General features: G+C 34.6%; 7 protein-coding genes and 1 long non-coding RNA gene across 16 annotated transcripts; 5 read left to right on the plus strand and 3 right to left on the minus strand.

Moving 5' to 3' along the window:
- Positions 1-5,982: 5,982 nt before the first annotated feature.
- On the plus strand, positions 5,983-12,970 carry LOC112802250 (APO protein 3, mitochondrial). Of its 5 annotated transcripts, none has more exons than XM_072237602.1 (6): positions 6,060-6,559; positions 6,664-6,771; positions 6,913-7,364; positions 10,381-10,862; positions 11,108-11,538; positions 11,665-12,970. In XM_072237602.1, exons 4-6 carry the CDS (start codon positions 10,489-10,491, stop codon positions 12,069-12,071), a joined length of 1,212 nt encoding a protein of 403 aa, XP_072093703.1. In that variant the 5' UTR covers positions 6,060-6,559; positions 6,664-6,771; positions 6,913-7,364; positions 10,381-10,488; the 3' UTR covers positions 12,072-12,970. The 5 variants fall into 5 exon arrangements, with proteins under 5 accessions (XP_025701156.1, XP_072093703.1, XP_029154295.1 ...); XM_029298462.2 differs by having other exon boundaries at positions 7,231-7,364; XM_025845372.3 differs by lacking the exon at positions 6,913-7,364 and adding an exon at positions 8,808-8,917.
- Positions 12,971-14,262: 1,292 nt separating this feature from the next.
- On the minus strand, positions 14,263-16,364 carry LOC112802259 (uncharacterized). The gene is made up of 3 exons (XR_003202250.2): positions 15,909-16,364; positions 15,392-15,537; positions 14,263-14,757 (listed from the first exon to the last, which is right to left on the minus strand). It is a non-coding gene; the product is annotated as an uncharacterized lncRNA (long non-coding RNA).
- Positions 16,365-19,944: 3,580 nt separating this feature from the next.
- On the plus strand, positions 19,945-21,803 carry LOC112802255 (LEAF RUST 10 DISEASE-RESISTANCE LOCUS RECEPTOR-LIKE PROTEIN KINASE-like 1.4). 3 transcript variants are annotated; one of them, XM_025845377.2, is made up of 3 exons: positions 19,946-20,103; positions 20,545-20,769; positions 20,876-21,803. In XM_025845377.2, exon 3 carries the CDS (start codon positions 20,982-20,984, stop codon positions 21,666-21,668), a length of 687 nt encoding a protein of 228 aa, XP_025701162.1. In that variant the 5' UTR covers positions 19,946-20,103; positions 20,545-20,769; positions 20,876-20,981; the 3' UTR covers positions 21,669-21,803. The 3 variants fall into 3 exon arrangements, with proteins under 3 accessions (XP_072093705.1, XP_025701162.1, XP_072093706.1); XM_072237605.1 differs by having other exon boundaries at positions 19,953-20,103; positions 20,585-20,769; XM_072237604.1 differs by having other exon boundaries at positions 19,945-20,769.
- Positions 21,804-22,326: 523 nt separating this feature from the next.
- On the plus strand, positions 22,327-27,270 carry LOC112802249 (LEAF RUST 10 DISEASE-RESISTANCE LOCUS RECEPTOR-LIKE PROTEIN KINASE-like 1.1). Of its 3 annotated transcripts, XM_072237609.1 has the most exons (6): positions 22,407-22,705; positions 23,003-23,181; positions 23,261-24,085; positions 24,312-24,410; positions 26,168-26,383; positions 26,537-27,270. In XM_072237609.1, exons 2-6 carry the CDS (start codon positions 23,013-23,015, stop codon positions 26,974-26,976), a joined length of 1,749 nt encoding a protein of 582 aa, XP_072093710.1. In that variant the 5' UTR covers positions 22,407-22,705; positions 23,003-23,012; the 3' UTR covers positions 26,977-27,270. The 3 variants fall into 3 exon arrangements, with proteins under 3 accessions (XP_025701154.1, XP_072093710.1, XP_072093711.1); XM_025845369.3 differs by having other exon boundaries at positions 22,327-22,705; positions 26,168-27,270; XM_072237610.1 differs by lacking the exon at positions 23,003-23,181 and having other exon boundaries at positions 22,503-22,705; positions 26,168-27,270.
- LOC112802253 (LEAF RUST 10 DISEASE-RESISTANCE LOCUS RECEPTOR-LIKE PROTEIN KINASE-like 1.4) lies at positions 27,187-29,524 on the minus strand. The gene is made up of 3 exons (XM_025845375.2): positions 28,935-29,524; positions 28,725-28,817; positions 27,187-28,432 (listed from the first exon to the last, which is right to left on the minus strand). The coding sequence occupies exons 1-3, from the start codon at positions 29,122-29,124 to the stop codon at positions 27,858-27,860; spliced, it is 858 nt and encodes a 285-aa protein (XP_025701160.1). The 5' UTR covers positions 29,125-29,524; the 3' UTR covers positions 27,187-27,857.
- Positions 29,525-31,871: 2,347 nt separating this feature from the next.
- On the plus strand, positions 31,872-35,960 carry LOC112802251 (LEAF RUST 10 DISEASE-RESISTANCE LOCUS RECEPTOR-LIKE PROTEIN KINASE-like 1.2). Its single transcript, XM_025845373.3, has 3 exons — positions 31,872-33,619; positions 33,751-34,202; positions 35,023-35,960. Exons 2-3 carry the CDS (start codon positions 33,812-33,814, stop codon positions 35,829-35,831), a joined length of 1,200 nt encoding a protein of 399 aa, XP_025701158.1. The 5' UTR covers positions 31,872-33,619; positions 33,751-33,811; the 3' UTR covers positions 35,832-35,960.
- A 2,917-nt stretch (positions 35,961-38,877) lies between these two features.
- On the minus strand, positions 38,878-43,686 carry LOC112803865 (protein HEADING DATE 3A-like). The gene is made up of 4 exons (XM_072196058.1): positions 43,567-43,686; positions 41,190-41,251; positions 41,036-41,076; positions 38,878-39,104 (listed from the first exon to the last, which is right to left on the minus strand). Exons 1-4 carry the CDS (start codon positions 43,684-43,686, stop codon positions 38,878-38,880), a joined length of 450 nt encoding a protein of 149 aa, XP_072052159.1.
- A 21,873-nt stretch (positions 43,687-65,559) lies between these two features.
- LOC112803866 (uncharacterized) lies at positions 65,560-66,639 on the plus strand. Its single transcript, XM_025847321.1, has one exon. The coding sequence runs from the start codon at positions 65,560-65,562 to the stop codon at positions 66,637-66,639; it is 1,080 nt and encodes a 359-aa protein (XP_025703106.1).
- Positions 66,640-71,021: the final 4,382 nt, after the last annotated feature.

Consider the following 71,021-nt stretch of genomic DNA (forward strand, 5'->3'; position numbering starts at 1 on the left):
AAAGATGTATTAATATAAGACTCTAGCATTAAAATAATTAGCTAAATAATGATTTATATATATATATATATATAATAATATTATATGTTGTAATGTGTATATATATATATATATAAAGATAGAAAATAGTATAAAAAGTAAAGAGAGAGAGAATTGCATAAATATATATATAAAGATAGAAAGAAATATTAAAAGTAAGAAGAGAGAAAATTGCATTTGTTTATAGAAAGAGAAAGAAAGAGAATATTATTATATTGCTATGTATATTCCCTTGCCTCAGATCATGCTTTTATAGGCAAAGAGAAGTTTACTTTTCAAACTACATTTATTTTGCTTCATCCTAAGAACTTGTTCTCTTCAACGTAGAAAATGGGTTGCACATTAAATGGACATCCATTCTTATCCTTTCCTAGTCACAACACTCTCCCTTGGATGTCCATTCAGGATTATGCCTCGTTAAAACCTTACTAAAGAAAAACCCAATGGGAAAAAAACTTTAGTGAAGGAAAAAGAGTACAAAATCCTTTGTGATGGGGACTGCCTCATTAAAAACCTTGTCAAAAAAAATCCAATGGGAAAAAACCTAACCAAGAGAAAAAGAGTACAGTCTCCCCCTCTTGCTGACATCATTTAATGTCTCGAAATCGGCGCATCCCAATCTTATGTACCAATCTTTCAAAAGAGAATTTTGGGAGTGACTTTGTAAATAAATCTGCCAGATTATCACTTGAGCGGATCTGTTGGATATCAATTGTCCATTGATTTTGAAGATCATGAGTGAAGAAGAATTTGGGAGAAATATGCTTTGTTCTATCACCTTTGATGTATCCGCCTTTAAGTTGAGCAATGCATGCTGTATTATCTTCAAACAAGACAGTTGGAGCTATCTTATGATCAATCAGTCTACATGATGACAGAATATATTGAATCAGACTCCTCAGCCAAAAACACTCATGACTAGCTTCATGAATCGCTAGTATTTCAGCATGATTAGAGGAGGTTGCAGCAATCGTCTGTTTCGTAGACCTCCATGATATAGCTGTTCCACCATATGTAAACAGATATCCTGTTTGAGATCTCCCTTTATGTGGATCAGACAAGTATCCGGCATCTGCATAGCCAACTAGTTGTGACTTGGATCCATAGCGAAAACAATCCCATATCAACCGTCCCATGAAGATATCGAAAGATTTGTTTGATTCCACTCCAATGTCTTCTGGTTCGAGAGGAACTATATCTTGCTAGTAAATTCACAGCAAATGATATGTCAGGTCGCGTATTATTAGCAAAATACATTAGCGCCCCAATGGCACTAAGATATGGTACTTCAGGACCAAGGATATCTTCATTCTCTTCTTTAGGGCGGAATTGATCATTTTCCACATCCAAAGATCTTACGATCATTGGAGTACTTAATGGATGTGACTTATCCATATAAAATTTTTTCAAGATCTTTTCTGTGTATGTTGTTTGATGAATAAAGATCTCACTTTTTATATGCTCGATCTGCAGGCCGAGACAAAATTTAGTCTTTCCAAGATCTTTCATCTCAAACTCTTCTTTTAGAGTTTTCATAATTGTTGGAATATCATCAACGTACACAGCAATTATAATGAACCCAAATGTAGTTTTCTTTATGAAAACACATGGGCAGATATCATCATTCTTGAATCCGTTTTTGGCCAGATACTCAGTAAGACGATTATATCACATTCGTCCAGATTGCTTTAGACCATATAAAGATCTTTGCAATTTGACTGAGTATAACCGTTGCGAATATTCATTGGATGGTTTAGATATCTTTAGTCCTTCAGGGACTTTCATATAGATATCCCGATCTAATGAGCTGTATAAATAGGCTGTTACCACATCCATTAAATGCATATGCAGTTTATGATATGCAGATAAACTGACCAAATAACGCAATGTTATCGCATCCACTACAGGAGAATACGTTTCTTCATAATCTATACCGGGCCTTTGTGAAAAACCTTGTGCCACAAGTCGGGCTTTGTAGCGCACAACTTCATTTTTCTCATTTCGTTTTCTCACAAATATCCACTTATATCCAACAGGTTTTACATCTTCAGGTGTACGGACTACAGGTCCAAAGACTTCACGTTTTGCAAGTGAGTCTAATTCAGCCTTCATGGCTTCTTTCCATTTTGGCCAATCATTCCTTTGTCGACATTCTTCGACTAATCTTGGCTCAAGATCCTTATTTTCATGCATGATATTTAATGCCACATTATATGCAAATATTTCATTGACAATTGTCTTATTTCGGTCCCATTTTTCTCCTATAAAGATATAATTTATCGAGATCTCGTCATTTTCACTATTTTCAGGTACCTGAACGTCTTCTGGCGTTATATCATGATTTTGGACAACTGCAGGTGTCTATACTATGTCTTTTTCAACAGGAATATTATTTACCTCTTTTCTCTTTCAAGGATTTTTATCTTTGGAACCTACAGGGCTACCACGCTTCTGGCGTGAATTTGCTTCAGTGGCTACTTGTCCTACTGGGACATCAATTCGAATTGGAACATTTTTCGCTGGTATATAAAATTTGGATATCCTCTTTGTATCGGAAAATGCATCAGACAATTCATTTGCTATTCTTTGCAAATGTATAATCTTTTGAACTTCCAATTCACATTGTCCTGATCGAGAATCTAAATGCATCAACGATGATGCATTCCAGTTAAGTTCCTTTTCAGGAAGCTTATTCTCTCCCTCTAATGTTGAAAATTTTGATTCATCAAAATGACAATCCGCAAACCGGGCTTTAAATACATCTCCAGTTTGTATCTCAAGATACCTCACTATAGAGGGAGAATCATATCCAACATATACTCCAAATTTTCTTTGGAGTCCCATTTTGGTGCGATTAGGTGGTGCAATGGGAACATATATCGCATACCCAAATATTCTTAAATGGGAAACATTTGGCTGCTGGCCAAAAGCTAGTTGCATAGGAGAGAACTGATGGTAACTCGTTGGCCTCAAACGAATAAGTGTTGCGGCATGTAAAATAGCATGCCCCCAAACCGAGGTTGGGAGATTTGTTCTCATAAGCAAGGGTCTAGCAATTAATTAGAGGCGTTTAATAAGTGATTCTGCTAACCCATTTTGTGTGTGAACATAAGCTACTGGCTGTTCAACACTTATTCCATTAGCCATACAATAAGCATCAAAGGCTTCGGAAGTAAATTCACCAGCATTATCAAGACGAATTGCTTTGATTGGATTTTCTGGAAATTGTGCTTTTAATCGAATAATTTGAGCCAATAATCTCGCAAACGCCAGGTTGCGAGAAGATAATAAGTACACATGTGACCATCTCGAAGATGCGTCTATTAGGACCATAAAGTATCTAAAAGATCCATATGGTGGATGAATAGGTCCACATATATCACCTTGAATCCTTTCTAGGAATTCAGGAGACTCAAATCCAATCTTTACTGGTGATGGCCTTAAAATTAACTTTTCTTGAGAACATGCAGCACAACAAAATTTACTAGTTTTAAGAATCTTCTGGTTCTTTAGTGACTGTCCATGAGAGTTTTCAATAATCCTCCTCATCATGGTTGTTCCCGGATGACCCAATCGGTCGTGCCAGTTATGAACTCATTTGAGTTAGTAAACTTCTGGTTTACAATATCATGTTATTCAATTGCACTAATCTTGGTATAATACAACCCAGATGAAAGTGAGGGTAATTTTTCTAATATAACTTTCTTATTTGAATCATGAGTTGTGATACATAAATACTCATGATTTCCCTCATTCATCGTCTCAACATGATATCCATTTCGGCGAATATCTTTGAAACTCAACAAGTTCCTCAGAGACTTGGTAGATAATAGTGCATTATTTATTATAAATTTTGTTCCTCCAGGAAACAAAATTATAGCTCTTCCGGAGCCTTCTATCACATTACCTGAGCCAATAATAGTATTAACATATTCCTCTTTTGGGACAAGATGGGTAAAATATATATCACTTTTGAGAATAGTGTGCGAACTTGCACTATCCGCAAGGCATACATCTTCATTACATATCCTTGCCATTCTCTTCAAAAACAAATAATAATAAAATGAGTAGTATGCACAGTTAAATTGAATACTTGATTAGAATTATTTTTCTAAGAAACACTGTACATAAAATAATGTCATATACTAAAATTTTATTTTAAAATTTGACACATTTAATAATTTCAAAATTCATAAACATTAATATTTCATTATTTATGTACATCACATTTGAAACTTAAATACATAGAAAATAAAACTTAACAATAAGTTCTTTACATTATTTATTTACATAGATATTTCACAATCCCACATATTAAACTATTCCATCATTGATCAAATGACCAATATATCCTTCAAGATCCTCAAAGAAATCAGATACATCATAATGAGTGTTGGAGTTCTCAGCATCATTTGAAACAAAATTTGTTTCATTTTCTTTGTCGTCCTTTTTCAAAGATGCCTGGTAAAGATCGACTAGGTGTCTTGGAGTACAACAGGTACGTGACCAATGGCCCTTTCCACCACAACGGAAACACTTATCCCCTGTTGATTTATTCTGCCCGATATTCCTTTCTTTATCCCACTTCTGGTGAGATCCTCTCTTTTGAACATAATTCTTTTTCCTTCCATAATTTTTCTTATTATTAAAACCTTGCCATTTACCTATTCTGGGGTAATTTGCCACATTTACTTCAGAAAATGGGGCAGCGCCAGCTGGGCGCGCTTCATGATTTTTTAATAACAACTCATTGTTGCGTTCAGCAACAAGAAGGCAAGAAATTAACTCAAAATATTTTTTTAAACCCTTTCTCTCGATACTGCTGCTGCAGGAGCACATTCGAGACATGGAAGGTTGAAAAAGTTTTCTCCAACATATCATGGTCAGTTATTTTTTTCCCACATAATTTCATTCGTGAGGTGATTCTAAACATTGTAGAATTATATTCATTTATAAATTTAAAATCTTGTAGACACAAGTGCGTCCATTCATATCGAACTTGAGGAAGTATCACCGTTTTCTGATGATTATACCTTTCTTTAAGGTCTTTCCAAAGATCTACAGGATCTTTTAATGTAAGATATTCATTTTTCAATCCTTCGTCAAGATGACGACGAAGAAAAATCATGGCTTTAGCTTTATCCTTTTGGGATGCATTATTTTCAGTTTTAATGGTATCTCCAAAATCCATTGAATCAAGATGGATTTCAGCATCTAGTATTCATGATAAATAATTGTTTCCAGATATATCAAGAGCATTGAATTCAAGATGAGAGAGTTTCGACATAATGAAAAATTGTTACCTAAGTCTTCTTAAAATTTGATCAGAGTCTCGTGCTGATAACGTGTTGTGAAATAAATAAAAGATATATTAAATATAAAATAAAGATGTATTAATATAAGACTCTAGCATTAAAATAATTAGCTCAATAATGATTTGTATATATATATAATAATAATATTATATGTTGTAATATATATATATATATATATATATATAAAGATAGAAAATAGTATAAAAAGTAAAGAGAGAGAGAATTGCATAAATATATATATAAAAATAGAAAGAAATATTAAAAGTAAGAAGAGAGAAAATTGCATTTGTTTATAGAAAGAGAAAGAAAGAGAATATTATTATATTACTGTGTATATTTCCTTGCCTCAAATCATGCTTTTATAGGCAAATAGAAGTTTACTTTTCAAACTACATTTATTTTGCTTCATCCTAAAAACTTGTTCTCTTCAACGTAGAAAATGGGTTGCACATTAAATAGACATCCATTCTTATCCTTTCGTAGTCACAACAGCACCCAATTTAATTACTATTCAATGATCGACCAAACACAAAAAAAAAGAAAGTATGATATGATTAAAAAAAAGTTACATTAGTTTAGATATTTATAATTTCATAATTTATTTATTTATTAAAAATATAAAAAAATAGTTCAATAGTTCATTTTAATTTTAATTTTTTTTATGAAAAATATAATTTTTTGGACAGGGAGCCGGGCCAACAGTCCAGCCCAGGTCCAGAACAGAGACCCATGAATCCATCCATGCTCCCCATCCCTTGCCGGTGAGAGAGAGATGCTGTATTTGCCAAGGCTTCGATGCGGCCACTTCTCCTCAGCGATCCAGCGGGGTGATTGGACCCCTGCGTGATAGCGACGCCGCCGACGACTGTTCGTGTCTGAGCTGCCATCACAACCGTCTTGCCTCCGTAGCAGCAGCTGGGACCTCGCCGTCAACGCCCTCCCTCGCCCAGCAGCCCGAATCCGCAACCTCCATAGGTTGCCGCCGCTTTAACCGCAGCTGACACCTCGTCTGTCTCATCGTACCGCAGCTCCAGCTCTTTTCATTTCCCCGGTTTCAATTTCAACCCCACCTGTGAAAATCCGGTTGATACTTAAACCTGGAACACCTATCCGTGTGACCGCGTCGGCTTAGGTTGCATGCGGGCCCTTTGCCTCTGATCATAAATGATCTGGATTGAATTCTGACTCCGCTGCCTTGTTCCCTGGTTCAAACCTCTCCGTTTTACCTATTTTGATTTTTCACATTAGTCTTTCTAATTCTCGCTTCACATTTTAGCCTTCTTTCTAATGATGCTTTGTATGTCTGCAGGTGATCGAGTACTCCAGCTCGAACGTAATGTTTCTGCTTCCGCTGCCTTTGCCACTGCATGAGCTAGACGATTTCCTAACCTGGGAGTCCAAGTCATTCCTTTTTCAGGTAAATTCTCCATTAGAATTTGAATATCTTGGATGATAGCTAATGCTTCTCCAATAGTTGTCTTGGATTTGATTGCTTGAATGAGCTTTAAGTTGTCTGATTCTATTAGAGTTCTGCCTATTTGTTTTTTCTTGTCCACAGTATTTTTTAATCTGACACACCAAAAATTTTTTCACCGCGGATTGGAGTTTCATTTAAAAGTCTCTTAGGATTGGAGTTTCATTTAAAAGTCTGTCACTAGATAAAGGGTTGCTGCATATTTAAGCGGACGATTGATCTGACCATTCGACTAACCCAAATCCGTAGTTAAACGGGTAAATGGATTGGCCCACGAATTCAGCCGGCCCTACTCTAACAGCCACACTCACTTCCGCTGCCTCACCTTCATTCTATAGTCTGTCACTTCTTCTCTTTCTCTCAAGCCTCAACTCTCGCCTCTCTTTCTCTCATCACACTCAGGTTTTGATTCTGTGAATCTCTTCCTCGCCTTCCAACTGTCGCAAGCCCCTGACTCTGTCAATCTCTCCTTGGTTGCCGCACTGTGTTGCTCCTCTGCTTCCCTCCGTCGTTGCCGCTGCCGCAGCCATCTATAGGTGTAGCCTCCTTTGCTTCAGTTCTCACTGTTTTTTACTGCTTTGACTCATTTCTAAATGTAAACTGTTAACGGCGGAATATCTGTGTGTAGATGTAGCTTCTGTAAATTTTTTCTTAGTTACTATAAGCTTAGCTTCTGTTTTTTCTAAAATTTTTCTGAGCATTGTATTATATTGTTAATTATTTAAGCTTGTACCATTTATTTTGCTTACTGATGACAGTGATGAGGTTTTTAATTCTATTATCTGCGGTGATTCAAATACCTTCCAATATTTCTGATTTTCTCTCCAACATGTTCTCAGACTCCAATATTTCCAGTCAAAATTTCCTTTTGGCCTTTGCTGAATCAGATTCAAATTGCTTTTGGTTAACAATGTCATCTTGCTAACACGTTAGATGAATACAGCTTAAATTTTGGTACAAAGATGTTATCTTAAATAGTATGTTACTGTGGGTTTCCTTTTCCCTCTCCTCTTTTCTTTTATTCGAAGAAAATATGAAAGAAAGAAGGGGCGATGGCTGCACGTGCTTTGAAGGTTTGCCTAGTTTTCGTGTTAAGCTTGCTTTGCAGTTATATGTTTTCAGTTCATGTTATTACATGATAATGTTGCTGCAAATGTCCACCATTTTTTCATTTCAGTTTAGCTCAAGTTTTGTTCTATTTGCTGGTTAAAGTATTTTTTATTGATGTTGTGATGCATACATTGTGAAAGATTTGATATTGGGAATGATTGTTTCCTTGACAGTGTTCTTCAAGAGTAGTTGATTTTTCATTGTGTCAATGTGATGTGGATTGCTTTAAGTTCCTACTAGTTGCTTCTGGAAGAGTCAAATGTTACTGGTTAAACAGTGCCCTAATAGTTGCTGGCCTATTGGATGCAGATGAATTGCATATGGTGCTTTGATACTTTAAGTCATATAACCAGCTAGATCAATGAATACTATCGAATATATCATGGTCCTCTCTTGTGTGATATGCCTTTTCACTATTTGATATAGTGTCATTAGTGAATATGATTTGTATTATCTGTTGATGTTTAATGATTGAAAGCTTCAGTGTACAATATGTTTTTGGCAAAAGTTGCTGGTAATGTAGTTCGGAAATTTTGTCTCCAAAGTTTCTCTGCAGCTCCCAACCTTACCCATACTAGATGGGCACTTTTTGTGTATCATCTCTGTCAAAGTTTGGAAATTTTGGTTATCCCTGTATGTCTAGCCTTTTAGGTTATGTAGCCTCAACTTTCACATAAAAAAATTGCAAAACATATCACATTTAAATATTTAATTGAATCATTTGATAGGAAGTTTATTTATCTTATGGGGAAGTGTTCATTATTCATAATATGACACAAATAACTTTAACCTTGATTTATATATTCAATTTTTATTATATCTCACTATGTCGAGAGTCAAAATTTTTTATTTTTTATTTTTTTTTTCAGAAGACATGTAAAATGCTTGATTGATAAGATACAAATAACTCAAATGTATGGAATGTTTGAAGTGTTTTTTTCTTCAATTGGATATTTACTATCTCCAGACACAAGTCCAGGTATCCTTCTCAATACATATTATTGATACCTCTACAAGTCTGGAAAATTAACTGAGTCCATCATTTCAGATGCAACTTCTTTTTTTCAGTGCTCACATCTGCTCCATTGGGCTCTACACATCTATATTATGAATGCCATTCAGTTCATTATTATTATTATTTTGGGTATTTCAGTTTAATCTGCAAAATGTGGTGACTGATGTGATACGAATAGCTTAAATCTATAGAATATTCAAGGTTATTGGTTCTATTAGATTTTTGTTGTTTCCACCCTGCAGACACAAATCAGGTGTCCTCCTTATTGCTGTTATAAATCTGGAAAATTAATTGAGTCCATCTTTTCAAATGTGATTGTTTTTCTTGGTGCTCACATTTGCTCCACTGGGGCTTTATGCATCTAGAATATGAATTCTATTTTGTTCTATATATTTAACACTCCAGTTTTTGAATAGGAGTTTGTCCAGTTTGCAGTTTCACTATTATTTGAATTTTGGATGTTGAAAATTTGATATTTAAATAAATCATCGTTCATAAGCTCATACTGCCCTAGTCCATGTTATATTGCTGGTCTAGATTATTTGCGTTAGTCAGGTACTATCTTACATACATTGGTTGAAATAGAGTCCATAATCATTTTTTTTTATAGATTTGAGTGCTCCTCCAGTGGTCATATATGCTCCATGCGGGTGTCATGGGTTGGGTGTGAATCTTGCTTAGTTTTGATATTATGCAAAATTTTGCATGTCTTGAATTGTTCATGGTCTTGCTGGGCAATATTTTTTTTCCTGTTTCCATCATTGTACTTAGAGCCCATTTGGGAAGTGGCAAAAGCTACTTTTTGGCTTTTGAATTATGAAAAGTCACGTTAATGTTGTTTGGTACAGTTTTTAAAAAATGCTTTTAACTTTCCGAAAAGTTATTTAAGAGCTTTGGAAGAAGTAAAAAAATATTACTTCTCCTCAAAAGTTGTTTCATCACTCCCATTTATTAAAAAGAGCTTAATTAAGTTGTTTACCCAGAAACAAAATAACTTATTTATAAGCTGCTTTTATTCTTTTAATGATTTGGTTTACGAAATTTCAGTTTTTTTTTAATTACTCTTTATTTGTTTTGTACACGATAAATTATCTTCTCGTTGCCTCCTGTTGCATGTTGCTCCTTCCATCAGTTTTGAAGAGAATTATCTCTTTAACGACTTTCCAATAGTTCACCAAAAATTTTTTTGTTGACTGTTGGTGATGTGATGACTAGTATGTATCCTTGATAGTTTCCCTCTTTGGTCAATATTTATCAAAGAAATGGTTTGACATTAAATACTTTTAATGTCTTATAATCTTAAAAACTATCCATTCTGTTTAATGTCTTAGAATGTTAAAAACCGTCCATTCTTTTAAATTGAGCCTCCTAATTATTGTTATTGTGATCCATTTGATAAATTTGTAATATTAACTTTGCTTTTTAAGGTACTAATGCTCCTATGATCATGCTATCTGCAAAGCTTTGATATTCCATTAACATCAGAGACAAAGTGGAGAATACTTTTTTAGTGTATATGTACTTGGTAACAAATAATGCTGTTGAGACATGTACCAACTGTTGGTCATCTCCTTGAGGGAATTATACAAGTTCCTGTTGCCCGACTCAAAGGCATAAATAGGCATTTTGGTGTTTCGTACTCAACTTTGCCTACTTGCAATGAGCTGCCAAGAAAGCTCAAGAAGTCTGAGAGAAAACCACCTGTGAGAAGTTTTAATGAGCTAAAGCGTGAAGCTAGACTGAAGAGAAAGAAAAGACAAAATGCATGTGAGATTATTTTACAACCTCCTGAAAATGGTTTGTCGGTTGAACATTTAGTTCCTGTTGCTCGTGAAGTTTATGCTGCAAGAACTGAACTATTATCTACTGTTTCAAGACTTATCAAGTATATTGCTATTTATACATGCAGGTAACTCTCTTCTTTGTGGTTATCTGAGCTGTTTTAGCTTCTTGTAGGTAGGACCTTTTATTCAAGTGTGATACTAAGTTTCAACATCAAGCATTTTAAGCTTTTAACTAAATATGATTGTTCAACACGTGTTTTAGAGGATTTGTTACTGTGCAAATAGGAGCCAGTACAAGTGAATGATTTATTCTCATCCCTTTGCATTCTTTTATTTTACAATGGTATTTGAGACACTGGAGTTCTTGCAGCTTATGCGGAGAAGTTCATGTTGGCCATCCACCCCATAAAATTAGAACTTGTAACGTTCAAGGAAGCCTTTCAAGCAAAGAGCATGCTTGGGTCAGAGGAGGTATCCAACATGTTCTGCCACTTGTCGAGTCATTTCATTTGTATGACAGAATAGGGAGGGCTGTTTCACATAAGGAAATGCTTGAAGTTGACCGAATTCCAGCGATTGTTGAATTATGTGTCCAGGCAGGCTTTGACATACCTGAATACCCCACCAGGAGAAGGACTTTTCCTGTCTACTCCATTGCTGGCAAGATGATTGATTTTGAGAAACGGTTCCCAAAAGATTTTTCTCTTGGAGAAGATATAGATGCATGTGGGTTTCGGTATAACAGAAAGAGAATGGATAAAGACACACATCCCGCGGAGCTATATCCTAATGATATCAAAGGTTGCAGAAAAAAGTTCTTTTTTTATTTTTGGTCCTTAGCCACTCTCTTCAGACACGCATATTCTATTGCATCCTTTATCATTTACTGAAACTAACCATGCTGACCTGTGCATGTTCTTTTTGCAGCCATTGCTGTTGGAGGCATGAAAGCCTGGGAGAAAATGTGTAGTGGATCCTCAAAACTGATGGAAACATATGCTGTCCAAACTTGTGGATATTGTCCAGAAGTACAAGTTGGACCAAAAGGTCATCGAGTTCGAAATTGTCAAGCTTACAAACACCAAATGAGGGATGGGCAGCATGCATGGCAGGAAGCTAGAATTAGTGATTTGGTACCACCAGTATATGTCTATCATGTTCAAGATCAACAAAATAAGAAGCCTTTGGTGAATGAGTTAAGGAGATACTACATTATGCTGCCTGCAGTGGTTGAATTATTTGCACAGTGTGGAGCACCATTGGAACCGAAATATGCAGGCGCGATGAGGGATGTTGTAATCCCAGAAATGGATGAGGAAAAGTGGGTGGTTTAAAGTAATGGGTTGGATGGCGCCTGAATCCTATGTATGGAGTAAACTATTTCGGCACTGAAAGTGTCTATTAGCAAAGACCAATAGGAAATTTTGACTTGATATTTTAGCATATGAGAAAATCTTGAGAGAGAAAATTAGAGTGAAAGTACGTTTGAGCTGAAACAAATACTGATCTCGCTAGTACATGTTGCTGTTGGGTTGCACAAAAGTCAATTTTTAGGGTTTTATAGGAGTATATAAGGAGATGCTAGAATTAGGGTTTTTAGACTTTTGAGGTGATGCCATCAGTGATGAGGATTGTGAGTAGGGATGGCAGCAGGTATCCCATGAATAGGGATGGGAACATCGGGATCGGCTGGAAATGGAACAAAGTGGAGGTTGGTTTCAATGAAGGAGAGGGAGAGGGTGATTAACCACCAGTTGAGAGAATGAAAGAGCCATTTGATTTCATACCCCAACAAAACAATTCTTTGCATTTGGATGAAGAAAACTGGAGGGAACAACACACAAGCTTTGGAACCCGATGCTTGTCTGCCTCAGCTTTCAACCACTTGTGCTCTTCATGCTACTACTTCCTAGTTCGGAGCTACATACACTAGTAACCATAACTAATATTACTGCTTCTTTCAGATTGATTCATGGTTGCAATCAATAATGATACCTTGATGTACCAGAAAATTTTATTGTAGGGTAAAAGTTAGTAACATAGCGTTACATTGCACAGATATGGCTACTTTGTTAAAGTACTCGTACCGGGTATGGATACGTGTTGAATACATGTTAGGAATGTTCGAATACGCACTAGATCAAAAAGATAATTTTTGGACATCTTCTGGGTACGGCTAAGCCGTATTTTATATCGACATAGAGAAAGTGTAGTGTTTTTGGAGATTTTTTAACCTTTTGTTTTCAGGGTCATTTAATTTTTTATTTTCCATGATAGCTTAACCTTGCTAACATATCAGAATGAAAAATGACCATTAGTCTCACGCTCCAACCTCTGTAACGGTGTGTTGTCCAATCCTTTCACTCCGTTGCCAGAAAGGAAGACCGGTGACGATGACCACGAGAGAACCAAACCATGAGCCACGGGTGATAGAGCATAATAGCACCCAACCCAAACGCCAGGCAACAAAACGACGTGAGAGAGGCAATGCGACAGAGAGCAAGCAGAGCAATGATTATCAAGGTTATTTTATTTTGCTTATTTTCAATGTCTCTTGCGTTTTTCCCTTCGCCTTTCCACGTTGATAATTGGATCATTTTATCGTATATGAAATTTTCTGGCTATTTTATTTATTTATTTATTTGGTTTTAGGATTTATATGTTTATTTTATTTTAATTTTTTTCCTTTTTGCTGAATGTTTTCTTTTGTTCTTATTTATTGTTTTGAAATTATTTACTACTCATTCCAAAAGTTTAAACTGATAAGAAAATACAACATTAATGGTTATATTCCTTAACACTCCTTCGAGCAAAAGCCTTTTTTGGATTTGCTTGATTTTTGCATAGACTTTCTTTTCTTCTTTATTTGCATTATGCTATTTTTTCAATTTTCCAAAGATTGAACTCTTGACCTACATATATAGCTCTGATACTATGTCATGAAACCATTCATCCCAAAAGTTTGAGTTGATAGGAAAAGACAACATTAATAATTATATTTCTAACAATTAGGTTGTTAGAAAAAGATATTTTTTTGATACAACAACAACAACAAAGCCTTGTCCCACTAAGTAGGGTTAGCTACATGAATCAAACGACGCCATTGTGCTCTGTCATGTATCATGTCTACAAAGAGACCGTTTACATGTAGATCTCGTTTGACCACTTCATGGATGGTCTTCTTAGGTCTTCCTCTGCCTTTCGGCCTTTGTCTATTTTCCATCTCATCCACCTTTGATGTTCTATCGGTCTAGAAAAAGATATTTTTTTGATGATTTTTTTTAATTTTTTAATGTGTTTGCCAAAATTTTTAGTAGTAAAAATAAAAGTATTAGAAAAATAAAAAAACATATTTTTTTAGAAGTTATAATTTACCAAGGTTCTGAAAACCGAACCGGTCATCGAACCGTTTTGGGTACTGGTTCACTGGTTTATAGGTTCAACCGGTTTGACCGTGGTTGAACCGTAAAAACCGTTTTATAATAAAATAATAATTAAAATATAAATAAGCACATGAAAATATAATTATAGTCTAATCTAAACTTTAAAATATCATTCAAATTAAAAGTACTACATAAACCAAATGTTATAATCTCATTCAAATACAAATTCAAAGTTCAAAAGTCAACAAACAACCAATCAAACATAACATAGCAGCATCAAAACGATCCAAGTTTGTCATCAATCATCAAAATCCTCCATAATTTGCTGCAGATTTGCCTCATTGAATTGTCACAAGTGCAAATAAATAAATGGAGATGCTCAACAACAATGAAACCTTCATTTCCACTACATTAATTATTCTTACAAAATTCAAAACTAGTGGTACAATTTCTTATAAAAGAAATGTCACAAGTGCAAATAAATAAATGGAGATGCTCAACAACAACTGGCACACAATTAAAAAAGAAGACTCAATGAATTGAAGAACTGAACATAATATAATGTAGCCATTCTTATCTTTAATTTGTCGATCCAACCACAATTTTAATTTTCTCTTAGTCCTCACTCTGTTCTACACTGAGAAAATGAGAAGCATTATTTCAAAACTTGTTCTTATTATTTTTGTAACTGTAACACTTGATCATCATGTTGTGGAATGCCGCACTCTTAACACTCTGAACAAGTATAACATCTCAGGTTCAAAAAATTCTTTGTTCACAAAATCATCACAAAATCAGTTCATATTTCATCACAGTTTCATGACTTTCATCACAGTCTAGCAGTTCACAGTGTCACAAAATCAAAGATCACAAAACCATGTCACAAAATCAGAGTTTACAAGATCAGACTTCACAAAATCATGTCACAAAATCAGAGTTAACAAAATCAGATTTCACAAAATCATGTCACAAAATCAAAATTCAGTTCACAAAATGAGTTCAGAAAATCAAAGTTCACAGTTTCAGAATTCAGAGTTCATCATGTCACAAAATCAAAGAGCTACTCAATGAACAGAGTTCACAATATCAGATTTCATCACAGCATCAGAGACTCAGAGTTCATCACAGTATTCACACTTCACAGTATTCAGATTTCAGAGTTCATCACAGTTTTCAGAGTTCATCAAAGTATCACAGTATCACAGTATTCAGAGTTCATCACAGCTACTCAATGAACAAATTAATAAGTTCATAACTAAAATTTCAATTACCTGGAACTCGAAGGCTTTCTCTCAGAGCTCGAAAGGAACCTTCAGGCTTCAACGCGGAGTTGAGTGGTGACGGAGAGTGGGAGAGTGAGAGACAGACAGCGACGCCGACTCGAGTGGTGACGGAGCTCACTTCGCGGCGGAGCTCACTTCATCAGAATCAATGTAATCACAAAATGAACTCATAACAGTTTCAAGAAATCAACAGAACAAGACTCGCAGCAGCATCAACAGAAATTCAAGAAAAAAGAAAGGCCGAAATCAATGCAAATTCAGATTCAACAAGCAATTTAGCAACAAATCCAACAACAGATCACAAATTCAATTTCACAAGATCAGTTCACAAATCAACAAATCCAGAATATGAAATTGACGAAGAAGAAGAATCAGATTTCAATTTTGAATTTCAACCACAACAACAATATGAAGAATTAGACAGAAATTGCAGATCAAGCACGAATTCAAAATTCAAATCCAGAAATTCAATAAAAAATAACTCTAAATCCAGAAAATCAAGTACGCTTTTATCATGGAGTCTTCAGCAGCGGCTTTCGGCGGGGGTGACTTCTCCTCTCTCGCAGCTTTGGTCTCTCATGCTTCCTTCCTCACGTGACAGCGACGACGATGGCTTTGCGCAGCTCCAACAAACCCTAGCAGCGGCGATGATGGATTGGCAGCGATGGAGGCACGACGGCGACGCAGCAGAGGCTCCCTCCTCCCCTGCGGTGGCTGCGATTTTCGAAGGCTGACTTCGTGACGGTTCGTGGCTGCGCGCGAATAGAGCTAGCTGACGTTAGCACAACGGAAGTTGTGACGGCGGCGGTGGCTCGACGGAAGTTGCGCCGGAAGCTTGAGGTGAGTCAGACTGGAGACGTGAGAGGTGAGAGTGGAGGCTGAGGCTCGAGAGGAGAGGAGAGGAGTGGGTCTGTGCCTCTGGGTGACTAGGGTTCTCTTTTGGCCCTTTCACTCTCAGCATGCAAAACGCAACGTTTTGCCCAAATTTAAAAAACCGGCCGGGTCACGGTTCGGTTCGACCGACCGGTTCCCGGCCGGCAACTCCGGTTTTTAAAACTGGCGGTTTTACTATCTGTCCGAACCGTATTTAACAGCGGTTCCCGGTTCGACCGGCCGGTTCGAACCGGTTTTCAGAACATTGTAATTTACATCTTTTTCTCAAAAGATCTTTTTTTACTTTATAAAAAGATGTTTTTAACATTATATATAAATAAATAATACTTTTATATTGTCACATCCAAACATAATTGTTAGATAAAGAAATATTTTTACATGAAATATCTAAACGTAAAATTACTTTTACTTTTTTAAAAGATTTTTTTAAAAAAAATCACTTGAAAAAATATCTTTTTGTAGAAGTTCGTCCAAACAAACCTTAAAGGTATCATTTGTTTTGAGATACTGAGACGGAGACTAGGAGACTGAAACTCAGTATCATATTTGTTTGTCCAAAGACTGGTACTAAAATTTTAATCTGTCTCCAAACTTTTAGTATTTCAGTACCTCTAAAATGTAGGGACATAGGGGACTGAAATTTTAATAACATTTTATACTTAAAATATTCTCATTTTAATTAATTAATTCCAATTTTATTCTTTGTGTAAATTAAATTAGAGCTTCATTCATATTTCAATATCTGTCTCCCACTTTACACCAAACACAATACTGAGACTTATTTTAGTCTATCTCTCAGTCTCTGTTTCTCTTTCAAACGCTACATGAAGGAACTGAAATTGTGTCTTGGGATTGAAATTTTTGTTTCAGCCTCTGATCACCAAACATAATACTCAATCTAATCTCCTAGTCTCTCAGTCTCTGTTCTAGTCCCAAAAAACAAAATCTAATAGTGACAGTGAGAGTGAATCTAACTTCATAAATGCCAGGTATGTTACTAGACAATCTGAAAATATGGTTTTATGTAAATGTACTGCAAGGTAAAAATTTTGGAAAAGGGAATGTACTTTGACATTGCAATTATTGTAGTGGCTGTTACAAGGGATCTTATTCTAGAGTAAAGGCTCATTTGTTCAGAGAAAAAGGATTTGGAATTAATGTTTACTCATAAGTCAATACTGACTATCTTGAAGAAATGAAGCAAATAGAGAAACAATCAATTGAGAAGTCAAAAATTGTTCAAGTTCGTAGAACTACAAGTTAAAATCTACCTAGAAAACCTGAGGAGAGTAGGAAAAGAAGAGGGGTAGATAGACCTTTGATGAAGGCTTTTAATATGAAGCTCGGGAGCATTTGAATTGTGAAATAGCAAGGAACTTTGTGAGCAAACACCAATTCCAAATCCCTTTTCCTTTAGCAAATGAGTCTTCACTCTAGAATTAAATTCCTTAAACAACCACTATAATAATTGCAATGCCAACTTACATTTCCTTTTTCAGAATTTTTATCTTGCAGGACCATTGTTTTAGTTATTAAGTTAGACTCACTTCCACTACCACTATTAGTGTTAGAATCTGGTCTTTCTAAAAACATTTGATAAATAATTTCAAAACAATGAATAAGAATAAAAAAAATTCAGCAAAAAGAGATACATGAAAAAAAAATTATAATCCTGAAAAAATATATATATAATAAAATAACCAAAAAGCTTCACAAATGATGAAATGAACCAAATATTCAAGAGGAAAAGAGAAATAAAAAAGAACGAAAGAGATATTGAAGATGGAACAAATGCAAAATAAAATAGCCAGAGAACCAAATTTTCAGCGGAGGAAGGGAATATATAAAAAAAAAAAAAAACAAGAAAGAGACATTGAATATGGAACAAATGCAAACCAGAGGGAAGGAAACTAACTTTGATAGTCGTTGCCCTGCTTGGACTCTAAGGCGTGCCTCTCTCACGTCATTCTAGGTGCTATTATGCTCTATTATGTAGCTTGCGTTTTGGTGCTCTCGTGATTGCTGTCATCGGTCTTCCATTTCGGCAAGGCAATGCCAGGATTAGAGGTTACACTTTCACAGGTGTTGGAGAGTGAGACTAATGGTCATTATTTTTGGTAAGGTTAAGCTATCAAAGAAAAGATAAAAAGGTTAAATGACCCTGAAAACAAAAGGTGCGGTTTAGAAAAATAAAATACCTCCTAAAACAATGCAGTTTTTCTATTTTGGTATAAATACATACCCAAATCCAACTTAGCCGTAGTGCCAAATTTTTTTTTGGTTCGGTGCATATTCAAACGTACTTGGTACATATTTGACGCGTACCCGTACGGTAAGGATATTTTAGCAAAAATAGCTGTATCTTTGCAACATAGTTTATTAACAAACAGTTTATTGGTGGGCAAAAATAGCAGCATACAACAGTGGATACATTGTAATCTTCAGCTCCGAGGTTACAAAATATTCCATCAAATATTGAATGTAAATCTAGTAAGTCGTAATTTGGAAAATATATAACCCATTGTGATTTGATTCTGCAGGGCAGGAGAGTGACAAGACATTGGAAGAAATATTCGTATGTTGGCCGACAAAGCGCAAAGTTATTTATCAGATTCGCGGACGATCATATGAGAAAACACTTGCAGTATTAGAAGTCATGCCTTATCGAGCCTGTGAACTGTGAAGGCATTATCAAGATAGTACTTTCAGCATGCAGGAGCAAATGGTAGCAACACTTTGAGTTTAAAAGCAAAGGAAGTTTAGTTGTAAGTAAAGCAGCGGTTAATCCTACAAGGGATAAAATATTAAAATGTATGTGTTGTTATGATTATTCTCTTTCCACTTTATTCATGAATATTTCTGAATTTTGATGTTATGTTTTTGTATTTTTGTGTAGGGATTCGTAGAGGAGTATAAGAATGTTGCGAGTACGGCATTGTCTATACTGTGAAAATTCAATTTAGTTCTGAAAATGAAAGATTTACCTTCAAGATTTATGAAGTGTGAACAATTCTGCTACACCTCTGTTTTGCACAAAAACGATAAGAACTTATTTCGGTAAGATTAATCAAGTGATATGTACTATCATAGTATCGTAAACACCGGAGTTGTCAATTAAGACCCATTGTTGTTGCCATTACTGCCACTATTACCGATGTCGTTACCTAAGGTCATTCTCAATGCAGCACCGTAGCTTATTTTTCTAAACCCTAAATTATATATCATAAATCTTTGATAAATGAGTTATTTTATAAAATTTAATTTTGATGCATTATTAGTGTAAAACAATTTTACACGTACATTCAATTACGTAATGTCATATCATCAAAAGTAATTACTATTTTCATTAATTGTGTAAATTGTCATCTAAAAGAATGCTGTGTAAAATATTTTACATTATCAGTATATTAAAATTAATTTTTTTATATTAGTTATTGGTTCAAATTAGAGTGTGGCCCACGCAAAGATTAATAACCCGATTTTTCTTTTCTCATTGACATACTTTGCTATCCAATGATAATATGGGAGCCAAGGTATATGTTGACCATAAATTTACAATTAATTAAGTAAATTAAAGTTTGGAGCTAAATAATAATAACGCGTCTCATTGTCATATTTTCATACATCTTGTCCAGTAGTCCCTCTTTAATTTCTTGGAAACCAGCAAATCAACTGTCACTTTTTTGTGAAATTATTGTTACCTCATTTCCTTCTAGTTCCTTCTTTTGTTCTCTCAAGAGGACTACTAGTATTACCTAAATTACCATCTTCTATGTGCTGCCTACTTCTGGCATGATCCATATCCGGTACCTTTCTTCCTTGTTCTCTGTTTCTTGTTTTGCAAAGCTTAATTAATCTGTCCTGCACTTGATTTGTTTTAGCTATGAACTCACATTCTTATTTTTATATTTTCTTTTATCCCTTGTTTGGATTACTTAGTGGTAGAAGTGTTTTTGTAGATACATGATTACTATTAAAAATTTTACATAGCTTCAGAATATAGTCTTGAAATCCTTAATTAGTGCGAGATATCAGCTAATCTTGGAGTAGCTATTTCCATGCTTAGTAACTATAGATGTATTCTTTGAAGGATATCTGATCATTTCATGGACTTTAATTTTGTTTACTTAACAAAACTTAAGCTCATATCAATATAACCATTAATTAGAATCTCTATTTGTTTAGAAATCTATGGTTTCTTCTTTCTTTCATTTTTTTCCCCTCAAATGCATTTGCACTGCTTGCAGCATAACTCTTTCTACCCCTGATGAGGTGTGTCCTGTTTAGCTGGTTTCAATGCTACACTACAAGGAAGAACCAACCTCAACAGATTTCAAACCACCCTCAACAATTTTCTTCAGATTTTGGGTTCCAATTTCATACATTCTCCTATGAAGAACTTTTAATAGCCACCAAGCATTTTGCTTCCTCCGGGATACTCGGAAAGGGAAGCTTTGGCATAGTATATCATGGTAAGAGGATTTCAAATAATAATAATAATAAATATTCTGATTGTCTTGTCTCTCTGGTGGTGATTGTATTTTATTTTATTTTATTTTTATGAACTTTGCGATTTAGGTCAACTTCAAGATGGGAGACAGATTGCAGTCAAATCTTAAGCAAATTGAGCCATCAAAACCTTGTCCCATTTTATGGCTACTGTCACCGCCATGACCATGAACTCATGCTAGTATTTGAATTTGTTTCCAATGGAACTCTGGCCGATCATCTTCATGGAAAGCGTAAGAAACAAGGCACTCTAGTACCCTGGCATACCAGATTGAACATAGCAATTGAGGCTGCAAGTGCATTGGCTTATCTTCATAATTCAGGAATTATTCACCGCGATATAAAATCCTCCAAAATTCTTTTGGATGATAACTTGTGCGTTAAGGTAGCCGATTTTGGCCTTTCGCGCATGCTTCCTTTGGTTGTTTCAACTTCAAAAGAGGCTGCTACTTTTGCTTCTCATGCCTCAACTGCTCCACAAGGAACAAATGGATATATAGACCCTGACTATTTTCAATTTCACAGGGTTTGTGACAAGAGTGATACTTATAGCTTTGGAGTGGTTTTAGCCGAGATTATATCTTCGTTGCCAGCGGTTGATGATACATGGAATCCATATGAGGTACCATTACTGTCTCACCTTGCCATGAACAAAATCCAAAATGAAGCATTGCATGAGTTGGTGGATCCATGCCTTGGTTTTCAACCAGACAATGAGATTGGAGAATCTATAACTGCTGTGGCTGAGTTGGCATTTCAGTGCCTGCAATGTCCTAAGGAACTAAGGCCCTCTATGAAGCAGGTGCTAGAGACTTTGCAGGGTATAAAGAAGGGAATATGGGGATTTCACCAAATAACATAGTGTTGGTTTTTGATTTTATCATTTTCATTTAGAAGATGTGTTTATAATATTAGACGAGTGATGCTGTCATTCCCAAAACTGATCATGTTATTTCCCTTTTATGTAATTTATATAAATTATCCTCAATTCTCATTATTTTATTTTTCATATTTATTTGGGAATAACATATCATAGAAATGTTATGTTATTAATTAAAAAATGACAATATTCCTTCTTAATATTCAAGGTTAATAAACAGATAAAAAAAATATAGTAATCTAACTTTTAATTAGTCAATATTAACTAATTTTTGAATTTGGGTTTATAGTTTAAGATTTAAGATTAAGAGTTTATAATTTAAAATCTAAAATTTAACATAAATCAAATTATTTCAAAAAAAAAATTGGCTGAGGTTAGTTAAAAATAATTAGTTTCCTAGCATTACTCCAAAAAGATTTTCCTTTTGTGCTTTGCAGTCTTATGGATTTTGGCTGGAAATAATTGTGGACGAACTCCAATGTAAATGTGCAAACTAGTGATGACTCTGAAGTCTAAACCTTTCAAGTGCTCTGTATTTTTCTCTTCTTTCAAATTTCTTGGGAAAACAAAAAAGAAACAGAAAGGAAAAACATTTTCTTTTTTTCTTTTATAGTTTTTTATTTTAGGATATTTTGAGTTTGAGGTCTAATACTCTAGAGTCTAGAATATGTGACTTTTCAGCAAGCTAATAAATTCTTATGCAAAGCATGAGAAATTTCTGAGTGGTGTGCTCCAGGAAGTAGCAGCGACGAACTCACAACCACTCAATATCTTGATACATTAATTAAAAGAGATGTTGAAAAATTAAAATTGTATAGTTATGATTATTTGTGAAACGAATGTGCAATTCTTTCTCTACAAAACAGGGCAGCACTGAATCAAATAAGTCAAGCACTGAATGGTAAATATCACTTAGAACCGATCTCAAGATTAGGTCAACAATTGTTTGCTCTCCACAATTCTCTTCCGTAGAAAATCGGAGTCACCATTTCATTCAGCAACTTCTTACTTCCCAGAAAGTATGTGTCTGCCTTCAACTATAATCCTTATTTTTATTATTTATTTTGGCGAACAGAGAGTTGAATCCTTCAAGGATGGATTGTTCACCCTTAAATCATAATTTTCATTGCGTGATAGATTCTACTTAATGATCCAGTGATTAACTCATTGCTTTTTCAATTTACTCATGCTCATTTTAAATAACTTAGCATTTCTTGATTTGAGCAGTGTTGTAGGTATGCTTAATTAAAAAATTATTGCTTAAATAGAAATTCCATAAAAATCAATAGAATAATTAAATTTGAGTATGTATACAGTAATGACCTGATGAGGTTGAGGTGTAATCTTCTTCAGTGCTGCTTCACTAGCAGTTCTTCAAATGGTGTTATTCAGATAAAGGGGAAAATCTTCCCCTACTTGATACTTGCACAAGCAACAAATAATTTTAATAAACGTAATTGTCTTGGAAAGATAGGCTTGAAGAATCTATATTATGGTAAGAGACTAGCCCTATATATATATGAAATGAACATTATGAGTAAAATATTTTCTTTTCTGATAGTAAGTACATGCAGGCAAACTTAGAGATGGGTGTGAGATTGTAATTGAAAGAGTATCTTCCAATGACAAGAGGCAAATATTTCAGCAGTTCCTCAATGAAATTTTGGTTTCGAATATCCTGGATCACAAAAATCTCGTGACATTTCGCGGTTATGCCTTTCATCATGAGGAATTCCTGGTAGCACATGAATATCTCTCCAATGGCACTCTTGCTGCTTATCTTGAATGTGAAATCCAACATAATAAATGCACATTACCTTTGCTTACTCGAATGGAAATTGCCATCGATATTGCAAACGCATTGAGCTATCTTCACAAGAATGGCATCATCCACCATAACATAAACTCCAGCAATATTCTGCTAGATAAGAACATGTGTGCTAAAGTTGCTGGCTTGCACTTATCAAGGAAACTTCCAGAGGATGTTTCTGTCAATGCCACCAGCATTGTTTCAATTTCAAGTGATATAGCAAAAAATTGTGTTTACATTGACCCAGAGTATGTGTCTCATGGCAGAGTCAGCACCAAGAATGATGTTTATAGCTTCGGAGTAGTGTTGTGCGATTTGATATCATCCAAGCTTGCTAAGTATTGGGAAAGTCGTGACGGAGAAAGTATTGCTGTCCTTTTAGGCAGAAATATTGAAAATCAAGCTTTGGACAAGGTATTGGATCCAAGAACTGGCTTCCAATCAGACCATAAGATCATGCAGGTGATGACTGCAATGGCGGAGCTTGCACTTAATTGCATGGGATTTCCACAAGAACAAAGGCCAAATATGGAACAGGTGCTAGATATCCTCAATGGCAAGAGACTAGAGAGATATAAAACAATAGAAGGTGCACAACCTTTTTCACTTTTGTCCCTTTCCCCTTCAATGGATTCCACCCATTATGTTGGTTTAGTGCACATATTAAAGTGTACTATATAATCAATGAATAATGGTCTAAAACATTCTTAATCTAATCAACGACATGTATTGTTGAACAAAGTCATGAATAAAAAATGACTTGTATGCAATAGACATGCACCTAACTATTTTTTCCTTTCATTCATCTTTCCCAGCTTTCAGAATCTTTGACTTTGCTGATCTCAGAAAAGCTACCATGCAATTTCGTCCAGATAGGATCCTTGGAGAGGGAGGGTTCGGCAGCGTATTTTATGGTAACATGCTAACACAGTAACACTATAAATCCTTCCTGCATATATTTAAAGAATAAAATAGTGTTCATATGTTTCATATTCTTGTACAATTTTATACTTATAGAGTTATAGTAGAGATGTTTGGTTGGGGATGAAATATGGGATGGAAATTTTAGAGTATATACCCATTATGGTCCTCAAAGAATTTTAAACAAGACATTTTAGTCTCCAACTAAAATTAATTACTCGATTAGTTCCTAACAATTAATTCCGTCAGTCACTTAGGTCTTTAACTCCGTCAACTCTAACAGAAGACAAAATAGTCCCTGAAAACTCTAACAAGGGACAAAATGATTCCTGACCCATTGGTTCGAAAACGGCACTGTTCTTCTCCAATTTTTATCATATCTCGCATAACCCTAACATTCATACTTTCCTTCTTCACCTTCACAGTCTTCTTTTCCATCTTTTCCTTCCTCCTCTTTAGCTCCAAGATTAAGCCATAGTGTAATTGTCACACGTGTCGCACCTACCTCAACATGTCATGGACCACACATTTTCTAAATCTGTGACTGGTACATCCACCTCCTCTGCACTTCACCCACCAAAAGCACCCACTTCCACGTCTTGGATAACATCACCTCCAACTCCAACAACGTCCACGACATCCTCAAGACCAAGTTTCACAACTACTCCAAGGGCACGCCTTTCTCCACTATTCGGCAAGCAATATAGATGGTTGGACATTAGGACATCATGAGAAGATTCTCCTTCGACATCATATGCAAATTCTCATTTCAAATAGATACCGAATGCTTCATTCCTTCTTTCCCGAAGTCCAAGTTAGCAGACAGTTTCGACCTTGTATCCAAGCTATTACAACGAGCAATGTCGCCGTTGCCGCTCATATGGAAACTGAAGCGATTACTGAACATTGGTTCGGAGAAGAAGCTGAAGGAAGCGATTGGAGTGGTGGACAATGTGGTCATGGAGATGTTAGGACAGAAGAGGAGAGAGATGACAACAATGACGACGAGTCTTAACAAATCAGACTTGCTTCCTAGTGATTCATGGGATCCATCGAAGACGACAACTAGTTGAGAGACATAGACATTAGTTTCCTGAGTATGAATTGGTTGAGAACAAGTTGAGAATTTTTTTTTCTTGTGAACATTAAATTTATAGAGTGTGCATTGTGTAGTTTGAAGTTACAGTGTTAGACTGTTAGTGTTATGCGAGATATGATAGAAATTGGGAGAGAACAGTGTCGTTTCCGAACAGAGGAGATCAGAGACCATTTTGTCCCCTGTTAGAGTTGTCAAGGACTATTTTGTCCTCCGTTAGAATTAACGGAATAAATGACCTAAGTGACTGACGGAGTTAATTGTTAGGAACTAATCGAATAATTAATTTTAGTTGGAGACTAAAGTGTCCAATCTGAAATTCTTTGAGGGCCAAAATGGGTATATACTCGAAATTTTATTATTGATTAAATGCATAAATTTAAACATATATATGGTTTTATGAAAGTTTATTTTAACTTTGTTTTTATCCTCACCATTTCTACTATGTCAAACATACAATGCAACATGCCAACATTCTTACAACCTTATGCTTAGTTTCTGTTGTTATTTTTGACCAACCCACATTCAATTTCACTACTTATCAACTTACAATTGTAAGAACTCTCATATTTTTATCACAATTCACACACAACATATGAGACTTAGAACAATAGGTATGCATAATTTGTTCTTTTGGCTTGCCACTGATATTAGGAAAACTTCAAGATGGACTTGAAGTTGCAATAAAACGTTTCCACAACATGCGGGAAAATTCTCTTAAGCAATTCATGAATGAAATCGAGATCTTAAGACTCTTGCACCATAGAAACCTGGTTTCACTCTACGGCCGCAGCTCTGATGAACATAACGAACTCTTTCTAGTCTATGAGTACGTCCCCAATGGCACTGTCTCTAGACATATTCATGGAGGTAAAATTGAAAAGCTACCATGGCTTACTAGATTGAATATTGCCATAGAAACTGCAACTGCATTGGCATATCTTCATGATTCAGGTATCATACACCGTGATGTAAAAGGAAGTAATATCCTCTTGGATGAAAATTTTTCTGTTAAAGTTGCAGATTTCGGACTCTCACGGTCCCAACCAGATTATGTTACTCATGTGTCAACAGCTCCAGCAGGGACAAATGCCTATATGGATCCGGAATATTTCCAAACAGGCAGGGTTTCCTATAGAAGTGATGTATATAGCTTTGGAGTGGTCTTGTTTGAGCTCATATCATCTAAACCTGCATTTTGGAGGGACGTCCCACACGGCGAGGCGGTTGGCCTCGCTAAGTTTGCAATCATCAAACTGTTAAATAACACATTGAAGGAGCTAGTAGATCCAGATATTGGGTATGATTCAGATAAAGATGTAACGGAAATGGTAACAGCAGTGGCAGAGTTGGCCTTTCAGTGCATTCAGTGTCCTAAAGAGCTTAGACCTTCCATGAAACAGGTGCTGGAGACCCTTGAGGGTATAAAGAAGGGAACATGGGGATTCAACCAGATAACTTAGTTTCAATTCTCTGCTACTGCATATTTATATTTCCAGTTACCTGATTCTTATTCACACTTTCTTGACAGTTTGAACTCATCCTATATAGCATAATTCTATTTCTTCTGTTAAATTTATCGTTCAAAGTTTATTGAGATGTAGCATATATTTATATATCTATTTGCAATATATAATTTTGAAGACACAAGCTATGGCATATCGTGGTGCTACTACTTTGAATTCTGTTAGAGTACTACATCATTCTATTGCCTTAGTTGTTATTCTCTTTAATATAATGATCATTCTTCTACAAAAGTCCTATTTGAAATTGAGTTTCATTAGAAATGTATTGAAGTACTTGCATACGTTCATGACCATGTAATATACAGTAGCCATAAAATTGGACAAGATTTTGATGGCTCATTTGACTTAAAACATTTAAAATCCATTAATGGTTGAATCTTCTTTCCTTGACTTTCACTGAAGAAATTTCATCCATTGAAATTGCTTCATCTTTTTAAGAGTACCAAGCTCTGCTCTTTGTTGTTGAGTGACATGTAGGTCTGATTGGTTTGTCCCTAGATCTGATGGATTATTTCTTCCTGCATGCATGAAAATTGTGAATTATAACCATCACGTAACTGAATAGAACTTCGTGAAATCTGAAATTAAGACTATGTTATTTGGTTGAATCCCCATGTTCCCTTTTTTATTCCTTCTAGGGTCTCCAGCACCTGTTTCATAGAAGGTCCAAGATCTTTAGGACACTGCACATACTGAAATGCTAACTCTGCCACAGCTGTTATCATTTCCATCAACTTTTTATCTGAACCAAACTTGAAAAAGTGGATCCACGAGCTCCTCCATTGCATTGTTTAACATCTTAGTGATTCCAAACTTGGCTAGAGTAACACTCTCTCCATCATCCAACAAGCTAGGTGGTTTCGATGTATGAGCTCAAACAAGACCATGCCAAAGCTGTAGACATCGCTTCTATCACTAACTCTTCCAGATTCATAGTAATCTGGATCTATGTAAGCGTGAGTTCCCACTGGCATGGTTGAAACATGTGTAACAGAACTTGGAAGTGACCTTGAGAGTCCAAAATCCGCAACCTTAACAGTCAAGTTTTCATCCAAGAGAATGTTGCTTCCTTTCACATTGCGATGGATGATGCCTGAATCATGAAGATATACTAATGCAGTTGCAGTTTCAATGGCAATGTTCAATCTAGTAAGCCATGATAACTTTTCACTGGAAGGTCCTTGAAGACGTTTAGAAAGGGTGCCGTTGGAGATGTACTCATACACTAGAAGATGGTTCTTCCTGTGACGAGAGCTGCCGCCATAAAGTAACACCAAATTTTGATGATGCAAGAGACTTAAGATCTCTATTTCTTTCATGAATTGCTTGATGGACTTTTCTGTCTCGTTGTGGAAATGTTTTACTGCAATTTCACGCCCATCCTTAAGTTTTCCTAATCACAAATGCACATCATTAAAACAGAAAACTTTACAAATCAACTTCATCTATGAAAATTTTACTCCATTTTTAACTTTTAGCCAAACATAACTCTATCCCTCTATTGACTGATTACAGCATAGCTCACAAAGGTTATTGTCTAAAATTTGAAACAATATGCAGAGATTGAGTTTTGAAACTAGTGGGGATTTTTATACGACAATCTATAAGAGAATAAGGTCCCATTGGTACAATTTTTTTTCCTTTAAATATATGCAGAAAAAATGTGTCATTTGTTAGCATCTTACCATAGTAGACAGTGGCAAACCCTCCCCTTCCAAGGCAAGTGTCAAAATGTTTAGTTGCTTCTTCAAGTTCAGCATGGTGGAAGATTTTAAAAGCTGAGACGATGGATTCATAATAAAGAAGTAGTTAACCCTTTGTTAATTATGCTAACACCAAAAAGACAATGTGAAAACCATGAAGGATTAGAAGGGACAAAGAAAATGGTCTCAAACCTTTTTCTGAGTTTGCTTCAAATCTCTCTTGTCTTATACCATTGAGGATCTCTAGCACTTGTTCCATGTTTGGCCTTAGTTCTTGTGGAGAATTCATCCACTCAAGTGCAAGCTCTGCTACAGCAGTTATCATCTGCTTGATTTTATGGTCTGATTGGAAGCCAAGTCTTGGATCCAACACCTTGTTCATATCTTGGCTTCCAATTTTTTGCTTAAAATTGTAGCAATACTCTCTTCCTCGCAACCTTTCCGGTACTTAGCGAGTTTGGATGATATAAGCTCACACAAAACCACTCCAAAGCTGTAAACATCAACTGTGGCACCAACCCTGCCATATGATACATATTCTGGGTCTATGTAACCACGTGTCCCTACTAAATCACTTGTAACATAGGTATCATCGATTGAAACTCCTTCTGGAAGTTTCCTTGACAAATGTAAGCCACCGAGTTTAGCACAAAGGTTCTTGTCTAGCAGAATATTGTCGGATTTTACATTGTGATGGACGATGCCATGATAATGAAGATAACTCAATGCATTTGCAGCATCAATTGCAATGTCTAATCTAGTGAACCAATGTAGTGTGCTGCTGTGTGACATTTCAAGTTGAAGATAAGAAGCAAGAGTGCCATTTGAGAGGTATTCATGTGCTAGCAGGAACTCCTTATGATGAAAAGGCACAACCATGAAATGACACCAGATTCTTATGAGGTAAGATATTTGAGATCAAATCTTCATAGAGGAACTGCTGGAATATGTGCATCTCATTATTGGAATATCTTTCAATTGCAACCTCATGCCCATTCTTTTTGCCTACAAGTGTATACCACCAGAAGAAAGTAAATCTAAACCATATATTCTTTCATATGTGTCTTTTCCCACTAAGTTGGATTGACTACATAGATCAAAGAAGTCATTGTGCCGTTTCTAAGTGTTGAGTTCATTGAATAACTAACAACCTTGATGATGACAAACCTTTGATATATTTCTTATTTACTTATGTGCATCAATATCTTATTCAGGTATTGCAGGTCAAGAAAAGGAAAGATCTTCTAAGACCAATAATGCAGCAAGCAATATTTCAGGCATATCAGCATTCATTGAGGAAAATCTCCTATTACCGGATCGTGACTAACAATTCTAAGCTAGGTTGAGCTTAGGTGTTAAGAGTCTGGTTTGAACTTTTGGATTGGTGTTCGTAATATATTTGATTATAGTGAAAACTTCACCATGGTTTGTGGTGGAGACTGGATGTAGGTCTCATTGCATATGAAGACCAAACCAGGATATATGGCTGTCTCATCTTCTTTCCTCATCTTTGTTACTGTCATTTCGGTGCGAGACAAAAATGAAAATAATCTCCTGTATTATTGATTTACTGCTCTAACAATTTTAAAGTATTATATTTCCTTTGATTTCTTGACTCAACCCCCTTCTTAAGGCTTGGGGAAACCTTCACTAAGTATTGGGATGCGACAAAGTTTTATGTTGGTTGTCTTCAGCCTAACACAACCCTACATGTACTCAAAGACAGCCTTGCATCATGGCTATATTTTGGGATGCGACAAAGTTTTATCTAAGCTGTTGGAGGCCTAACACAACTCTACCAGGATCCAAAGACATGTCGAGTTTCTTTCGTACGTGTGATGTAGCATACATATTGAGTGTGAGACACTGAGATGACTAGTACCCTATTAATCATTCAATGAGATGTAGACTCAACTTATATTGTATTCACATCTCATCTGATAGTGAACAATGGAGAACTGAGAATGTAAAACCATGTAGGTGCATATAACAACTATTCCTTATTCTCTTACCATAGTAAACTTTCTCCAAGCCTATCTTTCCAAGCATATTACATTGGTCAAAATTATTTGTGACTTTTGCAAGTTCCCGGTAGGATAAGATTGGCCACTTTATCTGAATTGAATCATTTGGAGATGTGCCAGAAGAAGTTCCGGGGAAGCAGCTTTGAAAGAGTTCACTACACAACCTCATAAGGTCAGTACCAAGTGAAGTATGGCCACTTGTTCTGCTTAAGGATTACAGTGTCACATAATTAGAAAAATAAATAAATAAAATCATTTGAATTTTTACAGAAAAAGAGTAAATAATTGCTAGATAGAAAACAATAGTTACCTCCTACTTATTTAGAGAGAAAATATATTTCTTGATCATTTTGATAAATAAATCCAAAAACAAATTCTAACCTTCTAACATTTTTCAGGAATTAGTAACTATGGATAAATTATCCCTGTTAGTGCAGAAATTAAAATAGGAAATAAAAAAACTGTCAAAGAACACATAGTCAAGGGAAATGCACAATAACATTACAACAGGACAAGAAACTACTTTGAATCAGTCATGTAACCAAAAGCAAAATGTAATTGGATGTTTCAATATATCTTTGTATTAATTCCTTCTTTGTAAGGTCCATGAAAATTTATTCATACAAATTTTAAATTTAAGACCAAAGAAAATTCACGTTTAGTTAGATGAAATAGCAGCACTGATACAAGGAAACATATCATACTTTTCAAACCACAAAACATCAAAGAAAGTAGTGAAAAGAAAGTATGAAGAACAGAACATACCTCTAAAAACGTTGAGGTTGCTTAATAAAATGGTAACAACAATGATCTTCCCAAAGGAATTAAGAGCAAATAAATAAAACAAAAAGAATGCTGCTTAATCCTAAGATACAGTACTTTTAAGCGATTTTTAGCTCCATTAAAAGACAAAGCAAGACCAAGACGAGTGTAAAGCAAGTCAGCAGTCAGCACATAGACACGCTATTGCAAGTTGTCAAGTGATAATGAATTAATGACACGCTATTTGGTTCAGCTGATATAATTTGGAAGAAACAATGAAGGAGAAAAGAAGCATTAGAAAGCCATATAAGTACGAAGCATAGTTATATTTTATATAGAAAATATACTTATGACATTCCGGTACGCAGATGAATTATGAATTGGTATGCATGAATTGTTTGCACAATACATCACGTAATTGGTGAATTCATGTAACCATGGAATGAAGGAAGAACAAATAAGCAAAATATATTAACTTGGACCATATGCTTGGTACGGGTTTCTAGATAGAACATACAAGGCATAAGGGAGAGACAAGACTCAAAGGTTGTGACTCTATTTTCTACCTCTACACTGTCTCATGCTCCAAGCAGATTTGTATCTCCTTATATTTTGGTATTTCTGTTTTGAGACGGTTATCAACCAAGCCTAATTGATGCTATGTTATTTGGTGAAATCGCCGTGTTCTGTGCTTTATGCCCTGAAGGGTCTCTAGCACCTGCTTCATGGATGGCCTTAGTTCCTTAGAACATTGCAGGCACTGAATGGCAACCCAGCCACAGCTGTTATGGCTTCTCCTATCTCATTGTCTGATTGAAAACCAACGCATGGATCCACCAGCTCATGAAATTCTTGGTTTTGGATTTTGCTCATGATAAGACTAGACAGTTTTAACTTCATGCTGATCTCTATTCAGATCCAAAGCTTTCATGGATGTTAAGATCTCAGACAAAAACCACCCCAAAACTTTTAAGTGTCATTTTTGTCACTAACCCTGTAATATTGGAAATACACAGGGTCCATATGGCCATTAAGTAGTAAGTAGTAACCTCTTGTGAAGAAGTTGAAACAACCAACAGAAGAGTGTGTGAAAGGCCAAAGTCTGAGACCTTAATGCAGAAGTTTTAATCCAAAAGAATGTTAGCAGATTTTACATCATGGCGAATAATGCCTGAATTGTGAAGATAAGCCAATGCACTTGCAGCCTATTGCTATATTCAATCCTGTATGCAAAGGTAGTGGAGTGCTTTATGTCTTTTATGGCTGCCATGAAATGTATTGGAATATTAGCATGAGTTCAAGACCATGGTAACAGTAGCCATAAAACGAAACAAGATTTTGATGGCTTATTTGACTTAAGACTTTGATCTCATTCTTGAACTGTTGAAGCTTGCGTTTATTTTCACGGAAGAAATATGGAACAAATCAAAACTTAAAAGAGAAAACACAAGAAGGAATTCCAAGTGGTCAAGCACAGTTAAGAGTTGAGACTTGAGACTTGAGTGAGTAGTAGTAGTAAGGTTATAGTAATGCTACTTCGTTGTTCCTTCCTTTTCTTTCTTATTCTATTTCCCCATTTATATGTATTCATTCATTTTAAATAAGATATGGTGTCAACTTATCTAACATTTCATATATTGACTTATTTAAGGAAAAGTATAGGGGCCAGCAACTTTTGTGTTTTTTGGCCAGTACTTAACCATCAAAAGAAAAGTGAGTGATTTTTTACCATTGGATGTAATTTCATACCATTAAAAATACTATTGATGGTCAATTAATAGTTACAAAATATCAAAGTTGCTGGCCCCTAGCATTGCTCCTTATTTAAATCTCACTCAATTTGTCAATGGTGGACCATGCAATATGAGTCTTTCCAGGTAACTCACTTTCTCTTTACCCTCTCTCTCCTCCCAGTTTTATCCACACTACTACTCTTTTACGCGTACAATCAGCGTTTAATGATTTAATCACATATTTCCATTTTTTAAATTAAAAAAGACACAAATTTAATTGGTACTCTCTTAGTTTTTCCAGTATGAACCTATGTACCCAATTCTCTTGATCCCTCCAACTTTAAGATTGATTCTCAAGGTGAGAATTTTCTCTTTCTTTCTTAATTAGTTTCTTACCATACTTAGATCACTTAATTAATTTGATTAACAATTCTTTTCGGTTTTCCCTTGTAAGATTAAGGTTTTTTCTTTGCTAAATGTGTAACTTAGGGATTTGACTATATCGGAGGCAGTGATCACAGATCATAATTCATAGGAGTGTGTGTGAGTGATGCCAATTCTCTCATTTGTATCTCAGTGTTTCTTCTTCCCTAATGGTAGTGGAAGTAAACACCACACTTTACATCCAATTATTGGTTCTGAGGTGAAGGGAGGAAGCAAATTGGTGCCTCTGGATTCTGAGGAACCAAGTAGTGGTGATGATGAACAACATGTAGTGCCTCTGGATTCTAAGGTTCAAAGAATCTGGGATGAACCAATGGTTCCTGTGATCTCTGATGAGTTACCAAGTGACCATGATCAAAATCAATCACTTTTGTTGGTTGATTCTGTGTGCTGCCACATAAATGAGGTGTTTGAGTATTCTGAACTTGAAGAAGCCACCAACAATTTTGACCCTAGTAGAAAACTTGGATCTGGAGGGTATGGGACAGTTTATTTTGGTAAGAACATTTGCATTCCTTCTATTTCAGTTAGTATGTAGTTTCATTCTCTTTGTTATAAAAAAGTTATTTTAGGTTGTTAGGGACTTTGATTGTTCTAATCATGTATCCTACATTGTAGCATGATGGTGTGCTTCATCAACATAATTATATTGCAGTTCATCCTATTATATACCTTCTTAAGCATGAGTTAGTTGATCATTCAAGATGTTACCATAGATCTTTCAATCCAAACGATTTTCTCCCTCTAAAATTTATTATTATTTGAATGACGACATGAATCGGTGTTTAAAAAGAATTTGAAAAGCTAACTGAATAACTGCAATTATGGTCACCAAAACTCAAATTAGATGTAACTTGGGTTATTCAAAATAAAAATTATTCAGAAAGAAAGAGCAAATAAATTTTAGTTACCAATGGTTTGTGACATGGTATCAGGGTATGACAGAAAAATTGAGAGTACTATTCTTGTTACTCTCATTCCTCTAAATAAAAGTATAATTTTAGCATTATCCACACTTTAAGCCTCCGAAAGAAGAGACTCTTATGTGTGAGGCTTGTTAAATATATAAAATCATTCATGATTCATATGCCTATGCCTAATGGTCTAACCTTTTAGAAGAGATGATTTATGACAAGATGCAGTTACATTGTCACATGTACAGCGCTGCTAGTAAGCGATGGCAAGAATGTAGCCATGTATGGCTGAGCTTTTATTTTAGCTTGGTGTTGTAGTAATTGGAATCATGTTATTAACTCTATACAGTTACTTGCCTGCAACATCATATAACAAGATTTACTAGTTTTTGTTTATATGCAGGAATACTCAAAGATGGACGTCATGTGGCAATAAAGCAGTTGCACAAAGACATGCTGAGGAGTTTAAGGTTGCATGACGAGAATTCCGAGAGCAATGATAGAGTCACCAAGTTCTCAAACGAATTTGCCATCTTATCTCACTTGAAGCATGGAAATCTTGTCCAGCTATATGGCTGCACCTCTCCTCAGAGCCATGAAGTACTGCTTGTGCAAGAGTACATTCCCAATGGAACCGCTGCAGATCATCTTCTCAACAGGAGCTCTCCTCCGTGGTCTACGCGACTAAACATCGCCATACAGACTGCAGAAGCATTGGCTTATCTACACAGTTCTAGCATAATCCACCGCAATGTGAAAACTAGCAACATTCTGCTTGACATAAATTTGAATGCTAAAGTTGCAGACTTTGGATTATCGCGCCTTTTCCCAGAAGGTGTAACTCATGTTTCCACTGATCCTGCTGGGACTCCGGGTTATGTTGATCCAGAGTACTATGAGCATGGCCATCTTTCTGAGAAGAGCGATGTGTATAGTTTCGGAGTAATATTGCTTGAGCTGATAACATCCCTGCCAGCATATAGTGAGGACGATAGAGAGCCTTTTCTTTCCAACTTTGCCATGGTTAGAATAAGCTGTGGGAGACTCCAGAGTATTGTTGACCGAGATCTTGGATTTGAGTCAGATGATTGGAATACTAAAACAATTACCGCAGTGGCAGAGTTGGCGTGTAAGTGTCTTCAGAGCCAAAGTAAATTGAGACCTTCCATGGAAGAGGTGTTGAATAGCCTTGTGAGAATTAAAAGTTGTTGAAGCTCTTAGAATGCTCTTATATGGTGTTACAATAATGTCACGATTGTTCAAATTCTCTCATGCTAGCATGGTGATTTATTTTGAGAAGAAAATAGCTTAACCAAAGTAAAATATCACTTTTATATCTTATACTTCCTCTGCTGACTATAAATAAACACCATGTCTTATATATATCTTATATACTTCCTACCATATCCAATCCGTTTTCATCTGTGAAAGATATTGTGTATTGGGACACCGATTAGATGAAAAAAACTTCCTTGATTACCCTTATCAATATTTTATAATGGTACTTTTACCCTTAACCAAAATCAACCAAAACCTTCGTTCTTCTTCTCATACTCTCAAAACTCAGACTTCAGCCTTCTCCGGCACGAAACTCTAGTGGCAACATAGATTCTACCCCCGGTGGCGAGGGAAGCAGCCACTTGAATCCCTGCTTTGCACCTCAGCCTTCACCACTGTCTGCCATCAATATGATCAGATCATCAGCTCCCTTGCCATTTGTTGAAGTTGATGTTATTGTGTTGGTTTTATAGATCTCAGATGTAAAAGGGGGGGTAGGGGGAAAAAATGATAACGGCAAAATGGCACTAATTTTATCATATATTTAGTTTACTGTCAAACAAAATATAAAAATGGTAATTTTCGTGTCTATATCTCAATGTATATTTATGAGTTTCTCCAAACCAAATGTATATACTTGTTATGAAAATAAGTTAATCAGTCAATTTCTACTGTTAAACTAGTTTTTAGAAAATAATGTTACTATAAGCATCCACTGAATATCATAATCAATCAAGCTACTCCCCACAGCTCCAAGAAGGATTAAATTGCACCATAACAAGAGAATTTGACACCATACACGACACGATTAAAGATAAATAAAGAAGTTGTAGGCTAATTAGACTATCCCAAATTTTTATAAACTCAAGATACTAAAATTGAAGTTGTGGGCTTGTTTAATTAACTTGCCCAGCCCAAAAAAAAACAAGCAGAATGGAGTCAAACTTGATTGAGTACCCAAAGACAACTTAAATATTCAAATTTCTAACAAACTGATGACCAAAAAACAAAATTCTAACAAACTAGATTTCTTGATTTAAATCATAAATATCTACTAATTCATTAATTTATTAAAACAATGTTACGTTCATAGGAAAAATGACATTGTTATAAAGAAATATTATTTATACACAGTCATATAATCATATTGTCCACTGAGGTTCTTTATAATTGATATGCAAGCTCAATCCACTACAAATATGAAGGAGACCTTGCTCAAGGTCACAAACATACTTGGTGACGACATTAATATGCTTAAATTTTTATTTTTTACTTTTACTCCTATAGAAAATAATGATTTCTTTTCTTTAAGATGAGTAAATGATATTTTTTTTCTCTACTTATCAAATATAAATTCTTCTATCTTGTAAGATTAGAATAACGTATATTTTAGTCTAATTGACCAAAATGCACTTTAATAATATATATTAATTTACCTAAGTATTAAAGTTTTATTTTTAAAAGAAGAAGGAAAAAGTGCGAAATTCACGTGCATTTTGTGAAACATTTTCATTAGATTAGATTAACTTGGTTGAATTTAGTTACCATTTCAAGATATTACTTGAAACACTGAATGGTGTTTTAGACTTGGACGTGAAATATAAATGTCTAAGTTGAGGGTTTTGATTTGTTTGTCGAGACTGTAGTGAATATCTGTAAAAACTCCGATATTAATTAATAAAATTGAAAAAAATATCTGATTTTTAAAGTATTCATAGAATAAAAAATGTAATTTAATCATGGTTATTCGTTTATCTCATATTTGAGGTGATTAACCGTAGTAGGAAAAAATCTAACTTGCTCTCCAAATCGGATTAAATATCAGTTGTGGTGATCCGTATCTTAATCAAAATCCGACCTATGCGGACGAAGCCTTATGGATTGGACTTTTTGTTGTTGAGCCGAGTTATAATTAACGACACAAATTAAAAATTGATCATTATTAAGTAATTTAATGGGCTGGATTTAATTATATCCTTTAGTCCAAGTATGGAGAGTAACTAAAAATATTTGATTATGTAATATGATGGTATATTTATATTTTTTTTTCTATTTTTTCCTCTCATATTCTTAAGAATCTTAAATTTCACAAATAAAGTTATTAACATTTTACCTTCTTACTCTCTTAACTTAGATTAAAATGTTATTAAAATGCATCCTTGGATTTGTATAATATTTATCAACAATGCAAAGTAGTTAATCATAGGCTGGTAAGAAAATAATTTTGATTAAATGTAAACTTTATATAATCATTTCCTCTTAAAATTAGTTTGGTAAAATTTTTATTTTTTAAAAATAATTTATAAAAATTAACTTTTAAAAAAAGATGTTAAAAATTGTGACATTTGTATTTAATAAATTAAATTAAAAATAATTTTTAATAATTACCATATTGACAATCATATATTGTTTGCTATTTAGGTCCTTCTGATAGAATTTTGTTGGAGACTGATGCACCTGATGCACCGCCAAAGTGAAACATAGATTCTCGTTTTTTCGTCGATGGAGATCCTTCTCTCCCCAGGGAGCTTCAAGCTCAAAGCTCAATGTCATTCTTAGCATCAGGTACATCCCTTAATGACAAGTCCCAAGTCTTAGCAGATGCTTCGACATTGCCAAAGAAAACTATAAATCATCCGGCCAACATACAACTGGTATATATAGCTCTAGTATTTGTTCTTATTTTCACCTTCATTTTTCAAAATAAGCGTAACTCGTTAAATCTTTTTTAATATAGAACAAAATTCTCTCCAATTTAAGTTTTACTGTGAACATGCAAAACATCCAGCATAGCTATATTATTGTGAACAAACAGCATACTGTATAACTTTTGTTGCCAATACACATGTAAAGAATGAACCGTGCAGTAGCTTAGGCTGGGTTCAATTTATGCATACAGCTATCTTGAGTTCGAACCGAAAAGAAAGTAGTCATTTATTATTGTTGATTATTATTATTGTTTATGTAATTATGATGATGATCAATATAATCTCCTGCCACCAGAGCCATTCTCCCTCTGGATGTTATAATAGAGAGCAGCAACAGGCGAGCCAAGATTATATAGTTCGGCAAATTCTTTGGTGTTGAAGTTTTGGCGCCAACCTGGGGCATAAATCTTCTCTCTACCCAATTGACGAAATAACACAAATACGATTCGATGAATTCCTAAAGTTGGTCGTGGACTTTCATATGCTACTACCTCGTTACCTGTTCATAATTGTATTCATTCCATTTCATTAGTAACCTTATTAATTAAATGAATTACCTGTTGTACTTTGGTAAAATTGTTACTAATTATATTACAGTGAAAACTCAGGTACAGTCGACTTCATGTGAAGTTGATAGCTAAAAGCCGTTAGATAAAAATTTAGTTAAATCAGTCAAACTATCTAACGGCTCTCAGCTATCAACTTCATGTGAAGTCGACTGCACCTTAGTTTCCACTTTACATTATATGTAATGTTAGGTAACCAATAACTTTTTTGAACAACATAAACAACCACCAATCAAATCAAAACACACTACACCTCTAAATTACCCACCTAAATTTTAATATTAGAATAACCATCCGCATATCTAATAAAATAAACATCCAATATATCCGTTGTTCACATTGTTTAGTATTTTCATTATCTACTATACTTTTCTTTACATTATATCCTCCTGACAAACTCATTTAATTTGTATATATATTTTTAAAAGACATGGTCCATATATTATATACCATAATACATAATTAATAATAATTTGTATCCATATTTATAAGTGTTTGTACATAAGAAATATATAAAAGTTGTTTAAAAATTTATAAATTAGAATTCACTTGAGAATTAGAATTCTTTTTTTTATTTTGGAACAAATAAAAAAGAATGATTTAAACTTTTTGAGAATTTCAATTCTCATTTTTTTTCTCATTTACAAATCAGACTAAAAAGAGTATGATTTTGAAATCAATTTTCACACCAATTTAACTTAAGATGTCAAATGTTAAAAATATTCCTATTTAAATAAGTGGATGTTTAATAAAATAATTTTGTTAAAAGCCAAAATTATAAAAGAAGAAAATTTAACTCGTATAAGAATTATTTTAAATTAAAGAATTAAATTCTATTCTATTAATATATTAAAGTTATTCTAAATCATGGAATTGAATTTCAAATAGAAATGAATTCTTTTTTTAAAAGGAATAGAATATTTTTTTACACTTAAATACTTTTCAAATAAGCTCATAATTTATACATATATTTATCAGAGTTTGCACATATGAGTAGGATTGGAAGTGAGTCAAGTCAACTCATGAGCCAACTTGAGTTCAACTCGTTAATAGCTCAATAAGCTGAACTTGTGAGTTGGTGAACCGAGCTTGAGATTGTAATTGAGCTCATAAATTAAATAAGTCGAGTTTGAGTTTAAATAAGTTCAACTCATTAGCTCATGAGCTGGCTTCATTGTATATATAATATTAATATGCATATAGGATATGTGTAATTATATATATATATATATATATATATATATATATATATATATATATATATATATATATATAATAGTAATATATAATTTTTACATATATATTAATGTTCTTAATTATTTAAAATTTTATAGTCATTTTTTATATATAATTTTGATATAGGATATAAATAAAAAATTTATAATTAATAGATAAACAATATATAAAATTTATCTTTTTTAATATTTTTAAATATATATAAGTTATAATTTATTGATATAGAATTATAGATTATGTTCTTATTGTTTGAGCTAGCTCGTGAACTTTTGTTGCGTCGAGTTTGAACTTACGAAATAGGTTCTGTTATTAATGAGTCAAGTCGTGAGCCAAGCTTAATTTTCTTGAGTTGAGCTTGAATTTGGTCTAACTCGACTCAACTCGATTTACTTTCAATCTTACACATGAGTTAATACTATTTGTTCCTATATTTTTTAAAATTTTATATATATAAATTAATAAAATTTATTTATTAAGATAATTTAATATTTATACTAATAAATAATGACCAAAATTATTAAAAATTGTTGCCGCTAGAATTTTTGTATTATATATACGTAAACGGCCAATTTTTATGTTGACGAGATTATGCTAAATAAACAGATAGATGCACAATAATTACACGTACCAAAACAAGGTCCAGTTGTGGCGGGAATATCGGTTATCAGCCTGAAGTCAATCAACACAAAGAGATATTAAACTGGAGAGAAAAGAAGTATATATATATGTTTAAGACGTGAATTGTTGTAATATAGTTTAAGGCGCAAAGTATTGTAACTCACCAATGTAGATATTCCCTCAAACTAGGGTCACTAGGGCTAGGGGCATCTGGGTTCACAGCAACCTATAAGTAAAATTAAATAAGAATTAATTAAGTCATTAAAATCACTTTAATTTGTTTTAAACATATATAATCCCATGTCATAACTATTTTTCTTTCAAGTTTTGGCAAACTTTAGTTATTGTTTGAGGGTAATGCTAGGGAGACAAAAAAAATAGACATAATTTATCTTATTTAGTATTTATTAATTGTTGCAACAATTAATAAATATTAAATAAGGTAAATTATGACTGTTTTTGTCTAATTTTCTTTGACTACTAAACATTTTCGGTATTTTAAGTATATTAGTAATTTTATATCTAACATCTGAAAATGTTATATTAGATCAATTATATACTCAACGATAATTACGATAAAAACGAGAGAAGTATTTTTAATTCTAAAAGTTTTGATATATGCTTTTTTTTCAATAAATAAAATACCAAATTCAAAAGAAGAGGAATGAGATACAGAATTTGTATAAAATTTTTTTGTTTCTTTTTTTCGGTACAATGTCTTATCTATAGAGGGGGAAAAAGGTTAGGCGGCCTGCTAGGGGTCTACAGCTTAGTCTGTGTTTGGCATGACCTGATCTGGCCTGTTATAAAATAGACACAGACTTAAATTGTTATAAAAGTCTTATTATGTTAATAAGCTAGGCCCAGGTTTACTAATTAGTCTGGTCTGACCTGTCAGGTCTGTTTGGACCTTTTAATATATAATTATATATATAAATAATTTTTTTATTATTAACAAAATAACGAGATATTTTAAATTTACTATATTTAATTATAAATAATTTTGTATATTTTAAATACTTTAAAGTTTAAAAATTCTTATAAATATTAAATATGATATTTTATATATAAATATGTTTATTAAAAAATATTTTTTTAAGTAATATTTTTATTTTTATAAAAAAAATTAGCAAGTCTTTTAACAGGCTGAATAACAGGCCAGATTTAGTACTTTGAAAAAAATTTATAGCAAACTGTAGACCAAATTTAAACCAATCAACTACATGACAGGTCAAGTCTGTTAAGAGCAAAGTCTAGTCTAATCTGACCTATTTCTACTCTTACTCTATTATTGTTATAGATGTTGAGTCTTATATGCGTATGTGTATATAGAAAACATGAGTAGAGTAGAGTAAAGTAGAGACAGAGTGCGGTGTTGAGCAAAGGCAGAGCCACGTTCATTGGAAGTGTAGCTGAGGTTTTCTAAGTTCTAATTTCATGAGATCCATGTTAGTTTGTGTTACGATGTTTTTTATTTTTTGGTATGTCTTTGTTGCTGTAAGACTGTAAGTACAAAATAAAATTTAAACTTTTTGACATTTGATTAAGCGAATAAATAAATTAATTATTTAATTAATTTAAATTAATTTATTACGATGTTATTTATAATTTGTCTTTGAATATAACTCTTTCGTTTATAAAATAAATTATTAACTGCTCACACACAAATATTTTCATGTAAGACGATATTAAAAAGAGAAAATTATACTTTTCTTCCTTGCGAGATATTAAAATAATACTTTTCTCCCTTCTATTTTATAAATGTACATTCTCTTCCCTTCTAACTTTTAAAAAAACTATTTTTTAATCCATTTTAAACTTTTTGTGTTAACTAATATTAACTTTATCTATTTTTTAAGAAAAAATAAATTATTTTTAAAAAAATACCCAATAGTAAAAATTTTATTTTTTATCATTAAATTTTACTTATTAAAATATCCTTTAATAAATTATTCTTTTATTGATTAAATTGTATTTTTTAAAAAATTTAATAATTATATAATTTTTTTTCTAAAATACTCTTTAATAATTTTTTAATTATTAAATTATGATTTTATAAAAAATTTTTGTTAACAATTTATTTAGGCCATGGATTTCTTACTCTTACATTTTTGTAGGAGTATCATTAACCTTCATAAAAATAATTACAAAATATATCCCATTTTTTTTAAAAAAAGTTACTAATTTTATTTTGATCCTTTTAATTATTGATTTTTTAAATTTGTGCCCTTTCTCTTTTTTTGGGTACGAGAAACTGAGAGAGATTAGAGTTCTTGGAGAGCATCAACAAGATTGAAGAAATCTCCTTCCGAGATAGAGTGTGGATTGGAAAACCTAACTCTGCCCTCCCCTTTCTTTTTGATTTCAGAGGCATTGAGAGAAGAGAAGTAGCTAGGGTTTCATTCAACTTCAATCCCTGCCATTCTCATCCTCTTCCTCTGCTGCAAATTTCGTACGCCTCCGCCGCCGCCGCTCCCTGCTTCTTTTCATTCTTACATTAGAAGCATTCAGAGAAGAAAAGGTCCGCTAGGGTTTTCATACAATTTCAATTCCTGCATTTCTCTCTTCCTCTTCCTCTGCTGCACATCTCACTGGCATATTCTCGCCGCCGCAATACGCTGCAACCTGCGACTGCCGCCGCGCAAGACTGCTGACAGACATTCTCAAGGATGACAGCAATTCTAACTCTGTACTGTTCTCTAGTAATCTGTTTTTCTGTCTCCTTATTTTTGCAGCCTTCCCCAATTAAATCTTGGTTAATTTGCTATTATCGTTGTGATTTTATTGGTGTTGTGGTTTGATGCTTGATGCGCTTTCTCTGTTTTTTGGCGTTCGATTAGGAATTCGTGCAATCTTTTCATGGGAACCTGTGCGATGATGATGCCTTGAAAGTCATCAAGTTGGGGATTCCTGGTTGATTTTTTTGAAGCCATTATGGAGGTAGTTCCATCCAACTTGATCACATCTCAGGATAAAGACTGCAATTTTGTAACTTTTAATTTGATTCCATATTCCAGACAGCTTATACTGTCTAAAGTCTTCGATATTTCTTTATGCCTATGCAGATCTTGCATTTTTTTATATTAAAAGCAAAGTTTTTGAAAGAAGTTAGTTGCTATTTAAAAACATTGCAACTTTTTCATGTGAGGTTGTTAGAAAATACTACGTGATTTCACATAATTTTGTGCCCAACAAACTCAAGGTTACCATGTGAAATTCTTAGTGTTTGTTTGGCTTTTGTTCTTGTTTTCTGTTTCTGCTTTCAGTTTTTAGGACTCTAGGAAGAAGTGGTAAAACATGAAACAAAAACAGAAAACACCATCTTGATAAATAGTGTATAGTTTCTGCTGAGTGAGTGGTGAAAATGTTGCTTGACAAATGGTTTTTATCCCAAACTGAAAAGCTACTTGTTCATCATGCATGATCTTGTTAACTAAAATAAATATTGCTAATTGTGTTCTCTTCGTTCTCCTACTTATAACTACAGGATAAGCCAACTTTCATATTCTTTGTCGAAGACAGAGCACTCTTTTTTTTGAAGAGCAACTTTTTTATTGTTTTGGTAAACTTATCCAGGATTCAAGAGCCGCGTTAAGTTCTTTAGTATTCTTGATCCAACAAGACCCTGTAATTATGTTTCTGAAATCTCTGATGCTGGATTTCTTGGTCCTCTTTTCAAGGTATTATTTCTGACCTTGTATCTCTCTTTGCTCCTTCTATATCCCTCATCCTAAGAAACCCGCCGACTAAAACACTATAAGTCAATCATAGGTGTAAAACCAAAGAGAGATACAAGGTCAGAAATAATACCTTGAAAAGAGGACCAAGAAATCCAGCATCAGAGATTTCAGAAACATAATTACAGGGTCTTGTTGGATCAAGAATACTAAAGAACTTAACGCGGCTCTTGAATCCTGGATAAGTTTACCAAAACAATAAAAAAGTTGCTCTTCAAAAAAAAGAGTGCTCTGTCTTCGACACAGAATATGAAAGCTGGCTTATCCTGTAGTTATAAGTAGGAGAACGGAGAGAACACAATTAGCAATATTTATTTTAGTTAACAAGATCATGCATGATGAACAAGTAGCTTTTCAGTTTGGGATAAAAACCATTTGTCAAGCAACATTTTCACCACTCACGCAGCAGAAACTATACACTATTTATCAAGATGGTGTTTTCTGTTTTCGTTTCATGTTTTACCACTTTTCCTAGAGTCCTAAAAACTGAAAGCAGAAACAGAAAACAAGAACAAAAGCCAAACAAACACTAAGAATTTCACATGGTAACCTTGAGTTTGTTGGGCACAAAATTATGTGAAATCACGTAGTATTTTCTAACAACCTCACATGAAAAAGTTGCAATGTTTTTAAATAGCAACTAACTTCTTTCAAAAACTTTGCTTTTAATATAAAAAAATGCAAGATCTGCATAGGCATAAAGAAATATCGAAGACTTTAGACAGTATAAGCTGTCTGGAATATGGAATCAAATTAAAAGTTACAAAATTGCAGTCTTTATCCTGAGATGTGATCAAGTTGGATGGAACTACCTCCATAATGGCTTCAAAAAAATCAACCAGGAATCCCCAACTTGATGACTTTCAAGGCATCATCATCGCACAGGTTCCCATGAAAAGATTGCACGAATTCCTAATCGAACGCCAAAACACAGAGAAAGCGCATCAAGCATCAAACCACAACACCAATAAAATCACAACGATAATAGCAAATTAACCAAGATTTAATTGGGGAAGGCTGCAAAAATAAGGAGACAGGGAAACAGATTACTAGAGAACAGTACAGAGTTAGAATTGCTGTCATCCTTGAGAATGTCTGTCAGCAGTCTTGCGCGGCGGCAGGTAGCGCAGTGGCAGTCGCAGGTTGCGGCGTATTGCGGCGGCGAGAATATGCCAGTGAGATGTGCATCAGAGGAAGAGGAAGAGAGAAATGCAGGAATTGAAATTGTATGAAAATCCTAGCGGACCTTTTCTTCTCTGAATGCTTCTAATGTAAGAATGAAAAGAAGCAGGGAGCGGCGGCGGCGGAGGCGTATGAATTTTGCAGCAGAGAAAAAGGATGAGAATGGCAGGGATTGAAGTTGAATGAAACCCTAGCTACTTCTCTTCTCTCAATGCCTCTGAAATCAAAAAGAAAGGGGAGGGTAGAGTTAGGTTTTCCAATCCACACTCTATTTCGGAAGGAGATTTCTTCAATCTTGTTGATGCTCTCCAAGAACTCTAATCTCTCTCAGTTTCTCGTACCCAAAAAAAGAGAAAGGGCACAAAGTTAAAAAATCAATAATTAAAAGGATCAAAATAAAATTAGTAACTTTTTTAAAAAAAAAGGGATATATTTTATAATTATTTTTATGAAGGTTAATGATACTCCTACAAAAATGTATGAATAAGAAATCCATGGCCTTCCGAACTTATTCAAATACATAATTCTTATAGGAAGCTCGCTTCGGTGAGGAAAGAATAATTCAGACTTTGAAGTTTGAAGGAAGAGGGGGAACAAATGAAGATAACCAGAAAAAAAAGGACCGATTCGTAAATAGTGGATTGTAGCAACTAGCAAGTGGCCCTTAGAATGATAGCTTAAAAATAAAAAAGATAGTGACATAGTTGTTGGAATTGAATCAGTAATTAAATTGATCAATTTATTAGTTTATTAATTTACTAGTTCAATTATTGAATTGGTAAAATTGGTTCTATATAAATAAAAATATGAAGAAAATGATAAATAGGTCTTTGACATTTTGATCCATAAACATTTAAATCTTTGAGAGTTTAAAAATACATTTAAGTCCCTAATTTTTTCAAAATTTGGACATATCGATCTCTCATATTTATTAGGTCTGTCAAACCCAATGGAAAAATCAATCGTGATACACACATGGGATAGTTTTTAAAATAGGACAAATTAGACCCAAAGATCGATGTGTTCAGATTTTGAAGAGGTCAAAAATTTAAATGTATTTTTAAATTCTCAAAGACTTAAATATCTGTAGACCAAAAAGTCAGGGATCAAATTATTCTTTTCTTTAAAAATATAAAATAGTTAAAAATTTAAAATTAAAATTTAAAATAAATATATTCACTAACATTTTAATATGTTTAAAAGTATTTAATACTTATTTTAATAAGGGCAAAACACGTAAATAATTCAAATGGTTGCCAAAATTACGTGGATCTCCCAAATCATAAAAGGCTACGTCAAAGTCCTAATTTGCATTTCTATATAAATCGAATTGATTAAATTCGATTTATGCAAACACGTAGTAAATCGAATCCATAGGATTCGAATTACATGCAAATTCTGATTCACGTGTAAATCGAAGCTAATGACTTCGAATTATGTTGTCCTTGTTAAATCGAAGCAAATGGAGTCGATTTATACCTACTAGGTAAATCGAATCCATTGAAGTCGACTTATAACGATACGCAGCTTATGGAATCGAAACCATTAGCTTCGATTTACTATGTATCATACTATATGATTAATTCGAAGACACTTAATTTACTTTATAGGATACTAACATATATAAAAACGAGCTCAACGTGAAATTTTCACAATAGTAAGATTCACAATGGCTAATTATGAGAGTTTTTTAACTCTTGTGCACTATATAGGGGCCATTATGAAAAAAACACGATCAGGAATTAAGTTTACTGAGAAGGACCCGTTGAGTGTTTTTTTCAAACCTTCGACGGGTTTTACTAAGTTTAAAAATACTATACTCTAGAAACTAGGTCTGCATGGCGTGAAACGGGTGGAAAAGTTGTTCTATAGAATCTCGATTTTCATGTTACGCGATGATGTAAAGTATGATTCATTCGTTATTAGCAGTGACGAAGATTTGCAAGTTCTGTTCCATTGTCGTCGTCAGTTTCTCGATGTGAGGACTCCAAAGCTGTTGGCAAAACTTGTGGATGTGGTATCTAGTTCTGGAGGCTTGAATCGGAATCCTCCCTCCTCAGAACATCCAGCCTGTTCTAGTTCCATGCCTGTTGGTTCCTCGTCAGTTGTGCCGGTGATTGCACCTGAGGTAGTTTTAGTTGCTTCTCCTTCCTTTGCATTTAATCTGAACCGCAGTGGTGTTCCAGGAGTTGGTGAGGCTGGACCGTTGGGGGAGGTTGCAATTGCGACGCCCGGTTCTTCTGCGTCAGTTGTCCCGGTTGTTTCTCCTTCATTTGCATTTAACCAAACTACGGCAGCACCCAATCTACCGGATGCCACTCAATGACAGCGAAATAGATCAACGTTGTCACAACCCTCCACAATGCCATATGTCGTGGCTCCAATATCTCGGGGTGCACCACCTGAACGATATCTGACAGGCTATATGGCATCCACAAGAACTGTGCATACAAGTACTTATCGTTAGTCACCATAAATAGTAAAAGATGCAAATACGACATTAGATATGAATATATCGAAATCATAAATACTCACATCCCTGGGCTGGAGTAAATCTATCATAAGCCTCCAATGCGTGATACGAGGCCTCTTGTCGCTCAACGTCGGCTGATAACTTGACCATCTGAAAATCACAACATTTAATTAACAATAAAGTAATCTGAAGAATTATTGAAAACAGGATGCATAACTAAAGGAGAGAGTACCTCAATGCCAATGGCCAATGGAAGACATCAAATTCATCTAGCCGGAAACCAGGGAACCTCCAGAAGATCCACGACTGGAGGAGCTGCAGTGGACTGGCCAACTTGACAACATTTCTGTTCGTCACACGGCACATGCACCTGTTCCTATATAGCCATGACAGTGCAGCAGACCCCCAACTATACTGACACATGTCCTTTAGCCTGGCAACGTACGGTAGCTAATGGATGTGGAGGCGGGTACCTAACTTATCCTCGAACAGCTGCGTCGACAGGAGCATCATGATATATGCACAGGCATACCTCCTAACGGTCTCATCGTCTGCCCCTTGCGGAAGATCACTAAACGTCTCCTGAAATCATCTACACTTCACTATGAACTTGTCGATATAGTTCACAGGAGGCAATACACCTAACAGCTCTTCAAACCATACCCACGCTGAGCGGCCACCCTCAATATGTCGCACAAAGTCAGTCAAACATCCGCTGATATACTGGCCATCGATCAGGAGCCCTAACTGGTACGCTACATCCTGGAGCGTGATCGTGCAATCTTCGAACGACATGAAGAAAGTATGCATCTCAGGCCGCCATCTCTCTACGAATGCGCTCACCAATGGCTAGTCCAATCAAAACCAAGTCTCGTTCAGTCTTGCAAGATGGTACAAACCGATTATCTGCAATTACAAAACGATCCTATCATCCAATGGCATACCGTGTTGCCATCTCATGCTGGTGATGCATTGATGGGGCTAGACAACGATAGAAAATTTCTTATCACAATCGTCACAAAATAGTTTTCAAAGCATATAGTCCCACACGTTTTTCGAATGATTCCCAGGTTGCTTTCCAAGATTTTCGAATCTGGGTGATAGGGTTGGGTATGGGGTTTGTGTGTTTTGTAGTTCGAATGAAATGAATTCGATTTGTATATATAGCCACATTCGCCATAAATCGAAGCTAATGAATTCGACTTAGTAGAGACCGTTGTTGCATGTAAATCGAATTCCATGCATTCGATTTACTATGATATGTAAATCGAAGCTATTTCGTTCGATTTACTAGGACATTCAGCATGCATGTAATTCGAATTTAATCAAATCGATTTATATAGAAATGCAAATTAGAATTTTGACGTAGTCTTTTATGATTTGGGGAATCCACGTAATTTTGGCAACCATTTGACTAAATCGAACTTAATCAAATCGATTTATATAGAAATGTAAATTAGAATTTTAACGTAGTCTTTTATAATTTGGAAAATCCACGTAATTTTGGCAACCATTTGAATTATTAACGTAAATTGCCCTTTTAATAATTTTATAAATTCTAAAGAATATTAAATTAAAAAAAGTGAGCATAAAACTAAAATTAAATTAAATAAATATAAAATAATTTAATTGTATATATATAATATATATAATAATTAGCACATTACATAAAATAGTAATAAAGCAACTAGCCTAGTGGCATATGGTATATCGGTATGTAGGTGGAGGACATGAATTTGAATCTATACTTATGCACTTTTGAATAATTTTTCAATATTCAAATGCTAGGGAAGTTACAAAAGGCGCTGGAGCATCGAAGACCTGCAGAATACTAAGAGCAACGTAGGGCCGTTCGATTCACAGTTTGTAACGAACCGGTCAATTTTGGCTGGGTTTTAAGAACCAATCAGTTCTCAACAATTTGATTGCTCAAACGGTCCAAACTTCTAACCAAAGCTAACCAAATTATTAATTTATTGGTTTTTCAATTGAACCGACTAATCCGGCTCAGTTCTTACCACTATAGATAGTGACCGAAGAACAACTTTGTTGGTACTTACCAAATTATATGAATATGATGAAAATAACTTAAAGCGGATGAGTAAAAAAAATATAAAATAAAACCAAATTAAATAAATTCTTTTTACACATAAAAAAATTGAGTTAAATAAAAAATTTAATAATAATTTTTAAACTTAATGAAATTTCAGCGACAACATAATTTTTTTCTTTCATTTATTAGGTGCTAGAATAAAATTCTTTCTTAAAAAAGTATATAATTATCAAGTAAAATAACTAAATATGCATAAACCTTTTTAATAATGATTTTAGTTTATTCGTTACTAGTTTAAATTGGATAGGCACAATGAAGAATATTTAATGAATATATCTTATAGTAATTCATTTGTTAATTGTTCTTTTTATTATCATGTACAGTATGTATACTTCCTACTATGTATTATACAGATGATTATTATTACATTCTTAAAAGAAAAAGAAAATAATGTTTATTTAATTCAATAGTATTAGTGATAATAAGTTTGAGTAATATTAGATCTTTACTTAATAAATTATTAATTTAAGTATAAAATAAAAAGAACGGTAATTTAGGATAATTAAGCAAAAATTTATTAATTGAGGTGTGACAATAGTCCTTCTCTCCATATAATAATAGATAAATATTCAAATAAAAACTACACTTATAAGTATAAAAAATACACTTATAAAAGAGGTAATTTACCATTCTTATTTTAAATATGTTTCACAACAATTAATTGGCTTCATTATTAACTATTTAAAAATGATGATATGATTGAGTAATGCATAGTTGAAAAAATCAAAAAATATTATCAGCAATATATTAATTATCTTTGATGAACTAATAATAAAAAAAAAATATTGAAAGAGTTTAATACCTTACTTAATTAGGTCTAGTGAAGATGAATGTTAGTCTACTAAAATATCCTAGTGTAGTTGTGGATTAAATCTCTATGTCGTAAGGTCTAAATAATAGGTTGGTTTATTATCGTGGTCAGTGACTTGATAGGTATTTTTAGTTCTATGTTTGTTTTATTTTGGTTTGATTTTGTAAAAAATTGATATGATTGCCTATGTAATTGTTATATTCCTGTTAAAATAGCTTTTAGAAAATAATGTGACTATAAGCATCCACTGAATATCATAATCAATCAAGCTACTCCGATCCCCACAACTCCAAGAAGGATTAAATTGAACCATAGCAAGAGAATTTGACAACATATACGATTAAAGATAAGAGAATTATATGGTAAAGATCTAAATCTGTACAGATTTAAAGATTTAAAGATGTGGCAAAATTTAAACCACACATTCTAAAGTTACACTTTTTATTTAAAATCGTAATTCTTCACAAAGAAAAGCGTCATCTAATGGAAAAAAGTAAATTAGAAGATTTAAGAGAAAAAATAATTAAGTTATCAAAATTAATAGATAAAAAATTAATGATTTTAACTAATGTTAATTGTAATGACACCGAATTCTTAAAATCAATACAAAATGATTTTTCTCAAAATCTTTATTTTATTATAAGTTTTATTGAAAGACTTCAAAAATCTAAAAAAACTTATTTTTCACACGGAATTTCTAAAAAATGTTACCATGGAAATGATTCCCCACATCTTTATCATACCTTCAACCCACAATTAAATTCTATAGTAGATATGCTTGAAGAAATATTAGTATCCATAAAATTTCAAAGAAATAAGGAAAAAGAGAATCCCAAAGAAGAAAATTTTCAAAATATAATCAACATAACAGACTTAAAAGTAAAACCACCATTGAAATTATGAATATTGAAGAAAAATTAGAAGAAGTTACAATGCTTTTTAAACAATTAAAAATGGCTCAAGAAAATAATATTATGGAACATGGTTTTCAAATAGAAGAAGAATTAGTAAATTCTGAAAACATAGAAAATGAAGAACACATTCTAGATTATTCAAGTGACGAAGAACCAGCAATTCCAATACAAGTAAAAAATGAAGCTGGAACATCTAAGGATAATCAATCTCAATTTAAATGGGAAACAGGTTTTGATAATTATGCCTTTAAAAAAGGTTTTATAAATAAAGATTCAAAATATACAAAAATACCATCAAAATACATCCCTAAAATCCAGGAAATGGAAGGAGATAGAATGCTCGATTTAGACTGTAAAAAGAATGAAAAAGAAATTTTCGAAAACTGGTTGAATTCCTTCTTATTAGAAGCCTTTACTAATCTAAAACTTAGTGAATTGTCTGGAAGAGACATTTGGAATTACATAGGATTTCATACTAAAGGAACTATAAGAGATTATATGACATCAATAGAAAACCAAATAATAGAAGAATTAGAAACAAAAACATCAGCTTATGATAAGATATTATATATAATGATGATTCTATATAAAGAATTTTTTGGAAAAAATATTATAGATCATAGACAAGAAGTCTATAATAAAGAATATCAAGAAGCAAAAAATCATTTAGCTAATATTCAGATATATGATTTATGTAATGTGGAGTCTTATATATGTGAATATAGAATACATTATTACAAATTAAAAGAAGAAGATAAAAATCATTATCTTAGTATGTATATAACAAAACTTCCATATCCTGCTAATGAATTTATAATGGGAAGATTTATAAGAGAAATAAATAGAGGAACAATTGAAAATAATTTTGGTGGAGCAACCTCTGCAATAAGAGAGGAAATAAAAGAACGTTGTATGCAAGAAGCAACTCAAAAAAGATTTGCAAATATAATTAAAATTTGCTGTCAGGATAATGAGGAGATACCTCAAAAATATGGTCTTAATAAAAATTTTCAAAGAAAAAGAAAATATCAATTTAGAAAAAGAAAATACTATCCAAACTGGAGAAAAAAGATATATTTTAGAAAGAAAAATAACAATAAAAATAAAAGACAAAGAAATAACTATTGCCCGAATAAAAAAGAAAATTGTAAATGTTGGTATTGCCAAGAAGAAGGACACTATGCAAATGAATACCCGAAAAAAAAGGATAAAAAGGATCTTACTAAACAAATAGAAATTGCTAAGTCTTATTTCATGGAACCATTAGAAGAATCTGATGACAACTTAGACTATATTTTTGAATATGTCTCGGAAACAAACTCAGAGACTGAGTAATAATGCTACATTTATTACTATAAAAATAACAGAAAAGTTTATAAATGCTTTCATAGATTCTGGAGCAACACAATGCTTTGCTAGTTCAAATATAAAACTTGATTGGAAAAAATTAAAGAAACCATTAAGAGTTAGAATAGCTGACAAATCAATACATAAAATTGACCAAAAAGCAGAGATGGTTGAAATTTTTATTCAAAATTATAGGTTCATTGTTCCATCAATATATATGTTAGATTCTGGAATGGATTTTATCATAGGAAATAACTTTTTAAAGCTATATCATCCATTCATTCAAGAATTAACATATATAGTTTTAAAAGCTCCACACGATTCTTCAATAAATCAAAAATCAAAACGAATAAAAATACCGACTACTACTATAGATAAGATTTTAAAATTTAAAATATTCTCTATATTAGAGACATGTTATTTAAATCTATACTTTCAGATAAATATCCCAAAAAATAATCTTGAAATAAAGATAGAAGAACTTTTGGATGAAATTTGTGCTGAAAATCTTTTAGATATTAAAAATACAAATAACGAATTAGTAAGTATTAAATTAAAAGATCCTACAAAAGAGATAAATGTTCCAAATAAAATTCCTTATTTCGCAAGAGATAGAGAAGAATTTTCATTAGAATGTAGAGATCTTTTGGAAAAAGGAATTATAAGATTAAGTAAAAGTCCTCATGCGACTCCAGCCTTTTATGTCGAAAACAATAATGAAATTAAAAGGGGAAAACGAAGAATGGTTATTAACTATAAGAAGATGAATGAAGCAACTATTGGTGATGCTCACAAACTTCCAAGAAAAGATTCTATTTTAGAAAAAATCAAAGGAGCAACTTGGTTTTCATCTCTTGATGCAAAATCAGGGTATTGGCAACTTCGTTTAGACGAAGAAACAAAGAAATTAACTGCTTTTACTTGCCCAACAAAAGAATCAACAAGTGTGTTGCTCTATGAATGGAATGTATTACCATTCGGATTAAAACAAGCCCCATGTATTTATCAAAGATTTATGGAAGAAAATCTAAAAGAGTTAAATGAATTTGTTTTAGTGTACATTGATGATATACTAATTTTTACAAAACAGGATAAAGAAGATCATCTTCAAAAATTATTAATAGTTTTAGAAAGATGTAAAGAAAAAGGATTAGTTATTAGCAAAAAGAAAGCAAGAATAGCAAAACAAGAAATATAGTTTCTTGGGTTAATTCTATCCACTCAAGGAAAGCTAAAACTGCAGCCAAATGTCATAGAAAAGATAAATTTATTTCCTAATAAAATAGAAGATAGAAAACAATTACAAAAATTTTTAGGGTGTATAAATTATATTTCTGATCAAGGATTTTTAAAGAACATAACAGAATACACTAAAAGCTTATTTCCAAAAATAAGTACTAAAAAAGAATGAAAATGGGATGAAAAAACAGTATGCAAATTCAAAGGATTAAAGAATTATGTGAAAAACTTCCAGAACTTTATATTCCAGAAGAAAATGACTACTTAATAGTAGAAACAGATGCTTCAGACATAACTTGGTTAGGATGTCTAAAAGCTAAGAAAGCTATAAAAAGTTTGGAACAAGAAAAAGAATCACTAGATTCTAAATATTCCTCAAAGGAATTACTTTGCAGGTATATTTCAGGAACTTTTACTCCAACAGAACAGAGATATACCACTCATGGAAAAGAAACTCTAGCAGCCATTAAATCTCTTAAGAAATGAAAAATTGATTTACTACCCAGAGAATTTACATTAAGGACAGATTCAAGTTACCTAACAGGTTTCATACGATATAATTTAAAAGTTGATTATAATCATGGACGATTGGTAAGATGGCAATTATTTTTGTTACAATATCCAATAAAAATTGAATATATTAAGGGTGACAAAAATGTTATTGCAGATACATTAACAAGAGAATGGAGTTCGTCTACAACGCATTAGATCAAGAAATTCAGAAATACGAACAAGAACTCGAAAAATGCAAGCATTGTCAGCAAATAAGGACACAGATCCAATCCCTCAAGAAGGCCATCGAAGCAATGAAATCAACACAACATCCAAAACCATCAGAGTTCAGCCAGCTAAGCGTGGTGGACAAATCAGGTGAAGAAAAAATTCCAGAAAATAAAACAATTGCTGAAATTATCAAAAAATCCACCCAAGATAAAAAATATTATGTAATTTATAATGGCCCCATGAAAGGAGTATATGATGCCTGGGAAAAAGTAGCACCATTTACACATCAATCAAGGATAATTCATAAAAGAGGATTTTTAACACTGGAAGAAGCAAAGGAATTTTTCAGGGAATATGAAGCTCTTCATCCAGAGCAAACCCTAAAAAGAGCAGATAAAGCTCCAATTCAAACCCAGAGAACAAGAATAATAAGAAACATTCCTACAAGGGCTGAAATCAAGGAAAAGAAAAGGGTCTGTAGATCAAATCTCAGAGAAACCCTTAACATAGTTCTAAATTGGACTGAAGAAAAAAGGGCAATCTTGGGATATTATCCTATTGCCAAAGAACAGTTAACAAAGCTGGTTATATTTTCAGAAGCTTCCCCATCTGACACCTATCAGTTTTTCCAGTATGGATTAATTGATACAATTTTAATTTTTAATGATTTGAAAATTATTAGTGAGTTTCCTGCAGGATTTGTTGATGTAGTAAAGAGATTTAAAAATATGATTGACAACGTAAATCCAAGGGATATATCCCTAAAATTTACGAACAGTCAACCTATTTTTAATGAAGAAGAAGAATGCTTGGTTCCAGCACACCAAGTAATATTCATGTCCGTCTTCCCAGAAAATTTTCAACCAATTGATCAAGTTCAAGATTTAACAATCTACAGTCATGAAGGAAGACTAGCCAGCACACTAGCAAGGGTCTTCGAAAGAACTCAAAAGATAACAAGGGAATCTCACACAAGAATCAATTATAAAAGCAGAAATACTTTGCTTGTGTCCAGTAAAAGGAATGAAATTGAAGAGAGAGAGATGAGACTCTTAGTGGAATTTGAATCAGCATTCTACAACTTATCTGGACTCTTAGAAAAGCTCCCTGAAGGGATAAAGAGGAATCTCTGCTATTTGATAAAAGACAGAGAAGACCACAAGTGCCAGCTATGTGTCTCAGAGTTATCTGAAGAAAGTAATAATGAAACAGAATCAACCCACATGATAAAGGAAGAAGACAACGCATCTGAAGGTCACATGATAAAAGAGGAGGACAGCACATCTGAAGCATCTCTCAACATTATTGCATAGTGACGTAAGCGCTTAGGTCATAGAGCACCAACAATGTAGCTGGTGCAAGATAATAAACAATGACGTAAGCAATGACGTCATAAGAAGGGTAAGGATGGGAATTGTCCATCAGACCCAACCATTATAAATAGGTTGCTTAGGCAAATTGTAGAAAGCATCAAACAATAGAAAGCAGAAGGCTAAGAGTACTCATATGCTAGGAGAGCAAGGAGGAAGCGGCCGAGGCGATTCTATAGTTTGAAGAATAATTCCCTTAGGAAAAACCAATTCTAAACTCCCCTCTGGAGTTAGTATCTACAATCTCCCCTCTGGAGATAAAAACATCTTATGTAAAATATTCTAAATAAAGGAAGTTTTTCTCCAGAAAGGTACGCCTTTATCTTAATCTCATAGTTATGAATTATTTAGAAAGTTTAGAATTAACGGAAGAATCTGATTATTATAGATTATCTGCCTTATTAGATAATGAAAAACAGGCTGTTCTAAAAATAGAATTAAATCTTAAATCAAATGAAAATTTTAATAAACAAAATCTTTTAAAAGAAGTTTTTAATAGAAAAAATATAATATACTATGGAAAAATTCAACTTGAAGCCCCTATAAAGATAAAATCTGCTAATGGAGAACTTGAAATAGCTTTGATAAATGATGAAGAATTGAATAAACAGATTGAGAAAATTAAGGATCAACAAAAAAGATCTAAAATTGGATGGATTCATATTAGTACTATACAAGTCTTAATAAAATCTACATATATGAAAGGAATTAATTCACCAATAAGCTTAGCAATCTGTGACAAAAGAATTGCTGATGACCCAATAGATCAAATAATTGGAATTGTTCATGGAAACTTGGCAAACGTAAATGTTAAATTTAATGCCCATCTTGGATATGCTATACCTTTATCAACTGAAAATCTTGGAAGATCTATAAGTTTGGCTTATAAATTTCACAGAAAGAATCTAATGGAACAAGACGATGAACCATTTTCAATTACATATGCAATAAATTATGCTTTAACAAATAGCCATCATAGTATAATATTTAAAAATAGAGAAAGAATTTATGTCGATGAATTATTTCAGAAAATTGTAAAAACAGAAATACCAAAATATAAAGCTATTGAAAACCCAGTTCTTTTACTAAAAGAACCATCAGGAAAATTAGTTTTATCAAATTTTCAAATAAGAGAATCCAAAATTAATAGCCCTTTAAGTTTATCTAAGTTAAAGATTAAAGAAGAAAATTCTGAAATAAAAGAATTAACAAAAAAGGTCGAAAAATTAAATGAAACCCTAAACACTAAGTTATGACAATAAATAAAGAGAAAATATATGTAACCTATCAAGACAAGAAACAAGAGCTCTTTGAAAGAGAAAATCGGTTGAATTATTTACAGTTTTCTGAAATAAATCAAAGAGCATTTGAAGCTCTAAAAATAATCTATGACAAATTAAAAGGAGAAGTTAAAGAATTAGAAAAATTAATAGAATCTCTAGAAAATAGTGATGAATCGATGATAGAATTTGCATAAATTCTAAGATAAATAATGAAGTATACAAAGATTGAAAGACCAGAAAACAAAATAAAAAGAAAAAGGGCGAAAAAATTAAAAAGTAAAATAAAGGAGTATAAAAGGGAATTAAATAATCTTCAGTTCGAAATTAATGACCTTATAATAAAAAGGATAGAAATAAGAATAAATATAAACAAGTTGGAGCTAAACTTAAAAAATTTATAAATGCCCGGAACACCATATTATGACTTAAAAGAATTAAAGCTGTTGAAAGAAAAAATGGAGAATGAAGTTGAAAAATTAAAAAGACATTTAGAAACAACAGAAAGTATAGAAATAAAAGAAGTTTTGGAGGATTTGAAAAATTATATTAAAGAAAAAGACAACAGATAAAAGATTTTATATACAATAATCAATGCAAAAAAGAATATTATAAACTAAAACAAGATTGAAAAAACTATAAAAATGAAATCAGAATTAGTAATAGTAGAAATGCTCAATACTTTTGATTATAAAATTACAAATTATAAAGTACCACCAACTAAATCTATACAAATTATAAACCTATTCGAAGCAAAATATGAAGAGTTGGTTAAAAATTGGTATCAGAGCCAAGTTAACGATTAAGGGTAACACTTTTTCTTTAAGCAACACTTTTAGTGATACACTTTTAAATCAATAAAAAATAAAAATCTGTAAATCTGTATCAAAACACATCTGTACACTAGATGGACCCTTAAACATAAATAAATAAGTTGTAGGCTAGTTTTTTTTTTTTTTGTCAAGTTATTTTTTTGTCAAGTTGTAGGCTGGTTAGACTATCCCAAATGTTATAAAGTCAAGATACTAAAATTGTAGTTGTGGGCTTGTTTAATTAACTTGCCCAGCCCAAAAAAAAGAAGAATGGAGTCAAGCTTGATTGCGTACCCAAAAACAACTTCAATATTCAAACTTCATTGTCCAAAAACAAAATATTCAAATTTCTAACAAACTAATGACCAAAAAAAAAAAGGTCTAACAAACTAGATTTCTTTATTTAAATCATAAATGTCTACTTTCATTAATTTATTAAAACAATGTTACTTTCATAGGGAAAATGACATTGTTATAAAGAAATATTATTTATACACTGTCAGATTGTGAACTGAGGTTTTCTATAATTGATATGCAAGCTCAATCAGCTAGAGATATGAAGGAGACCTTGCTCAAGGTCACAAACATACTGTATGCTTAATTTTTTATTTTTACTCTTGGAGGAAATAATGCTTTCTTTTTCTCTTTAAAATGACTAAATGATATTTTTTTTCTCTATTTGTTAAACATAAATTTTTTATAAGATTAAAATAATGTATATTTTAATCTATTTGACCAAAATATATTTTAATAATATATATATATACTAATTTATTTAGGTATTAAAGTTTTATTTTTGAAAGAAAAAGGAAGAAAAAAGTATGAGATTTACGTACATTTTGTAAATAATTTTTGTTGGATTAGACTAAATTGGTTGAACTTAGTTATCGTTTCGAGATATTACTCAAAATCGAATGGTGTTTTGGATTTGAATGTGAAGTGTAAATGCTTAGGTTGAAGATTTTGACTTATTTGCTAAAATCGTAGTAAAAGTACCTTTAAGAGATGGTGACACTTAAGTTAGCAAGAGTTTAATAGATTTAATGTGAATTTTAAAATATTTATAGAGTAAAAAAAATAACAATTATTTTTTGAAAATAATTTCAAATGATCATGGATGATTATTCGCTTACTCCATGTCTGAGGTGATTAATCAAAGTAGTAGAGAAAAATCTAACCTGCTTTTCAAATTAAGTCGAATATCAAGTGTGGTGACCCGTATTTTGGTCGAAATCCAATCCATGTAGACGAGGTCATACGGACTGCACTTGTTGCTATTGGACCGAGTTGTAGGTAGCAACCCAAATTGAGAATTGATTATACTGAGTAATTTAGTGGGTTGAACTTGTATCCTTATATTCAACTGTGAATAGTTACCAAAAATTCTTGATCATATAATATGACCGTATATTTAAAAAAAATTTTCTATTTTTTTCCTTATATTCTTAAGAATCTTGGATTTCACAGATAAAGTTATTAACATTTTATATTTTTACTCTCTTTAACTTAGATCAAATTGTTATTAAAATGCATCCTTTGATTTGTAAAATATTTATCAACAATGTAAAGTTAAGTATAGGTTGGTTAAAAAATAATTTTGATAAAATGTAAACTTTATATAATCATTCTTAGACTTAGTTTGGTAAAATTTTTAATTTTTAAAAATAATTTATAAAAGTTAACTTTGAAAAAATAGCTTTTTAAAAATTGTAACATCTATATTTGGTAAATTAAATTAAAAATAGCTTTTAATAACTACGACCAATAACAAATGTGTTTAGTAAAATAGTTTTTAAAATTTAAAATATTATAATAAATATTAGTGTAAAAATTAAATTTAGATATTAATTAATGAATGAGGTTATATTAGATTTTTAAATTTTGATAATTATAAATCATCTTTAAAAAAATATTCATTTAGGTGCTTTAAAATTACTTTTATTTTTTAAAAGTTACAAACACAAATATATGATATTTTTTATTTATCAAACACAAAATAAAAAACTGTGTAAACACTTTTTTAAAAAAATTTATCAAACCAAATCTTATTTTATTCTCGAAGATGTCCTAGAAGCTATTAGTCTACCATATTTGCAAGACGACGAGTAAACTTGCACAATCAAATCAAATTTAGTATTTAAAAATATCTTCTCTATTTGAGAATATCTTCTTCAAAAAGAATAAAATTTTTCGTAGATTAAATGGCATTGCTACAAGCTTTAATTTGAATAGTAGCCTTTTTTTTAGAAGACTTGCAAGCAAGTTTATGGAGAGAAAATGAGTAGATTCTCTCTCAAAAAGAGTTGTTATGATTTCAAAAAATGAGATGCAATTGGATAGAATTTGAAAACCGTAATACTAAGTATTTTCATGGCACGACTATGGCTAGAAGGAGCAGAAATAAAATTAATTCCCTTATGAACGATAATGAAAATTAGGTGTCAAACAACTTTACTTTTGAAGTTATGGCTACTACTTTTTATGTGAATCTTTATTAGGATAACACTCCGAAAAGTCTCTTTATTTTAAATCATGTTTTTTTTTCTAGAATAATTATGAAATCAATCTCCTTGGCAGCAATGTTACTAATCAAGAGATTAAGGAGTCCATCTTTCAAATGCAGCCTGAAAGTACCGAATAAGGATGATATTCAGACCATCTTCTACCAACATCAATGAAAAATGGTGGGAATTGATTTATATTGGTTGGTGTAGAATATCTTCTCTAATTTTCACAAGATCGAGGAGATTAATGAAACTCTTATTACCCTTATTTTCAAGGTGGAACCAGTTACTAACATGAAACAAATCTGTCTAATTAGTCTGTGTAATGTTTCATACAAAGTTATTACAAAGATTCTTGCCAACAGATTGAGAAAAGTGATGAAAAAATTTGTCCATCTCAATTAGTGTAGTTTTGTCATGAGAAGACATAGCTCAGATAATATTGTCATTACTCAAGAAGGGTTAATTTCATGAGACTCAAGAAGGGCTCTAAGGTTGGAAGGCAATAAAGATTGATTTAGAAAAAACTTATGATAGACTCAAATAAAATTTTATCAAGGATACTCTTTAAGATATTGGTCTCCCTTAGAACTTCATTGAGCTGGTTGTTTGTTGTATTTCTACTCCTAAGATGCAGATTCTTTGGAATGGGAAAGTCTTAGAAGAATTCTCTCCCACTAGAGGGATCCGTCAAGTAGACCCCATCTCGTCCTATATCTTTGTCTTATGCATGGAAAGAATTTTTCAGCTTATTACTTCTGCAGTAAATCTGGGGTTTTGGAAGTCTATTTATCTTAAGAAGGATGACCCAAAGCTATCCCATCTATGCTTTACGGACAATTTCATTTTTTTTGCTGAAGCTAGCATGAAACAGGTTGAGGTTATTAACAAAGTCTTGAATGCTTTTTGCTCTAGCTTGGGATAGAAAGTCAACAATGAAAAAATTCGTATCTTCATCTCCGCTAACGTAGGTAATAATGTCAGAGGTAAAATTAGCAACTCCCTTCAATTTTCAAGAACTGATGACATTGGTAAATATTATACAATGCAAACTGCTATTTTACTAGTTATTACTTGTGACATAATTGATCATAAATGTAGGTTTTTCCTTTAGGGTGAAATTGATCAATCAAAGAAGGTTCACCTTGTTAGTTGAAAGAAGATAAATAATCCCAAAGAATCAGAAGGTCTTGGTATTAGACATGGAAAGGATCTCATGCGTTCGTGATGAAGATGGGATGGAGCCTAGTAAAAAAGAACTCCTTATAGGCCAGAGTGTCAAGATCTAAATATAACTGTGGAGAAGATCTGTTCTAAGGATTTTTAGGAAAAATAAGACTTTCAACCTGTGGAAAGAAATTCTATTTGGCGTATTAGGAAGGGAACAACGAACAAGCATCAATTTTTAAAAATATAATTGGGTGCCAGAATTTGAAAATTTTGAGCATCATGCAACTCAGATAATCAGTCCTTTAAATGCTTGTTGTAATTTGACAAATTTTCTTACTGTTTCAGGGTTCTGAGACTTGACGAAACTCAACGAATGGCTCCTGGATTCAGTAGTCAAGAGGATTAGTGCCATGGCGCCTCCATCACCATGGAAAGGAATGAATAGCATTGGTTGGTCTAGTATATCAGATGGTTCTTTCTCCCTCAAATTAGCATACAAATCAATTATTGATGATGTAACATTCTCGGATGAGCTCTTTAAATTGGTTTGGAGATGGAGAGGAATTTAAAGAATTAAATCCTTCCTCTGATTAGCAGTCCACAACGTGCTTCTAACGAATGTAGAACAAAGAAGAAGACATATGTCAAATTCTGCCCGATGCTCGGTTTGCAATGTAGTAGATGAAGATATTCTCCACATGCTTAGAAATTATCTGTTTACCAAAGCGGTTTGGAACTTCTTCAAGGCTCACAACATAGTTACAGATTTCTTCAACCTGACTATTAAAGATTCACTCTTTACCAATTTATCTAATGCAATTGATTGGTCATATATCTTTGGAGTAGCAAGCTCATCTCTCTGGTTCTTTCATAATAAACATATTTTTAAATGTAACAGAATGTACCCAAAAATAACTTTTGAAATTATTAAATTTTATGGAAGTATCATGAGAAAAAGCTCCCAACTAAAGAGGAATCATACTGTAGCTAAAACATGATAAAATGGTATTCTCTGTAAAAAAAATTACATAAAGTTGAACGTGAATAGATCCTTTTTCAATTGAGAAAACAATGCAATTTGTGGAGAAGTATTTTACAACCATCTTAGCAAATTTATTGTTGGCTTCTTTTGCAATTTAAGTAGCTAATCCATCACACAAACTGAACTCTCGGACATTGTGAAGGGTATGCAAATTACAATAGCAAATGAATTCTTTTATGTTTTCATCGAGACTAATTCGGCCACATCTATTAATTTTATAACAGAAGGTTCTATTAATTCTCATCCTTACAAATTTCTCCTTGATGATATAAACTTGTTAAGTAGCCGCATTCATAAATTTGAATAGAAGCATACCCTAAGAGAAGCGAATACCGTAGCTGATACTCTTGTCAAGAAAAGACAATACCTTTCTTTTGGTCTTCATCTCTTTAATGTTCCGCCTTCTGACATTAAGAATTCTCTTCTGTTAGATAATTATAATTTTTTAAGAACGAGAGACTCTTGCTAGGTTTTTATTTTTTTTATTTTTTTTGGTCTTTGACTATTTTATCTACTAAAAAAATTAAATTTAGTATTTATTAAGTTTATTATTAGAATAAATATTTAAATTAATTTTTTTAAAATTTTAGATTAAGTACTTTAGTCTTTAACAATTTTTATTTATTCTAAAGTCTATAAAAATATTATTTTAAAGATAAATTAATTTATTTTATAATAATATTTTTTAAAAATTAAATTATTTTATAATAAATTTATTAAAAATTTATTGTCTATATATTAAAAATTTTATTAAAAATAAGAGAAAAATTAATCTTCCATCTAACAAAAATAGATTTTTGAAAACTTTTAAAATAATAAAAAGTTATTAAAAATAAAAATATCTAATTTGAATTTTATCAGGACCAGCCACTTTGGATTTTTTTAATGTTTACTCTTTTCGGAATAAAATTCTTGATATGCTAATAATAAATATTTAACACCATGGTATATTCTGTCTTCCATTCTTTCTCATTTTATAGTAAAAGTTCACTAATGATGAGAATTTGCTGAGTGGTCCTAAACAACTTTAATTCTTTAAATGCTACTGCTTTATTATTATACGTGTTAAGAACAAATAGGTTAATATTAGATATGCTACGTGTATATTAAAATTAATTATTAAAGTTATTAAAATATATATTAAAATATAAATATATATTAAAAATAAATTAAATTATATATATATTTGTTACGGTTCGGCCTAAATCTTTTACGGGTTGGCCCGATCCGAGCGCCACCCGACCCAAACGGTCAGGGGCAGGGCGTCTCGCAGCCGACTCGGATACGCGTCTCTGACAGCTCACCTACAGCTGTGAGGAGAATGCCTCAAAGAAAGTGGGCCTGTTCTTGCAGGGCCCACCTCCAACACAGTATATAAGGGGAAGGTTTTACCCTTCCCTCAAGGTACGTCACACATCACTCTACCCCCTTTTCGCCTGCATATTTACTGACTAGAGCGTCGGAGTGTCTTTGCAGGTGACATCCCTCTTTTCACACGAAGTGCTCGGGACCCCGCCTACACCTGACCGGCAGCCCGCGACCAGACGAGACCCCATCCCCAACCAGGAAACCAACCCGAACCGTCCGGTACCCGACCTACCGAACATTGGCGCCGTCTGTGGGGACTCGTCCATGGACTTCGTACTGGTCCAAGGTGGAACAGGCCGCGAGGCCGAGCCCGTAGGGACCCCGCCGCGACTGCTTCCTGGCAGCGCACAGGATCCCCCCCAAGACACACAACACAATCTCACGAGAGACGCCCCTTCGGGGGAACTGGCGACAACCACGCCAGAATAGTGCAAGAGCTACGCCACAGAATGCAAGACTTGGAACGCCGGCTAGCAGATAGGGAACACGATCAGCACACCCCAGAACAAAGTCACTCCCGCTCTCACTCTAGGAGCCACTCCAGGCGCACGCGCAGCCCTCAGGCTGAGTCTGAAAGCGCTGGGGAGAGAGGACGCGCAAGAAGACGCCATGACCCCGTCATCTATGCCAGACATGAGGGGCGGCGTACAACGGATCGCGGGCACGAAGACGCTCGTCGGGAAGACAACGAAGGAAGAACGGCGAGAACCCGGGGACCCGTGATAATGGGAGCGACCCCGTTTTATCGTTCCATACTCGAGGTCCGGCTGCCAAAACACTTTGACAAGCCAACGGAAATGAGGTACGACAGAACGCAAGACCCGCTGGAACACCTCACAGCCTTCGAGGCTAGGATGAACCTAAAAGGAGTGGGAGACGAGGAAAGGTGCCGTGCTTTCCCAGTCACTTTGGCGGGACCTGCAATACGGTGGTTCAATAACCTCCCGCAGGGCTCAATGACCGGTTTTGCAGACATCAGCCCTGCCTTCTTAGCCCAATTCACGACCAGAATCGCAAAAGCAAAGCACCCAATCAACCTACTGGGGCTGACTCAAAGACCCGGTGAGACGACCAGGAAATACCTGGATCGGTTCAACGATGAATGGTTGGAGATTGACGGGCTGACAGACTCGGTAGCAAGTTTGTGCTTGACGAACGGACTCCTGAACGAGGACTTCAGAAAGCATCTTACTACGAAACCAGTCTGGACAATGCAGGAGATCCAGTGTGTAGCGAGGGAGTACATTAATGATGAAGAAGTCAGATGGGTCGTGGCTGCCAACAAACGGCAGCCCTCTCACAACCAAACCCGGCACCACAAGAGCGGAGAAAGACCAAGGGAACACGCCAGGAAGTTCACTAATTACACTCCCCTCACGGCACCGATCATGGAAGTTTACCAACAGATAGCCGAGAAGGGAATACTGTCGAAACCCCGACCTCTGAAGGATCGAACAGGGGGAAACAAAAGCCTTTATTGCGAATATCACAAGGGATACGGCACAAAACCCAAGACTGTTTCGACCTAAAGGATGCACTAGTGCAAGCAATCAGGGACGGGAAGCTTGCCGAATTCTCCCACCTCATTAGAGAGCCGAGGAGACGGAATCGCGACCACGAGGGCGAGGACAGGTCCCGGGCGACAAGGCGATGCCAAGAACCGGAGCGAGACAACCACAGTCTCACGATGGTAAACGTAGTAACGGCGAGGAATTCGGCCCCGAGGTTGAGATCGGTACAGAAGAAAGACGCCAAAGTCCTGGTAGTCTCCTCTTCATCTGCGAGAAGTTCCCAGAGGCTCCCATCCATCTCCTTTGGTCCAGAAGACCAATGGTTTGACGAGATCCTGGAAAGCCCCCCATGGTCATCATGGCCAGGGTCGAAACCGGTCTCGTCAAATAGATCCTCGTGGATACAGGGGCACACTCAAACATCATATTCTGCAACGTATTTGATGCCTTGGGACTGTGTGACGCCAACCTAGCGACCCACCAGCACGGTGTGGTAGGGTTGGGCGACCACTTCATCAAGCCCGATGGGATTATCTTCCTCCCGACCTCCATGGGACAGGGACAGAGGCGAAGGACAGTAATGGCCAATTTCGTAGTTTTGCGGGATTCCACAGCCTACAACATCATCCTGGGGAGGAAAACCATCAACGACCTTGGAGCAGCGATCAGTACGAAGCTGCTCGTAATGAAGTTTGTTACTGATGACGGATCCATGGGATCCATTAGAGGAGACTTGGAAACGACAGTCGCCTGCGACCACGCCAGCCTCTCCTTGAGGAAAAAATCTAAAGAAGCATCAGGGGTGTTCCTTGCCGACCTGGATGCCAGAATAGACGACAAGCCCAGGCTCGAGCCAGAGGGGGACCTGGAAAAATTCAGAGTTGGGAACACGGAAGAGAAATTCACATTCATAAACAGAAATCTCCCCCATGAATTGAAAGAACCTTTGATGGAGATGATTAGAGCCAATGCCGATTTGTTTGCTTGGACGCCATCCGACATGCTGGGGATAGACCCCCAACTCATGTCACACAGCCTGGCCGTCAAGCCGGAAACCCAACCAGTGGCCCAAAGGAGAAGGAAGATGTCACAGGAAAGGGCAGAGGAGCTGGCCAGGCAGACGGCCGGCCTCCTCGAGGCAGGGTTCATCCGTGAACTAGACTACTCCAGTTGGCTATCAAATGTGGTTTTGGTAAAAAAAGCATAATGGGAGGTGGAGAATGTGTGTGGATTACTCCGACCTCAACAAAGCGTGCCCCAAGGACTGCTATCCCCTTCCCAACATTGATGCACTCATCGACGCGGCGGCGGGATACCGGTATCTGAGCTTCATGGACGCTTAATCCGGATACAATCAGATACTGATGCACCGGCCCGACGAGGATAAAACGGCGTTCATAACGCCAGGGGGGATCTATTGTTACAAGGTGATGCCATTTGGCCTGAAAAATGCTGGCGCCACGTACCAGAGGCTGATGAACAAGATATTCAGCGAGCTCATACGCAAGACAGTGGAAGTCTACGTGGACGACATCCTCGCGAAAACCACACGGCCTGACGATCTCCTAAGCGACCTGGGGGGCGTGTTCACGTCCCTCTGACAACACGGCATGAGGCTCAACCCGCTCAAATGCGCCTTTGCCATGGAGGCCGGGAAGTTTCTAGGGTTTATGATAACCCAAAGAGGGGGTAGAATCCAACCCTGAGAAATGCCAAGCGATTCTCCAGATGAAGAGCCCGGGTTGTATCAAAGACGTCCAGCGATTGGCAGGAAGGCTGACTGCGTTATCCCATTTCCTCGGCGCATCGGCAGCAAAAGCCCTGCCCTTCTTCAATCTGATGAAAAAGGGGATGGCGTTTGAATGGACTCCTGCATGCGAGGAAGCATTCAACCACTTCAAAGAAATCCTAGCAATACCTCCGGTGCTCGAAAAGCCTAAGGCCGGAGAACCACTCTACCTCTACCTAGCCGTAACGGAGGAAGCACTTGCAGCAGTGCTGGTACGAGAAGAAGGGAAGGCTCAGCAACCAATCTACTTTGTAAGCAGGGCGCTACAAGGAGCAAAGCGGAGGTATAGCAAATTGGAGAAACTGGCGCTGGCACTCCTAACCTCCTCCCGGAGGCTGAGGCAATACTTCCAGGGCCACCGTGTCATCGTGAGAACGGACCAAGCAATTCGCCAAGTACTCCAAAAGCCTGATTTGGCAGGAAGGATGATGACTTGGGCCATCGAGCTCTCCCAATATGACTTGCAGTACGAGCCCCGACATGCAATCAAGGCACAGGCGATGGCAGATTTCCTAGTAGAGGTAACAGGTGATCCCCCCGAGGAAACAAGCACACGGTGGAGGCTCCATGTAGACGGGGCCTCTAACCAAATGTCCGGGGGTGCCAGGGTCATTCTAAAGAGCCCGGCTGGGGTCATATACGAGCAATCGACCAAGTTCAAATTTCCCGTATTGAACAACCAAGCGGAATACGAAGCCCTCTTGGGTGGACTAATCCTAGCCCGGGAAGTCGAGGCTACAAGGCTGGAAGTGTGCAGCGACTCACAGGTCATCACCTCACAAGTGAACGGAAGCTATCAAGCCAGAGACCCGCTGCTGCAAAGGTATTTGGAAAAGGTCAGAGAATTGACCAGGCAGTTCCAGGAGGTCACGGTCCAACACGTTCCAAGGGAGAGGAACACACGGGTAGACCTCCTATCTAAACTAGCAAGCACGAAGCCAGGAGTGGGCAACCGGTCTCTTATCCAAGGCATGGTAAAGGAGCCAACGGTTGCCCTCCATTTGGAAAAATCAAGCCCCTCCTGGCTGGACCCCATCACAAACTTCCTGGAACATGGCAAAGTACTTGACGATGAGAGGGCAGCCAAAATGTTGAGGAGGGAGACAGCCAAATATGCAATCATACAGGGACAACTGTTCAGGAAGGGACTCAGCCAACCCCTATTGAAGTGCTTGCATCCCGATCAGACGGACTACGTACTTAGAGAAATCCATGAGGGATGCTGCGGCCACCACATCAGGGGCAAAGCCCTAGCAAGGAAGCTCATCCGAGCTGGGTATTACTGGCCATCAATGATGAAAGACTCCAGCGAATTTGTGAGAAAATGTGTCAAGTGTCAAGAGAACGCCAACTTCCACAGAGCGCCGGCTTCCGAGCTGAGTCTACTGACGTCCTCCAGACCTTTCGCACAATGGGGGATTGACCTACTGGGACCCTTTCCAGTTGGCTCCGGGCAAGTCAAATACCTCATAGTTGCCGTTGACAACTACACAAAATGGATAGAGGCGGAACCACTGGCCAGTATATCGTCAGCCAACTGTAGGAAGTTCATGTGGAGGCAGGTGATAACACGGTTCGGCATCCCGGAAGTCGTCATCTCGGACAACGAAACCCAATTCACCGACAAGAAATTCACAGAATTCCTCACCGGCCTGGGCATAAAACAGAAGTTCTCCTCGGTAGAGCACCCCCAGACGAATGGGCAGGTAGAGTCCGCAAACAAAGTCATCCTGCTAGGCCTCAAGAAACGGCTAGACATTAAAAAGGGGGCATGGGCCGACGAACTTGCCTCCGTTCTATGGTTCTACCGCACAACCGAGCAAAGCTCCACAAGCGAAACCCCCTTTCGCCTGACATACGGAATCGATGCAATGATACCAGTGGAGATTGGCGAGCCGAGCCCGTGGTTACTTCTGAAAGGAGTAGAAGAGGTAGTTGAGAAGGACCTAGTGGATGAGGCCAGGGAAAGTGCTCACTTGTCGGAAGCGGCACTGAAACAAAGAATGGCGCTGCGCTACAACACCAAAGTGCTTAGAAGGGAATTTGAAGAGAATGACCTCGTCTTGCGACGCAACGACATTGGACTACCAACACCAGGAGAAGGAAAGCTGACAACAAACTGGGAAGGCCCCTACAGAATCAAAGAAGTGCTTGGCAAAGGCGCCTACAAGCTAGAAAGGCTCGACGGTAAAGAAATCCCGAGAACATGGAATGCAGGTAACCTGAGGAGGTTCTATTCATAGCTTGGGCACACCGGCCAAGCGGCCTGACGAGCTAGATAGATGTTTACTTTTGTCATGATAATTTCCAATGATTTGCTTTTATCAAATGCCTACCGTGTTCATGAATTTGTTTAGCTAACGACTAATGTTTACTTGTCTGAACTCTCCCATCTACTATCTCCCGATACGTACCCCACACCATCGCACTCTTAAACGGCAACCCGGGACTGATCACCCCGGGAGCCAACTAAACCATAGCCATAACAAACGGCCGTGATAATAAGACCATAACGGTTTCAATCGAGTTACCAACATGAACGGCAAAACGGACACAAACAATAAGTCCACCCCGGAAAGACGGTAACAAAAAACAAAAATGCTACCAAGAT

Source organism: Arachis hypogaea, chromosome 5, assembly GCF_003086295.3.
Source record: "Arachis hypogaea cultivar Tifrunner chromosome 5, arahy.Tifrunner.gnm2.J5K5, whole genome shotgun sequence".
Lineage (NCBI taxonomy): Eukaryota > Viridiplantae > Streptophyta > Magnoliopsida > Fabales > Fabaceae > Arachis > Arachis hypogaea.

Bases quoted from the DNA above. Each gene is read 5' to 3' on its own strand.
- LOC112802250 (XM_025845371.3), top strand. From the start codon at position 10,489: ATGCTGTTGAGACATGTACCAACTGTTGGTCATCTCCTTGAGGGAATT. The intron at 10,863-11,107 runs GTAACTCTCTTC...GAGTTCTTGCAG, and splicing joins ATTGCTATTTATACATGCAG to CTTATGCGGAGAAGTTCATG. The intron at 11,539-11,664 runs GTTGCAGAAAAA...TTCTTTTTGCAG, and splicing joins ATATCCTAATGATATCAAAG to CCATTGCTGTTGGAGGCATG.
- LOC112802255 (XM_072237604.1), top strand. From the start codon at position 20,982: ATGCTAGTATTTGAATTTGTTTCCAATGGAACTCTGGCCGATCATCTT.
- LOC112802249 (XM_025845369.3), top strand. From the start codon at position 23,013: ATGAGGTTGAGGTGTAATCTTCTTCAGTGCTGCTTCACTAGCAGTTCT. The intron at 23,182-23,260 runs GTAAGAGACTAG...AAGTACATGCAG, and splicing joins CTTGAAGAATCTATATTATG to GCAAACTTAGAGATGGGTGT. The intron at 24,411-26,167 runs GTAACATGCTAA...CACTGATATTAG, and splicing joins GTTCGGCAGCGTATTTTATG to GAAAACTTCAAGATGGACTT.
- LOC112802253 (XM_025845375.2), bottom strand. From the start codon at position 29,124: ATGAACAAGGTGTTGGATCCAAGACTTGGCTTCCAATCAGACCATAAA. The intron at 28,818-28,934 runs GTTTGAGACCAT...CCATCGTCTCAG, and splicing joins TGAAGCAAACTCAGAAAAAG to CTTTTAAAATCTTCCACCAT. The intron at 28,433-28,724 runs GTAAGATGCTAA...ATTTGTGATTAG, and splicing joins GTTTGCCACTGTCTACTATG to GAAAACTTAAGGATGGGCGT.
- LOC112802251 (XM_025845373.3), top strand. From the start codon at position 33,812: ATGCCAATTCTCTCATTTGTATCTCAGTGTTTCTTCTTCCCTAATGGT. The intron at 34,203-35,022 runs GTAAGAACATTT...GTTTATATGCAG, and splicing joins GTATGGGACAGTTTATTTTG to GAATACTCAAAGATGGACGT.
- LOC112803865 (XM_072196058.1), bottom strand. From the start codon at position 43,686: ATGTCTGTCAGCAGTCTTGCGCGGCGGCAGTCGCAGGTTGCAGCGTAT. The intron at 41,077-41,189 runs GTGAGTTACAAT...GATTGACTTCAG, and splicing joins TTGAGGGAATATCTACATTG to GCTGATAACCGATATTCCCG. The intron at 39,105-41,035 runs GTACGTGTAATT...AATTATGAACAG, and splicing joins CACAACTGGACCTTGTTTTG to GTAACGAGGTAGTAGCATAT.
- LOC112803866 (XM_025847321.1), top strand. From the start codon at position 65,560: ATGCAAGACTTGGAACGCCGGCTAGCAGATAGGGAACACGATCAGCAC.